Genomic DNA, 72,089 nt, shown 5'->3' with positions numbered 1-72,089 from the left:
TTACGGACGATGTATAGTATGAGGATGAAGTTAAACAATTCATGGAGATGAAGGGGAAACCTGTCGTGGAACTGAGTGATGACAAGTGGATGTGTGATTTGGCCTCCATGGTGGACATAACCAAGTATCTGTCTAACTTGAACGTCAAGCTCCAAGGGCCGAACCAGCTTCTCAGCGATCTGCTGTCAAACGTGAAATTGTTCGAAGCGAAATTAAAGCTGTGGCAAGTCCAACTAGAAAGGGGTTGGGGTCCTACTCTGCAAGGAGAAGAGCCTGAGATTATGTCGGAATATACCGGTGAGTGTGGAAAGCTCACGAAGGCATTTTGGGAGTGGTTTAAGGATGTGAAAGTAAACAACTGGATTTGAACATATTTGCAACCCCGTTTAAGGTGGAACCAGCGGATGTGACGGACAACACAAAGTCATTGAGCTGCAAAGCAATGACGAGCTCAACACCAGGTACAACAACCTCCCTCTCCTTGAGTTCTACAAAATGTACGTTAGCGCTGAGCATTTTCCTGTTCTGAGGAGACATGCACTTAAATTTGCATCTGAGTTCGGGACGACCTACTGCTGTGAGCAGTTCTTTTCCAAACGGACTCGTGCAAAGACTCGATTCGGCTCAAGACTGACTGACACGAACCTGGAAAACCAGCTGCGAGTAGCGTCATCTTCAACGCCAGCTGACATCAAACGCCTCGTCAAAGATAAGCAGTTTCAGCCATCGCATTAGAGGTGAGTTTGAACAAGTAATTATAATAACAACAACAACAACATTATTTACAATACTAATATTTATTTAAATAGGACTAGCACTTTTCTAAATACTCAAGGACACAAGAAACACCAAAAGTCATATTTAAACTATAAAAACAATGTCAGTGATTAAAGTCACATTAAAACATGAACAAAGTAGAAAATAGCACATTTTTATAAATATGTCCCCCGAATTAATTTATAAATATCCAAATGGCCCTTGATGGCAACAGTTCCCCACCCCTGCCATAGAGGCACCAAAACTGTTGATCACTCACTGCTAATTCCTCAATTATTCCGGAAAGACTCTGAATTCGCAGTGAGCTATCAACAGTATCAAAGGCCTTTGACAGGTCAATGAAGAGGGCAGAACAGTGTTGCCTTCTCTCCATACAGTTAACCACATCATTTATAACTAGAGTTGCAGCGGGGATAAGAGGCTGGGAGAAGGAAACGCAGTCGACTGACTGACCAGGGTCAATTAAATAACTGTTTCTCGCAAATAAAGAAATCTGCCGAAATAAAATGTTGGTTAAAAGCGTCACTTCTTCCATTCTTCTCAGTAATGATTGTAAGGGTTGTCGTCGGGAGAAAGAGAGGAGGACCAAAGCACAGCGTGGTAAGTGTTCATGATGATTTTTAATTAAAACTCAGATAAATGACAACGTGAATTTACAAAACCGAAACAGTACCGTGTGGCCCAAACACTCACACGGAAACAAACACCCACAAACCAAAAGTGAAACCCAGGCTACCTAAGTATGATTCTCAATCAGGGACAACAATTGACAGCTGCCTCTGATTGAGAACCATACTAAGCCGAACTCAAAAATAAACATAGAAAAACAAACATAGACTGCCCACCCCAACTCACGCCCTGACCATACTAAAACAAAGACAAAAACAAAGGAACTAATGTCAGAACGTGACAATGATGCCAGAGTAAGACAGAACTTGCTAAGGTTTGGAAGAAGAAGAATGTGTATGCTTCAGTGCGTTAACATGCATGAACTGTTTTACAAAGTTTGGCTTTCTTAATCGAGATAGTACATCTGTTTCTCAGTTGTCTGAAAGACTTCCAATCCACTACCGAGTCAGTTTTCCTTGCTTTGGCCGAGGCCTCGTTTCTCACCTGATTGAGCTCAGATGCTGTAGCTCAGAAGAAAACCAAAGATTAGATCCAGTGGCAATCGGTGCAGATCAAATCATTTTTTTATGACTATGGCCTTTTTTCTATTACAGCATATTGAATGTCTGTCATTCATATTCCATTCACCCAGCTTAATGTAACATTGAAATGTATTGGCTACTACATGATACAAGATACCCATCGCGAGGTTGCTACAACCTAGCCTATGAATGAAAGTGTACAACACTGTTCGACACTTCCGGGTTGGAGCGAGCAGTCGCATCCGCACTTCGGTCTGCACTTCGGTCTGCAGGTAGTATAACTTTTCATTACATTTCATTATAGTACAACGGTTTGATTTGTCTAATCTTAGCAATTTCTTCTTAGCTAGCTACATAGCCGTCTTTGTATCAAAGATAATTGCGTAATTATCGTATTTCGTCGTCCTAACGTATCTGCCCAGTAGCTAGCCAGCTAACTAACGCCCACCGTCTACATAGCTAGCTACATAGCCGTCTCTGTATCAAAGATAATTGTGTAGATAATTGTGTAGTCTAGAGCGATTTTCTAGGTTACCTAGCCAGCTATTGTCGTTCTTTTAACGCAACGTAACGTAATCAACACTGCTAGCTAGCTAGCCAGCTAGCCCCTGAATCAACAACGCAGCCAGCTATTTGTCGTCCTTAACGTAGGAGACACAGCTAGCTAGCCAACAGCTAGCCTACGTCTACCGATTAGAACTCAACAACCCGGTCGCATTCCGCCTCGCTCCACAGGTAGTATCACATTTTCATTTCATTACAGTACAACGGTTTGATTTGTTTGATCATAGCTAGCTACATAGCCGTCTCTGTATCAAAGATAATTGTGTAGTCTAAAGCGATTTTCTAGGTTACCTAGCCAGCTATTGTCGTTCTTTTAACGCAACGTAACGTAATCAACACTACTAGCTAGCCAGCTAGCCCCCGAATCAACAACGCAGCCACTGCCAGCTAGCCTACTTCAGCAGTACTGTATCATTTTTAATCATTTTAGTCAATAAGATTCTTGCTACGTAAGCTCAACTTTCTGAACATTCGAGACGTGTAGTCCACTTGTCATTCCAATCTCCTTTGCATTAGCGTAGCCTCTTCTGTAGCCTGTCAACTATGTGTCTGTCTATCCCTGTTCTCTCCTCTCTGCACAGACCATACAAACGCTCCACACCGCGTGGCCGCGGCCACCCTAATCTGGTGGTCCCAGCGCGCAGGACCCACGTGGAGTTCCAGGTCTCCGGTAGCTTCTGGAACTGCCGATCTGCAGCCAACAAGGCAGAGTTCATCTCAGCCTATGCTTCCCTCCAGTCCCTCGACTTCTTGGCACTGACGGAAACATGGATCACCACAGATAACACTGCTACTCCTACTGCTCTCTCTTCGTCCGCCCACGTGTTCTCGCACACCCCGAGAGCTTCTGGTCAGCGGGGTGGTGGCACCGGGATCCTCATCTCTCCCAAGTGGTCATTCCCTCTTTCTCCCCTTACCCATCTGTCTATCGCCTCCTTTGAATTCCATGCTGTCACAGTTACCAGCCCTTTCAAGCTTAACATCCTTATCATTTATCGCCCTCCAGGTTCCCTCGGAGAGTTCATCAATGAGCTTGATGCCTTGATAAGCTCCTTTCCTGAGGACGGCTCACCTCTCACAGTTCTGGGCGACTTTAACCTCCCCACGTCTACCTTTGACTCATTCCTCTCTGCCTCCTTCTTTCCACTCCTCTCCTCTTTTGACCTCTCCCTCTCACCTTCCCCCTACTCACAAGGCAGGCAATACGCTCGACCTCATCTTTACTAGATGCTGTTCTTCCACTAACCTCATTGCAACTCCCCTCCAAGTCTCCGACCACTACCTTGTATCCTTTTCCCTCTCGCTCTCATCCAACACTTCCCACACTGGCCCTACTCGGATGGTATCGCGCCGTCCCAACCTTCGCTCTCTCTCCCCCGCTACTCTCTCCTCTTCCATCCTATCATCTCTTCCCTCTGCTCAAACCTTCTCCAACCTATCTCCTGATTCTGCCTCCTCAACCCTCCTCTCCTCCCTTTCTGCATCCTTTGACTCTCTATGTCCCCTATCCTCCAGGCCGGCTCGGTCCTCCCCTCCCGCTCCGTGGCTCGACGACTCATTGCGAGCTCACAGAACAGGGCTCCGGGCAGCCGAGCGGAAATGGAGGAAAACTCGCCTCCCTGCGGACCTGACATCCTTTCACTCACTCCTCTCTACATTTTCCTCTTCTCTCTCTGCTGCTAAAGCCACTTTCTACCACTCTAAATTCCAAGCATCTGCCTCTAACCCTAGGAAGCTCTTTGCAACCTTCTCCTCCCTCCTGAATCCTCCTCCCCCCCCCCTCCTCCCTCTCTGCAGATGACTTCGTCAACCATTTTGAAAAGAAGGTCGACGACATCCGATCCTCGTTTGCGAAGGCAAACGACACCGCTGGTTCTGCTCACACTGCCCTACCCTGTGCTCTGACCTCTTTCTCCCCTCTCTCTCCAGATGAAATCTCGCGTCTTGTGACGGCCGGCCGCCCAACAACCTGCCCGCTTGACCCTATCCCCTCCTCTCTTCTCCAGACCATTTCCGGAGACCTTCTCCCTTACCTCACCTCGCTCATCAACTCATCCCTGACCGCTGGCTACGTCCCTTCCGTCTTCAAGAGAGCGAGAGTTGCACCCCTTCTGAAAAAACCTACACTCGATCCCTCCGATGTCAACAACTACAGACCAGTATCCCTTCTTTCTTTTCTCTCCAAAACTCTTGAACGTGCCGTCCTTGGCCAGCTCTCCCGCTATCTCTCTCAGAATGACCTTCTTGATCCAAATCAGTCAGGTTTCAAGACTAGTCATTCAACTGAGACTGCTCTTCTCTGTATCACGGAGGCGCTCCGCACTGCTAAAGCTAACTCTCTCTCCTCTGCTCTCATCCTTCTAGACCTATCGGCTGCCTTCGATACTGTGAACCATCAGATCCTCCTCTCCACCCTTTCCAAGTTGGGCATCTCCGGCGCGGCCCACGCTTGGATTGCGTCCTACCTGACAGGTCGCTCCTACCAGGTGGCGTGGCGAGAATCCGTCTCCTCACCACGTGCTCTCACCACTGGTGTCCCCCAGGGCTCTGTTCTAGGCCCTCTCCTATTCTCGCTATACACCAAGTCACTTGGCTCTGTCATAACCTCACATGGTCTCTCCTATCATTGCTATGCAGACGACACACAATTAATCTTCTTCCTTTCCCCCTTCTGATGACCAGGTGGCGAATCGCATCTCTGCATGTCTGGCAGACATATCAGTGTGGATGACGGATCACCACCTCAAGCTGAACCTCGGCAAGACGGAGCTGCTCTTCCTCCCGGGGAAGGACTGCCCGTTCCATGATCTCGCCATCACGGTTGACAACTCCACTGTGTCCTCCTCCCAGAGCGCTAAGAACCTTGGCGTGATCCTGGACAACACCCTGTCGTTCTCAACTAACATCAAGGCGGTGGCCCGTTCCTGTAGGTTCATGCTCTACAACATCCGCAGAAGCGGCGCAGGTCCTAATCCAGGCACTTGTCATCTCCCGTCTGGATTACTGCAACTCGCTGTTGGCTGGGTTCCCTGCCTGTGCCATTAAACCCCTACAACTCATCCAGAATGCCGCAGCCCGTCTGGTGTTCAACCTTCCCAAGTTCTCTCACGTCACCCCGCTCCTCCGCTCTCTCCACTGGCTTCCAGTTGAAGCTCGCATCCGCTACAAGACCATGGTGCTTGCCTATGGAGCTGTGAGGGGAACGGCACCTCAGTACCTCCAGGCTCTGATCAGGCCCTACACCCAAACAAGGGCACTGCGTTCATCCACCTCTGGCCTGCTCGCCTCCCTACCACTGAGGAAGTACAGTTCCCGCTCAGCCCAGTCAAAACTGTTCGCTGCTCTGGCCCCCCAATGGTGGAACAAACTCCCTCACGACGCCAGGACAGCGGAGTCAATCACCACCTTCCGGAGACACCTGAAACCCCACCTCTTTAAGGAATACCTAGGATAGGATAAAGTAATCCCCCCCCCTTAAAAGATTTAGATGCACTATTGTAAAGTGGCTGCTCCACTGGATGTCATAAGGTGAATGCACCAATTTGTAAGTCGCTCTGGATAAGAGTGTCTGCTAAATGACTTAAATGTAAATGTAAATGTAATGTGTATAGTTCAAAGGAAATTTGAGTATTCAAGGTGACAGTGACACATTCAATGGCATCTTGCACACTCTCGCCTGCATCCAGCTGATCTAGGTTGTAATCATTAGTCCAACAGATGCAAACAAGAGTTTCTATTGGAGAAATGCAGTTGTGTTTATCCCCATTTCATTCAGTTTGCTTCCATTTAAGAAATGTTTTTAAACAGAATTGGCAGAATGTATACACCCCTGATGACACACAAATACAGAACTTCAGTAGCAGCCACATTTACATTGCATGATCACTTTGCTCGTTGTATATATAATTCCTTCTCGCATCTCCTCTCACCTTTTCCCTTCACTTGTGGACTTCAGTGCACAATACAACAGCTGCCTGTGACCAGGCGAAAAAACCTTTCCAAGACAAACTTTCATACCATAACCGCTAACCACTACATCGTTTTCCCCATATTAATGTCATAGTCAACATAGCTACTAGAACTAACGCATTAGTAAATCTGCTACAATCGTGCAGTACAGTGTACAGCAAGCAATTTAGCAGTTACACCAGTGGGACCAGGTGGCAATAAATTAATAAAACCAAAAGCTTACCTTGACTTCGAAGAGTTCCAGTGTAGGATAGCCATAGCCAGCTAGCTTACATTGCATCCCTCTCTTGGAACCGCGTGTTTGAGTAGGCTAAACTAGCTAGCTGCATTTGCTACATTAGCTGTAGTGAAATTAATATATATATATATATATATATATATATATATATATATATATATATCAGTTGAAGTCAGAAGTTTACATACACCTTAGCCAAATACATTTAAACTCATTTTTTCACAATTCCTGACATTTAATCCTAGTATAAAAAAATCCCCACTTTATTTTCAGAATGTGGAATGTCAGAATAATAGCAGAGAGAAGGATTTATTTAAGCTTTTATTTATTTCATCATATTCCCAGTGGGTCAGAAGTTTACAAACACTCAATTGGTATTTGGTAGCATTGCCTTTAAATTGTTTAACTTGGGTCAAACATTTCGGGTAGCCTTCCACAAGCTTCCCACAATAAGTTGGGTGAATTTTGGCCCATTCCTCCTGACAGAGCGGATGTAACTGAGTCAGGTTCATAGGCCTCCTTGCTCGCACGTGCTATTTCAGTTCTGCCCACAAAGGTTTTATAGATTTGAGGTCAGGGCTTTGGAGTGATGGGCACTCCAATACCTTGACTTTGATGTCCTTAAGCCATTTTGCCACAACTTTGGAAGTATGCTTGGGGTCAATGTCCATTTGGAAGACCCATTTGCGACCTAACTCCCTGACTGATGTCTTGAGATGTTGCTTCAATATGTACAGTGGGGCAAAAAAAGTATTTAGTCAGCCATCAATTGTGCAAGTTCTCCCACTTAAAAATATGAGAGAGGCCTGTAATTTTCATCATACGTACACCTCAACTATGAAAAAAAATCAAGAAAATCACATTGTAGGATTTTTTAGGAATTTATTTGCAAATTATGGTGGGAAATAAGTATTTGGTCAATAACAAAAGTTTATCTCAATACTTTCTGTAAATGGCGAGAATCACTCTGAGAGCCATCAGGTGACCACTTACACAATGTAGCCGCTTACGGGTATTCTTCAACATAAATGCGTAAAACTACGTCACAATGCTGTAGACACCTTGGGGAATACGTAGAAAAAGTAATCTGGTTGATAGCCCATTCACTGCTCAATAGGGACGCATTGGAACGCAAGAGCTTTCAAAACATGAGGCACTTCCAGATTGGATTTTTCTCAGCCTGTAATATCAGTTCTGTTATACTCACAGACAATATTTTTACAGTTTTGGAAACTTTAGAGTGTTTTCTATCCTAAGCTGTCAATTATATGCATATTCTAGCATCTTGTCCTGACAAAATATCCCGTTTACTTTGGGAACGTTATTTTTACAAAAATGAAAATACTGCCCCCTAGTCACAAGTTAAAGAAGAAGTTACATGTCTGTGATAGCCAGAAACCTTGCTTGTTTGTAGGTGACCAAATACTTATTTTCCACCATAATTTGCAAATAAATTCATTAAAAATCCTACATTGTGATTTTCTGGATTTTTATCTCATTTTGTCTGTCATAGTTGAAGTGTACCTATGATGAAAATTACAAGCCTCTCTCATCTTTTTAAGCAGGAAAACCTGCAAAATCGGCAGTGTATCAAATACTTGTTCTCCCCACTGTATGTATATATATATATACTACGAAATATAGCTAGCTTTATCTCTCTCTTTTGCTTCTCCTTAATTAAACGAGGAGTAGCATTTTGCAACCAGAAGCAAACATTTGTTGGGAACAGAAATATTTAAAGTGGATGCTATGAAATTCAATTTTACATACATACGGTATGGCCATTCCTCCCATTTTCTGTAATCTGTCACATTTAAAATACATTAGATATAATTATATAGCCTGATATACAGCACCCCCTTTTGCACTCAGAACAGACTCACAAGGTGTCGAAAGCGTTCCACATGGATGCTGGCCCATGTTGACTCCAATGTGTCCCACAGTGTAAAGTTGGCTGGAAGTCCTTTGGGTGGTGGACCATTTTTGATACACATGGGAAACTGTTTAGCTTTTTGGGATAGGGGCAGCATTTTCACTTTTGGATGAATAGCGTGCCCAGAGTGAACTGCCTCCTACTCTGTCCCAGATGCTAATATATGCATATTATTATTGGTATTGGATAGAAAACACTCTGAAGTTTCTAAAACTGTTTGAATGATGTCTGTGAGTATAACAGAACTCATATGGCAGGTGAAAACCTGAGACAAATCCAACCAGGAAGTGGGAAATCTGAGGTTTGTAGTTTTTCAAAGCTTGGCCTACCAAATACACAGTGTCTATGGGGTCAGGTTGCACTTCCCAAGGCTTCCACTAGATGTCAACCATCTTTAGAAACTGATTTCAGGCTTCTGCAATGAAGGAGGGGGGAATGGGGGCTGAATGAGTCATGGGTCTGGCAGAGTGTCTCAGGCTCGTGACGTGCGGTCCCGACAGAGTTAGCTCTCGTTCCAGTGCTTTTCTACAGACAATGGAATTCTCCGGTTGGAACCTTATTGATGATTTATGTTAAAAACATCCTAAAGATTGATTCCATACAACATTTGACTTGTTTCTACAACCTTTAACGGAACTTTTCGAGTTTTTGTCTGGACGTAGTGCAGCACGCTAACAACAAGTGGCTATTTGGACATAAATGATGGACTTTATGGAACGTCATGGACCAAATCAGTCATTTATTGTCGAACTGGGATTCCTGGGAGTGCATTCTGATGAAAATCATCAAAGGTAAGTGAATATTTATAATGTTATTTCTAACTTCTGTTGACTCCAACATGGCGGATATTTATTTGGCTGGATTGGGCTCTGAGCGCCGTACTCAGATTATGCTTTTTCCGTAAAGTTTGACACAGCGGTTGCATTAAGGAGAAGTCTATTTTTAATTCTGTGAATAACACTTGTATCTTTTATCAATGTTTATTATGAGTATTTCTGCAAAATCACTGGATGTTTTGGAGCCAAAACATTACTGCACGTAACGCGCCAATGTAAACTGAGATTTTTGGATATAAATATGCACATTATCGAACAAAACATACATGTATTGTGTAACACGATGTCCTTTGAGTGTCATCTGATGAAGATCATCAAAGGTTAGTGATTATTTGTATCTATATTTCTGTGTATTTTTTTGACTTGGCTTTGACATAACATAATCATATGTTGTGCTTTCGCTGTAAAGCCTTTTTGAAATCGGACACGATGGGTAGATTAACAAGAAGTTTATCTTTCATTTACTGTATTGCATTTGTTAATGTGTGAAAGTTACATATTTCCCCAAAATATTTTTGAATTTCGCTCGCTGCCTTTTCAGCGGAATGTTGTCGAGGGGTTCCGCTAGCGGAACGCCTGGCTTAGAAAGGTTAAAAAACAGTGCAACAGTTGTTGACACTCTCAGACCAGTGCACCTGGCACCTACTACCATACGCTGTTCAAAGGCACTTAAAAATGTTGTCTTGCCCATTCATTTGATTTGATTTTTATAGTTTGAATGGCACACATACACAATCCATGTCTTAATTGTCTCAAGGCAAAAAAATTATTCCTTACATTTACATTTAAGTCATTTAGCAGACGCTCTTATCCAGAGCGACTTACAAATTGGTGCATTCACCTTATGACATCCTTGTCTCATCCCCTTCACCTACACTGATTGAAGTGAATTTAAAAAGTGATATCATTAAGGGATCATAGCTTTCATCTGGATTCACCTGGTCAGTCTATGTCATGAAAGAGCAGGTGTTCCTAATGTTTTGTACACTCAGTGTACATTAAATCAAATCAAATCCAATCAAATGTTATTTGTCACCAACACATGGTTAGCAGATGTTAGTGCGAGTGTAGCGAAATGCTTGTGCTTCTAGTTCCGACAATGCAGTAATAACCAACAAGTAATCTAGCTAACAATTCCAAAACTACTACCTTATAGACACACGTGTAAGGGGATAAAGAATATGTACATAAAGATATTTGAATGAGTGATGGTACAGAGCGGCATAGGCAAGATACAGTAGATGGTATTGAGTGCAGTATATACATATGAGATGAGTATGTAAACAAAGTGGCATAGTTAAAGTGGCTAGTGATACATGTATTACATAAGGATGCAGTAGATGATATAGAGTACAGTATATACGTATACATATGAGATGAATAATGTAGGGTATGTAAACATTATATTAGGTAGCATTGTTTAAAGTGGCTAGTGATATATTTTACATAATTTCCCATCAATTCCCATTATTAAAGTGGCTGGAGTTGTTGGCAGCAGCCACTCAATGTTAGTGGTGGCTGTTTAACAGTCTGATGTCCTTGAGATAGAAGCTGTTTTTCAGTCTCTCGGTCCCAGCTTTGATGCACCTGTACTGACCTCGCCTTCTGGATGATAGCGGGGTGAACAGGCAGTGGCTCGGGTGGTTGTTGTCCTTGATGACTTCAGATAAGGCCTATCTGTTAAAGGTGGTCAGGGGCAATGGTTGCATAAATCAGTGGCATAGCCAATAATTTGTTGGTGGGTGGGCCTGCAGAAACTTGGGAGGGGGAAAGCGACTAACTTCCAGATATTTTACAGTTTTTGCCGGGGGGCAAAGAGAAAAATGTGCCGTTTATAGCTAATCTCATGCTATTTTTACACTTTTTGCCATGATGCTGAGAGAAAATGTTACGGTTTTAAAGCACATTTCCTGCAATTCTACATATTTTACCATGGGCAGAGAGATAAATGTGCAGTTTTAATGCTCATCGCATCCTTGTGCTTGTCTTCATTCCCCTCCAGGTGTCGCTCATCTACCCCATTATCCCCTGGGTATTTATACCTGTGTTCCCTGTTTGTCTGTTGCCAGTTCGTCTTGTTTGTCAAGTCAACCAACGTTTTGTCTCAGATTCTGCTTTCCCCCAGTCTCTCGTTTTCTCACCCTCCTAGTTTTGACCCTTGCCTTGGACCCTTTTGACCCTTTGCCCCACTACTCTGGATTATCGACCTCTGCCTGTCTTGACCTGCCCCTGTTGCTGTGATAAACATTGTTACTTCAACACAGTCTGAATTTTGGTCTTACCTGAAACGTGATAACTGAGAGAAAATTATGCATTTTTAATGTTAATTAAAGGTCAAATATAGGTGTGTTGACTGTGATAAAGGCACTGTACAATGAACTCTCTTATTTTCTAAATTAACAAATGAAATAGGCAGAGGCATGGTGCAAATAGCCGCAGAAGCACAGTGACATATTCCTCAACGCAGTCATATTCATGGTTTATTGGGTGTGTGGCTTTCAGTTAATAATTTTTTTGGCAAACCATCCAGTGAGAGTGAATGTCATTCCATGTCATCTGTTCTGTTATATTTAGTAAAAATCTGACTAACGTAGTGCACTGCTTGCAATGATTTATATCTGAGGGTTTTTGCATGTGTATGTAAAAAGACAAATAATGTCCCATTTGGAACACCAAAATTTAATTAAAGAGCATTTTATTTTTGGTGGGTGGGCCTGGGCCCAACCAGCCCCACCCATTCCTACACCCCTGGATTAAATAGGTCTATTTAACCAGCTTGGTATACATTAATTAACAGCATGTCTAGTTTGATAGTAGGCTACTCACATTATGTAATATTAATTTGATCATTTATTATGCACAGGCCTATTAGTTTGTAGTCTACCTGGTGTACAGACAGGAATCTTTTGGCACCCTGCGGGCTGTTGAATACGCTTGTTTTGAAACATCTGGGCAAAATGCAAACACCACCTTTGCAGAGTAGCCTACCATTCACGGCAAATCAGCGTACTTCCGCGTAAAGCAATTAGGCTACTATCACTCACTCCATTGGTCTACCCTACAGAGTTCATCGAAGCAACGTTGCGGTGTCTTCAAAGGAGAAACTGCGTAATGCGCAATAGCTGCTGGTTCTCCAGTGCGCCTTGTCAGTCCATCATGCTGTGACACTTATCGTTTCGAAAGCAGCAGCGCACCACACAGAGAGAGAACGAGCAGGAGAGAATGGAGAGAAGTGAAGAGAACGACGATGAAGCCTCCTCGTCCTCGTCCCAGCAAAACACAATGTGGAAACAATTTCAAGCGAGAGCCAAACCCATCCTTAGCCCCAAACTCAGCGCCAGAAACCCAGATGAGAAAAAGGAGAAGGGATCATTGTGGATGTTTCGGAAGAAGAAAAAACACCCTGTTTTGGATCGGGTGATCTCCTCCTCACAGCCCGACCTATTCTCTGAACCGGTGGGTTTGGACTTGCAGGAGTCGCCCCTCTGCGGCAAAGTGGACCCGAGGACCAGCCACAGCTCCAGACAGGCGGGCGAAGAGCCGATGCAGCCCGACACACAGAAAGTCGTTGGCGGCTCGGGAATCCCGAAGCCCACGCTAGTACAGCTGGTGCAATCCCACCACAAGAGCTCCTCGCTGGGGTCCTCGTGCCTGGAGAGGCTGGTTGCGGACCCTTCAGCGAGTGGTAGTGACAGCGATGTAGGAGAGAAGGAGGCACAACTGGATAAAGCTGACCTGCAGGTAAGGATCAATGAAACAAAGATACCGCTATAGCCTATCTCTATTAGCCCTACATGAGTAATATCTTTGCAGCATGTACATGGAGCCTATAGATATAATGTGGGCTATAGTAGCAATATTGGAGCTACAGGCTATTCCGACGTGTACTGTACCACCCCGTTACAATATATTGTAGCTCTTTTGTAGCCTTTATTTAGGGTTCTAGGCTAACCATCATTTCCATTGAAGCTGCTAAAATAAACTACTATGCTGGTGTAAAACAGCACCCGCATCATCAAAGGAAGTTACCTTTAGCTAACAACCAAAGACAACACTACCTTGGGATGCTCGACCAAACAAATGTGAACAGTTTAATTTGTTTAACAGGTCATTTGGGTAAGTAAACAAACATTGCATAACAATACCTGCAGGACAGGTTGATCTGATGGTCATATGGTTCACCTTTTAGTTGTGTGTGTGTGTGTGTGTGTGTGTGTGTGTGTGTGTGTGTGTGTGCATGATGTGTGTTCTCCAGCTAAGACAGCAGCTGCAGCCTGACCAGACCTGTTGACTACAGGGTACAGTTGTGTGTCTTTACACAATGACAAGACAGATGATATTTCATCAAATAAGAAAAACACAATCCCAGGGTTTTGGGAAGGGTAATAGAAGTGTATATATAGTTAGTTAAAGATCTCCTTTCCTCTGAGAGACAACAAATTGGTGCCCAAATGGGTCTGAGATAAGACAATGTAATACCATAGTGTTTCTGAAAAGGATCATGTGTGTGTGTTTGCTGTGTGGGGAGGGGAGGGGAGGGGAGTAAGAGAAATGCATGATCTAAGAGTATGGAGCCAGATAGCTGCCAAAAGGTTGAACGTGCTCATCGTTAGGATCGCAAGAACAGCCATGTGTGAAACATGAAAGGTAAACGTGAAATTTCATCTGTGAACATACAAACACCATGTTACGATTATGGTCCAAAGAAATGTAGGCTTGTGTTGCTACTAATCTTGTGTTGCAATTCTGACGTACAATAATACCTTTCAGAGTTTTGTCCGTTTCATCTTACCAACAAAAACAACCTACACCAAACAGCCTGTGCGGAGTGCTACCCGAACAAGCATAGCACAGTATAAAAAAACGGAAGTCAGGGAAACCGGAAAGAGGTATCCTGCGCATTTTCAAGTTAGAAGTCTCCATTCTCTAATACTCAGTTGAGTTGACTTCACATTCAGGCAGCTAATGGAATGGATACAGCTGTACCACTAGCTGTATTATGCCTACAACAGTGAAGTTTCAGTCCAATAGGTATATCTCTACAGCATGGGCATATCTCTGGGTGACGTGGACATCCCCATGCATGCACCTTATCAAAATATGACTAATTCAATATTGCACCATCCCATTCTCTTGGCTCTGTCTGCAATCATAACCAGTAGTATCTACCAGGAATAATGAATCATAAGCAGTAGTATCTACCAGGAATAATGACTCATAACCAGTAGTATCTACCAGGAATAATGAAACATAACCAGTAGTATCTACCAGGAATAATGAAACATAACCAGTAGTATCTACCAGGAATAATGAAACATAACCAGTAGTATATACCAGGAATAATGAATCATAAGCAGTAGTATCTACCAGGAATAATGAAACATAACCAGTAGTATCTACCAGGAATAATGAACCATAAGCAGTAGTATCTACCAGGAATAATGAATCATAACCAGTAGTATCTACCAGGAATAATGAATCATAACCAGTAGTATCTACCAGGAATTATGAATCATAAGCAGTAGTATCTACCAGCAATAATGAATCATAACCAGTAGTATCTACCAGGAATAATGAATCATAACCAGTAGTATCTACCAGGAATAATGAATCATAACCAGTAGTATCTACCAGGAATAATGGAACATAACCAGTAGTATCTACCAGGAATAATGAAACATAACCAGTAGTATCTACCAGGAATAATGAATTATAAGCAGTAGTATCTACCAGGAATAATGAATCATAACCAGTAGTATCTACCAGGAATAATGAAACATAACCAGTAGTATCTACCAGGAATAATGAATCATAACCAGTAGTATCTACCAGGAATAATGACACATAACCAGTAGTATCTACCAGGAATAATGACTCATAACCAGTAGTATCTACCAGGAATAATGAAACATAACCAGTAGTATCTACCAGGAATAATTAATCATAACCAGTAGTATCTACCAGGAATAATGACTCATAACCAGTTGTATCTACCAGGAATAATGAATCATAACCAGTAGTATCTACCAGGAATAATGAAACATAGAATAATACTACATGTTTGGGGAATCTGAATTATGTATGAACGCTCTTGGCCACTCAAAATGTTTTAATATAGAATATTTAGATATGTATTTCATCACTCAAAATCTTGCCAAAGCATATTTTGTAGGCAGGGTTAATATGATTTAAAGAATTCAGAACATATTAACTTTGAAACGAACGAGGTAGATGTTAAACGTAGGCTAAGTCTGACATTAGGTAGTCTCCATATAGGCTATTCCCTCCATCGCAACACTTTTTATTATAGGCCTCTAATTAAAGAGAGAACCTAGCTCACAGGCCTCTAAGTATAGCCTCTAAATACATTTTAAACAAAATAGTTGACAAAGCACATGCAGTGGCTGATAGGGAAAAACAGATCTGGCAATAAGAATAGGCTGTAGATAGTCTTGACCATTTGGGATCCCTTGGCTATTTCCCTCAGGACAGGTTATAGCCAAGACTTAAATCAATATTTTGTTTTGTCTCATTTATTGATATGGATATAGCCTCTGCGTGATGGCGTTGTGCAACGCGAATGGCTATAACAAGCCTCCATACAGAGTGGAATTAGCAAATACAGCAGTCAGAATGCCTAATATAAGACCTACAGTCCGTGCTCCCAAATCCTGGAAGGAGTGTGATTCATTAGGTTACATGATCACCACAGTAGCCCCACGCGGCTATAAAATATATGGCCATTAAATAACACAACAGCATGGCATACTTAGATAGTGGAATAGGCCTAGCATAAATCACATTTACTTTCTTTGTTTTTCTGCTCAGGTGGTTATTCTAGACAAGGCTCTTCCGTGTCTTTATAGTATCATTCCCACACACGTCATTTGCTGAAGCCCCAAGCCTATACTACATAATCTACTGGTATCGAATGCAGTTATCGTTACGCCGAATGTCGTTATCGAATGCAGTTCTTAAACAAGCTCTAGACTTTATTTTGGAAATGAAACCGGAAGCTTCAAAGCAACTCTAAAGTCTGGGCTAGAGTTGCTTGATTGACTAGCTAACTTCGACTAGCTATGTCCTTCAGCAGATGCCAAAGTTTGTACGTATAAAAAAAACATCTGTAACTGAGTCAAGGGAGACATAAAGTAAGAATTCATAGAATTCATAATCCTAACATAGGGTTTGTTCGTTTACAGATCTAATTTAACTGTTACGTTTCATGTTTCACACATGGCTTTTCTTATCAATCAATTGACATATTGATTTTCTTACGGTCCTAACGATATGTACGTTCAACCTTTTGAAAAACTCTGAAAACCTCCGAAAGAATGTCTGCCAAGGTGATACAGTGAGAGTCAGACTATTTGACACTACCCACTGGGCACACCACGTCATTTCAACGTGGATCATTTGGTTAATCATTCATATTTGGTTAAGATGTTGATCAACGAGATTACAACCTATATTCACCCACTCAAAAAGAGACCCAAAAAGAGACCCACAAGTTAGTTGAATTTCCAATGTGTTATTTTTATTTTTTTTAATTTTTTTATTTCACCTTTATTTAACCAGGTAGGCTAGTTGAGAACAAGTTCTCATTTGCAACTGCGACCTGGCCAAGATAAAGCATAGCAGTGTGAACAGACAACACAGAGTTACACATGGAATAAACAATTAACAAGTCAATAACACAGTAGAAAAAAAAATGGGCAGTCTATATACAATGTGTGCAAAAGGCATGAGGAGGTAGGCGAATAATACAATTTTGCAGATTAACACTGGGGTGATAAATGATCAGATGGTCATGTACAGGTAGAGATATTGGTGTGCAAAAGAGCAGAAAAGTAAATAAATAAATAAATAAAACAGTATAAAAACAGTATGGGAATGAGGTAGGTGAAAATGGGTGGGCTATTTACCAATAGACTATGTACAGCTGCAGCGATCGGTTAGCTGCTCGGATAGCTGATGTTTGAAGTTGGTGAGGGAGATAAAAGTCTCCAACTTCAGCGATTTTTGCAGTTCGTTCCAGTCACAGGCAGCAGAGTACTGGAACGAAAGGCGGCCAAATGAGGTGTTGGCTTTAGGGATGATCAGTGAGATACACCTGCTGGAGCGTGTGCTACGGATGGGTGTTGCCATCGTGACCAGTGAACTGAGATAAGGCGGAGCTTTACCTAGCATGGACTTGTAGATGACCTGGAGCCAGTGGGTCTGGCGACGAATATGTAGCGAGGGCCAGCCGACTAGAGCATACAAGTCGCAGTGGTGGGTGGTATAAGGTGCTTTGGTGACAAAACGGATGGCACTATGATAGACTGCATCCAGTTTGCTGAGTAGAGTGTTGGAAGCCATTTTGTAGATGACATCGCCGAAATCGAGGATCGGTAGGATAGTCAGTTTTACTAGGGTAAGCTTGGCGGCGTGAGTGAAGGAGGCTTTGTTGCGGAATAGAAAGCCGACTCTTGATTTGATTTTCGATTGGAGATGTTTGATGTGAGTCTGGAAGGAGAGTTTGCAGTCTAGCCAGACACCTAGGTACTTATAGATGTCCACATATTCAAGGTCGGAACCATCCAGGGTGGTGATGCTAGTCGGGCATGCGGGTGCAGGCAGCGATCGGTTGAAAAGCATGCATTTGGTTTTACTCGCGTTTAAGAGCAGTTGGAGGCCACGGAAGGAGTGCTGTATGGCATTGAAGCTCGTTTGGAGGTTAGATAGCACAGTGTCAATGACGGGCCGAAAGTATATAGAATGGTGTCGTCTGCGTAGAGGTGGATCAGGGAATCGCCCGCAGCAAGAGCAACATCATTGATATATACAGAGAAAAGAGTCGGCCCGAGAATTGAACCCTGTGGCACCCCATAGAGACTGCCAGAGGACCGGACAGCATGCCCTCCGATTTGACACACTAAACTCTGTCTGCAAAGTAATTGGTGAACCAGGCAAGGCAGTCATCCGAGAAACCGAGGCTATTGAGTCTGCCGATAAGAATATGGTGATTGACAGAGTCGAAAGCCTTGGCGAGGTCGATGAAGACGGCTGCACAGTACTGTCTTTTATCGATGGCGGTAATGATATCGTTTAGTACCTTGAGCGTGGCTGAGGTGCACCCGTGACCGGCTCGGAAACCAGATTGCACAGCGGAGAAGGTACGGTGGGATTCGAGATGGTCAGTGACCTGTTTGTTGACTTGGCTTTCGAAGACCTTAGATAGGCAGGGCAGGATGGATATAGGTCTATAGCAGTTTGGGTCCAGGGTGTCTCCCCCTTTGAAGAGGGGATGACTGCGGCAGCTTTCCAATCCTTGGGGATCTCAGACGATATGAAAGAGAGGTTGAACAGGCTGGTAATAGGGGTTGCGACAATGGCGGCAGATAGTTTCAGAAATAGAGGGTCCAGATTGTCAAGCCCAGCTGATTTGTACGGGTCTAGGTTTTGCAGCTCTTTTAGAACATCTGCTATCTGGATTTGGGTAAAGGAGAACCTGGAGAGGCTTGGGCGAGGAGCTGCGGGGGGGGCGGAGCTGTTGGCCGAGGTTGGAGTAGCCAGGCGGAAGGCATGGCCAGCCGTTGAGAAGTGCTTATTGAAGCTTTCGATAATCGTGGATTTATCGGTGGAGACCGTGTTACCTAGCCTCAGTGCAGTGGGCAGCTGGGAGGAGGTGCTCTTGTTCTCCATGGACTACAGGATGCAAACTTCTGCCTGAAGAAGCTGGCCTTAGCTTTCCTGACTGACTGCGTGTATTGGTTCCTGACTTCCCTGAACAGTTGCATATCACGGGGGCTATTCGATGCTATTGCAGTCCGCCACAGGATGTTTTTGTGCTGGTCGAGGGCAGTCAGGTCTGGAGTGAACCAAGGGCTGTATCTGTTCTTGGTTCTGCATTTTTTGAACGGAGCATGCTTATCTAAAATGGTGAGGAAGTTACTTTTAAAGAATGACCAGGCATCCTCAACTGACGGGATGAGGTCAATGTCCTTCCAGGATACCCGGGCCAGGTCGATTAGAAAGGCCTGCTCACAGAAGTGTTTTAGGGAGCGCTTGACAGTGATGAGGGTGGTCGTTTGACTGCGGCTCCGTGGCGGATACAGGCAATGAGGCAGTGATCGCTGAGATCCTGGTTGAAGACAGCGGAGGTGTATTTGGAGGGCCAGTTGGTCAGGATGACGTCTATGAGGGTGCCCTTGTTTACAGAGTTAGGGTTGTACCTGGTGGGTTCCTTGATGATTTGAGTGAGATTGAGGGCATCTAGCTTACATTGTAGGACTGCCGGGGTGTTAAGCATATCCCAGTTTAGGTCACCTAACAGAACAAACTCTGAAGCTAGATGGGGGCGATCAATTCACAAATGGTGTCCAGGGCACAGCTGGGAGCTGAGGGTGGCCGGTAGCAGGCGGCAACAGTGAGATACTTATTTCTGGAGAGGGTAATTTTCAAAATTAGTAGTTCGAACTGTTTGGGTATGGACCTGGAAAGTATGACATTACTTTGCAGGCTATCTCTGCAGTAGACTGCAACTCCGCCCCTTTGGTAGTTCTATCTTGACGGAAGATGTTATAGTTGGGTATGGAAATCTCTGAATTTTTGGTGGCCTTCCTGAGCCAGGATTCAGACACGGCAAGGACATCAGGGTTAGCAGAGTGTGCTAAAGCAGTGAGTAAAACAAACTTAGGGAGGAGGCTTCTGATGTTGACATGCATAAAACCAAGGCTTTTTCGATCACAGAAGTCAACAAATGAGGGTACCTGGGGACATGCAGGGCCTGGGTTTACCTCCACATCACCCGCGGAACAGAGAAGGAGTAGTATGAGGGTGCGGCTAAAGGCTATCAAAACTGGTCGCCTAGAGCGTTGGGGGCAGAGGATAAGAGGAGCAGGTTTCTGGGCATGGTAGAATATATTCAGGGCATAATGCGCAGACAGGGGCATGGTGGGGTGCGGGTACAGCGGAGGTAAGCCCAGGCACTGGGTGATGATGAGACAGGTTGTATCTCTGGACATGCTGGTTGTAATGGGTGAGGTCACCGCATGTGTGGGAGGTGGGACAAAGGAGGTAACAGGGGTATGCAGAGTGGGTCTAGGGGCTCCATTGTGAACTAAAACAATTATAACTAACCTGAACAACAGTATACAAGGCATATTGACATCTGAGAGAGACATACAGCGAGGCATACAGTAATCACAGGTGTTGAATTTGGAAAGCTAGCTAAAAACAGTAGGCGGGGCTAATCCGCTAGCACAACAAACAGCAGGTAAAATGGCGTTGACTAGGCAACGGGGCCGACAGGTAAGACAAACAAGCAGAAAGGAGTACCGTGATTAATGGACAGTCCAGCGTGCGTCAGCTATGTAGCCAAGAGATCAGTGTCCAGGGGCAGCGGTGGATGGGCAGGGGGCTGGGCTGGCGAGTGTTATCCAGGTTTTTTTTAAAAACTAACAATGACTAACTAGCTTGTAGCTAGTTAGCTGGTTAGCGTCTGGAGGTTCTTGAGTGTGTCATAAAAATAAAAATAAGAGTAAAAGTAATAGCGATTCCGTATCACATTGGGTGAGGCAGGTTTCCGGAAGGTATAAACAAATTAAAAATCAAAAAGAGATAGAAAGTAAATGGGGTCAGAGAGTGATTGGGACGCGGTGGTTCAGACGGTTAGCAGGCCTGTGCTAACAAGCTAACAGTTCGTAGGCCCGAGCTAGACAAGGTAGCAGTTAGCGGACCGGAGCTTGACAAGCCGTTAGCAGGCCGAATTAGCAGGCAGGGAGATAGCGAGGGCTAGAGAGTTAACCTTTGGGGGACGTCGCGATGGGGTGAGTCTGTTTATTCCTCTTCATGCGGTGAGCTGGAGATACAGCGATTCAGAAAGCTCGCGGGCCTTGGCCAGCAGATGGATCTTTGGCGATGTCGCAGCGGAAAAGCCTGTTGAAACCCCCTCGGACGATTATGTCGGCGGACCAGTCGTGATGGATCGGCGGGGCTCCGTGTCGGCAGTAGAGGGTCAGTAGAGGGTCCAGGCCAATTGGCAAATTAGGTATCTTTGGACCTCTTCGGCTAGTCGGGAGATGGGCTTAGCTCGAGGCTAGCTCCAGGCTAACTGGTGCTTGCTCTGGGACAGAGACGTTAGCCAGGAGTAGCCACTCGGATTTATGCTCACAACCATGTAAAAGCACTACCAAAATTCAATGGGAAAACAATGTCAGATTTCTGGTTTATTTATACGACATATTAACGTGTCGTCACCGCTTCATCTAGTAGCAGAACCAAATGACTTAGATTGCAGTTGAGATTACATGTTACATTACAGTTGATATGATTTTGTGGGACAGTGTAGCCTATATGAATACCCCCCCCCCCCGCTAATTAAAGAGCACTTAGAACACTGTTTTGAAACGAGAGACCACATTTGCAGCTGTTTTAGGAAAATCGGGATTGAGTGAAGTATCAGCAAATATGTTGAATAAACAACCGAGCTGACAAGGTATCCCTTTAATGAACATGGAGAGCTTCACAAGCTTGACAAAATGACCTTATATCTTTCAGTCTAATACTGCTATTTACTGACTTGTATCGCTTTGTTAGAAGCATGCTCTATGTAAATAGGCCTAGTTCGAACTCTCCTCCAAGTTTAGCTGGAATTTAGCCTATAAGGATTTGACAAATGTGATGGGTTGACGATTTGACATTGGCCTACGTCTCGTCGTGCGCTGTGCAGAATGTCAGATCTCAACAACGACGGTTTAACATCACAGGCCACCACAGGCGTTCCCAAACGTTTTCGGCCAGCGACCCATTTTTGATATCAAACATTTTTTGCCACCCCACCAGGTAATCGTGTAATTAACTGCCAATGTTATCTTTTTTAATTTGGGCTATGACATTCTATTGCAAATCAGTCTGACAGTGTTTTTGACAGTATTTCATTCTGAAGTCAGTATGGTTTGTAGTGACTGAAATACATCAGAAAGGCATAGGGAAGTTCAGAAGATCATGAGGCAATCATTTTGTATGATACTTCTGTGTAGGAAAGAACCATCACCATTTCCCCCAGTCTGATTTAGTGCCTGGTCTTGTCCACCCATTGTCAACCCTGGCTTGTGGGCATAGTAGAGTGAAACAGTACATACAGTTGAAGTCGGAAGTTTACATACACCTTAGCCAAATACATTTCAACTCAGACATTTAATGCTAGTAAAAAGTCCCTGTCTTAGGTCAGTTAGGATCACCACTTTATTTTAAGAATGTGAAATGTCAGAATAATAGTAGAGAGAATGATTTATTTCAGCTTTTATTTCTTTCATCACATTTCCAATTGGTAGCATTGCCTTTAAATTGTTTAACTTGGGTCAAATGTTTTGGGTAGCCTTCCACAAGCTTCCCACAATAAGTTGGGTGAATTTTGGCCCATTCCTCCTGACAGAGCTGGTGTAACTGAGTCAGGTTTGTAGGCCTCCTTGCTCGCACACGCTTTTTCAGTTCTGCCCCCAAAAATTCTTTAGGATTGAGGTCAGGGCTTTGTGATGGCCACTCCAATACCTTGACTTTGTTGTCCTTAAGCCATTTTGCAACAACTTTGGAAGTATGCTTGGGGTCGTCGTGCCTTTGGAAGACCCATTTGCAACCAAGCTTTAACTTCCTGACTGATGTCTTGAGATGTTGTTTCAATATATCCACATAATTTCCCCTCCTCATAATGTCATCTATTTTGTGAAGTGCACCAGTCCCTCCTGCAGCAAAGCACCCCCACAACATGATGCTGCCACCCTCGTGCTTCATGGTTGGGATGGTGTTCTTCGTCTTGCAAGCCGCCCCCTTTTTCCTCCACACATAACGATGGTCATTATGGCCAAACAGTTCCATCTTTGTTTCATAAGACCAGAGGACACTTCTCCAAAAAGTACGATCTTTGTCCCCATGTGCAGTTGCCACCCGTCGTCTGGCTTTTTGATGGCAGTTTTTGAGCAGTGGCTTCTTCCTTGCTGAGCGGCCTTTCAGATTATGTCGATATAGGACTCTTTTTTACTGTGGATATAGATACTTTTGTACCTGTTTTCTCCAGCATCTTCACAAGGTCCTTTGCTGTTGTTCTAGGATTGATTTGCACTTTTCGCACCAAAGTACGTTCATCTCTAGGAGACAGAATACGTCTCGTTCCTGAGCGGTATGATGGCTGCAAGGTCCCATGGTGTTTATACTTGCGTACTATTGTTTGTACAGATGAACGTGGTACCTTCAGGTATTTGGAAATTGCTCCCAAGGATGAACCAGACTTGTGGAGGACTAATGATCACCTCCAATTGATTCAAATTATGTCAATTAGCCTATCAGAAGCTTCTAAAGCCATGACATTTTCTGGAATTTTCCAAGTTGTTTATGGGCACAGTCAACTTAGTGTATGTAAACTTCTAACCCACTGGAATTGTGATACAGTGAATTATAAGTGAAATAATCTGTCGGTAAACAATTGTTGGAAAAATGACTTGTGTCCTGCACAAAGTAGATGTCCTTACCGACTTGCCAAAACTTTGTTAACAAGAAATTTGTGGAGTGGTTGAACAACGAGTTTTAATGACTCCAACCTAAGTGTATGTAAACGTCCGACTTCAATTGTACGTACGCGTTCTTGAGTTTTTCCTTTCAGTGATGGGTTCATTCTATTTAGGAGCCTAAACCATTCAAAACGTAGGGCCACATTTGTTAGTAAGATAACAGAATCCACTCTGTTTATTACAACTGCATCTAGCGGCTATCGTTCTATGAACCAACCATTTTCTCTTGTGAGCCCACTTTCACACGGGGTCGTGATATGATATGATAGCTTATATATATTTTCACAAGTGCAACGTGACTGTAGAAGAGACAGGTTGGAATGTCAATTCTCATCAAATTAATGGGAAGTTTGACTGAAGTACTGGACACACTTTTTAAATGTGTGTTTTCATTTGGTGATAAAATGCGGCAGGTGATTGTTTGTTTGCGGGATTTGGAATTTGCTCTCTGGGCCTCCCGCATAGGCAGAGTTTTCCCTCCAAACATATGAAATGGTTGAAAATGGAAACACTTTGCCTTCCCGGCGCGAGGGCTGCTGAAGTGCACCTACTGCCAACAACTCGAAAATATATATATATATATTATTTTTTTTCATGTATCGTTGTTTTTTTTACAGAAATGTTTGGTGATTGACTAGGAATGCCTTGGAGACCGACCATTCGATCGCAAATGTGGTTGAAATAGTGACGACTGCTGTAGTTGGAAACGTGAATCCAAAACATAATTTGTCACCTTGTCGACAAGTTTATAAGCTATTTATTGTAATTTCTAAAGTGACATTGAATTGTGTTTGGTTGTCAACTCAGACACATATCAACTTTTAAAGGAGAATTATATTCTGCTTGGATGGTTCCATCTGTGCCACCGACTTAGTCTGGTTTTAATTACAGTATTCAGTTTGTCTTCAAATTAGTAATTGTTATGTTGGATTCACGTCTCCATCTCAACCAAAAATCGCATTTAAGAGACTAAATCAAATCAAACATAAAATGCACTTTAAATAATGTCCTATTCTTTAACGTAGATTTTAGGTTGAGTCAGAGGCGTAACAAATAAATGATTCATTTTGTAGACAAACTGGAATTAAAGCCAGACTAAATCAGTGGCACAGATGGAACTATCCAATCAGATGATACATCTCCTTCAAATGTTGATATTTGGTTGCGTTGACAACCAAACACAATTCGTAAGCCCTAGGCCTACCTGTTGTCTTATTTGGTTGATTCCACGGTTGAATTGAAACGATAGTTGTTGATTTGCAAACGCTATATCGGCCTTAATAGCATCATTGATGATATATGCGCGGAATAACTTTGATAGCAACAGTGAATCTATTTAGTTTTTAAGTGGACATCTCCCAACAATCATTCTCACGATAGCACATTGGTAGTCAGTGACAAATATCATCGCTAAGCAGGGCGTGGTAAATAAAACCCTGGAACTGAAAGGGTAGCTGTAGATAGATCAATTCTCCAGTAGGAGGTGCTGCACATCCTATATTTTTTTTCCCAGATAGTGGATATAACATTGAAGATCTGACATTGTTCTATGTGCAAATTCAACATAATTATTTCAAGGTTTGTCTTTGGTAACTATGATGACATAATCCTGTGGTTAGAAATTCACCCTCTAAACAACAGTTTATGTTGATAACTTTTTTTCAAATCCAATGTATGTTCCTCATAGATTTCACATCGCACAACGTTGACAAATGACCTTGAAACAACGTTGATTCAACCAGTTTGTGCCCAGTGGCTTTTTCCAATTTCCTTTGCCTTGTGCAGAACCACCAGCTTGATTTCCCAAGTGTGATTGTGTTTTAGTATCCATTACAGAAATGCACGACTGTTTGCCAGAATGTACTGCGATCGAAGGGAGAGACAGAGAGCAGCAGGAGAAGGAGAGAGTTTATGGATAGAGGAACAGAATGAGAAAGGGAGAGAGAGAGTTAGGATAGAGAGAGAGAGAGAGAGAGAGAGAGAGAGAGAGAGAGAGAGAAAGTTTATGATGAGAGGTTCAAAGGGAGTCTAATTTGACCAAATGTGTTTTTGCAGACTGAGCCATATCCATTACATCCGAACACTACAGGCTGTCGGAATTCCTGATCTAGATATATAATCCTAAATTTTTATTATATTCTAGACAAGTTTTGCATTGTACCGGAGAGAGGGAGGGAAGGAGAGAGAGATCATGTAGAGAGAGACAGAACGAGTAATAGAGAGAGACGGGGAGTATTTATGGAGAAAAGGAGTGAGTAAGAGAGGTGTGTGTGTTTCGGAGTGAGGATGACAGAGAGCGTTAAAAATTCCTGTACCACAGGGACATTTTCCGGCAGATTACCTGTCTGAGCCTGCACAGGGGCCAACCTTTCATAATACTTGGAAAAGGGAAAATAGGGAAATAGGGGTGGATTCCTCAGCAGGTGTCATCATGTTACAACAGGGAGCCTTTGGCTGCCAATAGGGCTCTGGTCAAAAGTAGTGCCCTATGTAGGGAATAGGGTGCCATTTGGGACAGAGACTATGTGTTTATGTTCCAAACTATTTCCTTGCAGTAGGAGGAACATGACCCAAGACACTGATCTGAGGTTAAGATTGCTTTTTACGTGCGTGTGTGCGTGCGTGTGTCCCCTAGTGATACGTGGGTTGACTCATAACCCGCGGTCCCTGCGGTTATAGCCGCAGGGGCGGGTGGGTTTAGGGTGGATAAAACAGGGGTGGATAAATTATTTCTTTCAGCGTCTTGAGAGAATGGGAACGCGCAGTTACTGTCTGTAGAGGTGCTATCTTTATCAGAATCATAAACCTAATAGTTGAGGTTCTTAGAAATTGCAGGCGGGTGCAGGTGAACAAGCAGCTAACCTGTGCTCCACACATATGTTTGTACATAAACTCAAAAAAAGAAACATCCTCTCACTGTCAACCACGTTTATTTTAAGCAAACTTAGTGTCAACATTTATATGAACATAAGATTCAACAACTGAGACATAAACTGAACAAGTTCCACAGACATGTGACTAACAGAAGTGGAATAATGTGTCCCTGAACAAAGGGGGGGGGTCAAAATCAAAAGTAACAGTCAGTATCTGGTGTGGCCACCAGCTGCATTAAGTACTGCAGTGCATCTCCTCATGGACTGCACCAGATTTGCCAGTTCTTGCTGTGAGATGTTACCCCACTCTTCCACCAAGGCACCTGCAAGTTCCCGGATATTCCTGGGGGGAATGTCCCTAGCCCTCACCCTATGATGCAACAGGTCCCAGATCTCAACAGGTCCCGGATCTCAATGGGATTGAGATCCGGGCTCTTCGCTGGCAATGGCAGAACACTGACCTTCCTGTCTTGCAGGAAATCACGCACCGAATGAGCAGTATGGCTGGTGGCATTGTCATGCTGGAGGGTCATGTCAGGATGAGCCTGCAGGAAGGGTACCACATGAGGGAGGAGGATTTCTTCCCTGTAAAGATCAGCGTTAAGATTGCCTGCAATGACAACAAGCTCAGGTCCGATGATGCTGTGACTCACCGCCCCCAGACCATGACCTACAAAAATATCCCGCTCCAGAGTACAGGCCTAACGTAACGCTCATTCATTCAACGATAAACACGAATGCGACCATCACCTCTGGTGAGACAAAACCGTGACTCGTCAGAGAAGAGCACTTTTTTCCAGTCCTGTCTGGACCAGCGACGGTGGGTTTGTGCTCATAGGCGACGTTGTTGCCGGTGATGTCTGGTGAGGACCTGCCTTACAACAGGCCTACAAGCCCTCAGTCCAGCCTCTCTCAACCTATTGCGGACAGTCTGAGTACTGATGGAGGGATTGTACTTTCCTGGTGTAACTCGGGCAGTTGTTGTTGCCATCCTGTACCTGTTACGCAGGTGTGATGTTCAGATGTACCAATACTGTGCAGGTGTTGTTACACGTGGTCTGCCACTGCAAGGATGATGTCCTGTCCATCCTGTCTCCCTGTAGCGCTGTCTTAGGCTTCTCACAGTACGGACATTGTAATTTATTGCCCTGGACCCATCTGCAGTCCTCATGCCTCCTCCTTGCAGCATGCCTAAGGCACATTCAAGGAGATGATCAGGGATCCTGGGTATCATTCTTTTGGTGTTTTTCAGAGTCAGTAAAAAGGACTCTTTAGTGTCCTAAGTTTTCGTAACTGTGACCTTAATTGCCTACCGTCTGACAGCTGTTAGTGTCTTAACGACCGTTCCACAGTTGCATGTTCATTAATTGTTTATGGTTCATTGTACAAGCATGGGAAACAGTGTTTAAACCCTTTACAATGAAGATCTGTGAAGTTACTTGGATTATTCAAATTATCTTTGAAGGACAGGGTCCTGAAAAAGGGACGTTTAATTTTATGTGTGTGTGTCTGTGTTTGCATGTGTCTGCATAGTGTGTGTGTGTGTGTGTGTTTGCACGCATGTGTGTAAGAGGCCTGTCATGCCAAATAATGTCCCCCAGCCAAATAGTGTCCACCTCTGCGTCACAATAGGATTCGATAAACTATAAGCGTCCGTAGCTATCTCAACGGTGTGATGACCTAATTATTAGAATTTTGGAGATCATTACAGCCTTAATTACGTTCTTTTCATCATCGCTATGTAAACAAGGCTGATTTCCGCCGCAATTTTGCTATTTAAACAAGTTTTGTTTAGCTAATGGAATTAAAACATTACTTCAAACTACTTTTTGGTACCTTGTTAACACTACAACATGGAATCCATGTCTTAAACATGGCTGTGTTTTGTAAATGTAGAAGAAAAAGTGTAATCTGCTTGACATGTTAAAGTTACTAATATTACAGATCACAGTCAGCTAATTTCCACTCCATCCATATGCAAATCTGTTTGATTCATACACTGGCTTGTCTGGCTGTCATGTTTATATTTTCACCTGCCCTTCCCTTCTCTACACTGAAATAACAACATTTCAGTAGTCCTCTGTTATGATTTAAAATAAAATAAAAAAGAAGCTCGTTAGCACACCCTTGTGGTTGAGTATATATGTATCTATTGTAGGTCATAGGATACAACAATGAATAATGTGGAACAAATAAATACCATCAAAGGATACCTTACAAGTTACAATAATGAACACCTTGTGAAACAAATGTGAAAACCAACATGGCAATATTTCAGAGTGGAATACATAAACGTTGATCGTTTTTGGAACAGTTGTGTCATTCATTTATTTTCACAGATTTTTTTGTGCACTCATAGACTAAAATACTGAATTCTGGTGTGTGGAATATAGAGGAGATGGTTGATGTGTGGGTGGGAGGTTCTGCCTGTCACTTGTTCTCAATAGCCAGCCTGTCTCAGAACGGGGACTTGAAGAGGGAGACTCCAAAGTCCAGGAACTGCTTGTTCTGTGTTTGCAGTGCTAGTGCTTTTACTTAATCTGTGTATTTCACATACTATGTGCCCAGTATGATAGAGCAAAAAACTTTCTTAGCAGATATTGACAACATGACAACAACAGTAGCTGTAGATGATGTAACATCTGGGTGTTGGGCAGAACCCCTAGGTCCTGGAGAACAGGAGCAGAGTTAAAGGGAACAGGGTAGGAGACAGAGACGTAAACAAGCAAACACAGGTTACACTTTACTGTGAGAAAATTTGATGGATTAGTGCAGTGTTATAAATGGTAGATATGTACTTTTCAACACTTTTGGAAGGTATAGCCTACCTCAAGCTGGTCCTCCTCTGACTCAGAGCACAGAGAATCAGACTGATCCGAACTCACTTGTTCTGGTGGATGGGATACTTCCTGGGGGGCTCGGACAGTCGATGGTCCTAAAGTCATTTGGAGAGGTAAATTGAAGAGGTACATTTTTATAAGCATAACGACAATTTCTTGCTTTCTCAAATATCAACCAAAGGTTAATGTACTTTGTCTATTGGGCTTCACTGAAGTGTAGGGCGTCAGGGTTTTCAGTGGTCGACCGTCCAACTGCTCCAACTGTAGAAGATTGTTGGCTTCCACCGAGGTAACCCTAGATAGATGTCAGTGTAAAGGAAACTGAAACTAGCTTCAGGTTATTTTATTGTCTGCGATTTTTTAATATTCACTTTAACAGATGGTGAAATAACAGCGAGGTTTCCCAGGTCTCGCCTTCCTTTCGTCCTTCTTCCAAACCAAGTAATTTGCCCAGTGATCGGTCGCCGTCAGACACCAGCTGTTGCCATCCCTGGATTCCGTGAAGGGTCTGATGAAGTCCACCCCTAACATTTAAAGTGTTAGAGAGAAGATTTCTTTATACCTACCCGTATCTGTGTCATACAGTATACAGATGTTCATATTTGTAAGGATTCTCACACACACACACACACACACACACACACACACACACACACACACACACACACACACACACACACACACACACACACACACACACACACATTCTATAATATTGAACTCTGCTGTGGTCAAATAAAGCAACCATTACAAAACAACTTATCAGTGCAAAATTTGAATTGGGACACTTACCGATCACTTACCAGCATCACTACTCTGGACAGTTCTGACTTAGAATATGTGGACAACTACAAATACCTAGGTGTCTGGTTAGACTGTCAACTTCTCCTTCCAGACTCACATTAAACATCTCCAATCCAAAATTAAATCTAGAATTTGCTTCCTATTTCGCAACAAAGCCTCCTTCACTCATGCTGCCAAACACCCTCGTAAAATTGACCATCCTGCCGATCCTCGACTTCAGTGATGTCATTTACAAAATAGCCTCCAACACTCTACTCAACAAATTGGATGCAGTCTATCACAGTGCCATCCGTTTTGTCACCAAAGCCCCATATACTATCCACCACTGCGACCTGTACGCTCTCGTTGGTTGGCCCTCGCTTCATACTCAACGCCAAACCCACTGGCTCCAGGTCATCTACAAGTCTCTGCTAGATAAAGCCCCGCCTTATCTCAGCTCACTGGTCACCATAGCAGCACATACCTGTAGGTATATCTCACTGGTCACCCCCAAAGCCAATTCTTCCTTTGGCCACCTTTCCTTCCAGTTCTCTGCTGCCAATGACTGGAACGAACCTCATCCCCATACTGTATTTATTTATTTATCTTGCTCCTTTGCACCCCAGTATCTCTACTTGCACATTTATCTTCTGCACATTCTACCATTCTAGTGTTTAATTGCTATATTGTAAATACTTTGCCACCATGGCCTATTTATTGCCTTACCTCTCTTATCCTACCTCATTTGCACTCACTGTATATAGACTTTTCTACTGTATTATTGACTGTATGTTTGTTTTACTCCATGTGTAACTCTGTGTTGTTGTATGTGTCGAACTGCTTTGCTTTATCTTGGCCAGGTCGCAGTTGCAAATAAGAACTTGTTCTCAACTAGCATACCTGGTTAAATAAAGGTGAAATATTATTATTTTTTAAATCATGTGCCTTGATGAAACAACTTTGATGGGCTTCAACTCTGGTGCCACAGTCTTTGGCCTCTCAAACTTCTGGCTTGCTAGATAGGGTACTGAGCTGCAAAAAGTGACAAATTGGAAACTCGCGCGCTCTCTGATATGACACTCATTGAAATCATAAACATTTCAGATATAATAGAATGTGACTGATAAACAAAAGGTTATTTCACTTGCCCAGCTGTCCACCTCCTTTACAATTCCCCGTCAGAAGAAGCGTAGGTTGATTTTTGGCAATCGTGCTTCACTCCAAAATAGCCAGCATGCATCTCGGTCAGCACGGCCTCCTTCTCCTCCTTAGTAAAAATCACCCTCCTGCCTGGCTGGCCATCCTTCCCCCTTAGGTACACATGATTGTCTGGAATGACCATAATTGCTTACACCTATCAATTTGATTGATCAGGTTTAACTGATACTGGAGCTAGACACCTCAATAGGACAGACATATGACTATATCAGTGGAGGCTGCTGAGGGGAGGACGGCTCATAATAATGGCTGGAATGGAGTCAACTGAATGGTAGTTATCAACCACATGGAAACCACCTGTTTGATACTATTCCATTTACTCCATTCCAGACATTATTATGAGCCATCCTCTCTCAGCAGCCTCCACTGAACTATATGTATAGCTAGCAACTAGCTAACGTTAGATGGAAAATGGTTGTTGAAAAATGGTTGTATGTAGCTAAATCCGTACAATTATCTAATATAAATTAACTGTTCAACGTTATTGTGAATTTCTCTGAATGTTGCACTTCTTTTCAAGATCAGTGGTGTTTTCATAGTACTTCGCCTGGTTGGAAAGATAAAAGAAAATCTCCTCGAGGTATGCCACTGAAGTGCAAGCCACACACAAACAGAAAGCCGCGTTAACAGTTACAGTAGCTTGCTAGCTAGCGTTAGCAAAATAAAACTGTCTGGCAGCTACTGTAGCTGGCTAGCTGACTAGGCAGGCTGAGGTATATAAGTACGGTAGCAAGCAACGTCAATCTAAAAACAGCTTCAATTATTTATTCCTATTTAACAATATTTACTTATATAAAGACAAGTACGAGGTAAAGAAAGTGTTCTCTTTCCAGTCTCTTTCCGTCAAAAGCATCGACCTTGGAGAGACATTGTGAGGTCATAATTTTGCAGACTGAGCGAACATTTATGCGGTGAACTAGAACTGTCCGCATCCTCTTTCCTTCGCGACAGCTACGAGGTAAAATAGAGCCAAGCAACCAGCATAGCAATGAGCGCTTTGGTTCATTACATAATCCAGTCAGAATGTTGCAAATTCTAGCACCAGCCCTGGCAACAGCCCTAGGAACAGCCCTAGCGACAGAAGATAGAACTCATTGTGACGCAGAGGGGGACACTATTTGGCATGACAGGCCCTCGAACCAAACTACTCCCTATTGACGTGCGGAGTAAGCAAGTGAGGCAGGTACACGGACCAAAACAACCCACATGGCTGTTCTGTGTTCTGCTTTTAATTATTAAAACCTGCTAACTTGTAGAAGAAATCATGGCACGCAATTTGTGACCAAAATCAAACATTGTGTATCTGTATTGTTGTTCTACTACACACACATTAAATCAATTATATCTCCTCTGCCAAAGTGCAATGCATTTGAAAATGTTTACTCTAAAATAGATTCAATTGCACATTTTCCTCATCAATCTACACACAATAGCCCATAATGACAAAGAGAAAACAAGTTTTATGTCATTTTAGCAAATTTATAAAAAAACATTTAAAAAAAACAGAAATGCCTCATTTACATAAGTATTCAGACCCTTTGCTATGAGAGTCAGGATTGTGTCGAGGCACATATTTGGGGAAGGGTAACACAAAATGTCTGTAGCATTGAACGTCCCCAAAAACAGTGGCCTCCATCATTTTTATATGGAAGCAGTTTGGAACCACCAAGACCAAGAATCCGATGGTCACTCTGACAGAGCTCCAGAGTTCCTCTATGGAGATGGGAGAACCTTACAGAAGGACAACCATCTCTGCAGCACTCCATCAATCAGGCCTTTATGTTAGAGTGGCCAGACAGAAGCCACTCCTCAGTAGAAGGCACATGGGAGCCCGCTTGGAGCTTGCCAAAAGGCACCAAAAGACTCTCACATCATGAAAAACAAGTTTCTCTGGTCTGATAAAATCAATATTTAACTCTTTGGCCTGAATACCTGGCGTCACGTCTGGAGGAAACCTGGCACCATCCCCACTGTGAAGCATGGTGGAGGCAGCATCAGGGTGTGGGGGTGTTTTTCAGTGGCAGGGACTGGGAGACTAGTCAGGTTTGAGGGAAAGATGAATGGAGCAAAGTATAGAGAGATCCTGGATGAAAAACTGCTCCAGAGCACTCAGGACCTCAGACGGGTGAAGGTTCATTGGGACAATGACCCTAAGCAAACAGCCAAGATGATGCAGGAGTGGCTTCGGGACAAGTCTCTGAATGTCCTTGAATGGCCCAACCAGAGCCCGGACATGAACCCGATCGAACATCTCTGGAGAGACCTGAAAATAGCTGTGCAGTGACCCTCCCCATTCAGCATGACAGACCTTGACAGGATCTGCAGAGAAGAATGGGAGAAACTCCCCAAATACATGTGTGCCAAACTTGTAGTGTCATACCTAAGAAGACTCGAGGCTATAATCGCTGCCAAAGGTGCTTCAACAAATTGATTGTAGGCTAATTTTTAATTGTAGGCTAATTTTGCTGGGAGGCAATGAGGAGATTCGGGAACTTTCCCCCACGGGATTTCCATTGCATTTCCATAGTTTTAGTTGAGCTCGATTGGCCATTTTACCTCATTTATTTAAAAAAATTAAAAAATACATTGCATGAGCCACATCAGTTAACATCATTTTAATTAACATTCTACATTACCATGGAAATTATTGCATCGCAATTCTAGTCAGCCATGAGTTTACAAGTCAAATTGCCAGGGTTACAGGTTCCAGGCCTGTTCTATTCATTCTATTTCTATGTGTGCTTCTGTTGCATTGTGGGGCCCTTGCCTAGGCAACCGAAGACGTGTTTGTTTCAGCAAGGAGCAACAAAGTTTCAACACAGTGTTAATAGGGCCAGAACAATACCAGTATCGTGATACTCGTTAGTATCGTGGCAAGGAAACAAAACACAAAACGGATTTAACTTCTTTAGGAAAGCAGCCCTAATGTTGGAAACAATAATAATTATGTTGTCATCCAGAGTCACATTTATTTATTTTCCTATAGCATACAATATTTTTTCATCAGCAGGTTTTAAAAGGACAAAAGAGTTTGTCCTGGTTTGTGTTTTCATTTTTGCCATAGAAAAAATAATGCGATACTGGTATCATCACAGCCCTAGTTATTAAGAGTCCATGTTACTAAAGAAACAGACTCAACCGTACAAATGCTCGGCCATCCTGTCTTCTGTCAGCTGTTTGTTAAAAAAAATATGTATATACAGTACCAATCAAAAGTTTGGGCACATCTACTCTGGGTTTTTCTTTATTTTTTACTATTTTCTACATTGTAGAGTAATAGTGAAGACATCAAAACTATGAAATAGCACATATGGAATCATGTAGTAACCAACAAATTGTTAAACAATTCTTCAAAGTAGCCACCCTTCATGGGAGCTTTGCACACTTGGTATTGAAGCTGAGCTGTAGTCAATGAACAACATTCTCACATAGATGTTCCTTTTGTCCAGGTGTGAAAGGGCAGTGTGGAGTGCAATAGAGATTGCATCATCTGTGGATCTGGTGGGACGGAATGCAAATTATTGTGGATCTAGGGTTTCGGGGATAATGGTGTTGATGTGAGCCATGACCAGCCTTTCAAAGCACTTCATGGCTACAGACGTGAGTGCTTACGGGTCGTAGTCGTTTAGGCAGGTTACCTTAGTGTTCTTGGGCACAGGGACTATGGTGCTTGAAACATGTTGGTATTACAAACTCAGACAGGGAGAGGATAAAAATGTCAGTGAAGACACTTGCCAACTGGTCAGGGCGTGCTCTGAGTACACATCCTGGTAATCCATCTGGCCCTGCGGCCTTGTGAATGTTAACATGTTTAAAGGTCTAACTCACATCAGCGATGGAGAACGTGATCACACAGTCATCCGGAACAGCTGGTGCTCTCATGCATGGTTCAGTGTTGCTTGCCCCGAAGCGAGCATAGAAGGCATTTAGCTTGTCTGGTAAGTTTGCATCACTCGGCAGCTCGCAGCTGGGTTTCCCTTTGTAATCCATGATAGTTTGCAAGTCCTGCCATGTCCGATGAGTATAGTAGGATTCAATCTTAGTCCTCATTTGATTAAAAAAATATATATATTTATATAGCCCTTCGTACATCAGCTGATATCTCAAAGTGCTGTACAGAAACCCAGCCTAAAACCCCAAACAGCAAGCAATGCAGGTGTAGAAGCACGGTGGCTAGGAAAAACTCCCTAGAAAGGCCAAAACCTAGGAAGAAACCTAGAGAGGAACCAGGCTATGTGGGGTGGCCAGTCCTCTTCTGGCTGTGCCGGGTGGAGATTATAACAGAACATGGCCAAGATGTTCAAATGTTCATAAATGACCAGCATGGTCAAATAATAATAAGGCAGAACAGTTGAAACTGGAGCAGCAGCATGGCCAGGTGGACTGGGGACAGCAAGGAGTCATCATGTCAGGTAGTCCTGGGGCATGGTCCTAGGGCTCAGGTCCTCCGAGAGAGAGAAAGAAAGAGAGAATTAGAGAGAGCACATGTGGGGTGGCCAGTCCTCTTCTGGCTGTGCCGGGTGGAGATTATAACAGAACATGGCCAAGATGTTCAAATGTTCATAAATGACCAGCATGGTCAAATAATAATAAGGCAGAACAGTTGAAACTGGAGCAGCAGCATGGCCAGGTGGACTGGGGACAGCAAGGAGTCATCATGTCAGGTAGTCCTGGGGCATGGTCCTAGGGCTCAGGTCCTCTGAGAGAGAGAAAGAAAGAGAGAATTAGAGAGAGCACATGTGGGGTGGCCAGTCCTCTTCTGGCTGTGCCGGGTGGAGATTATAACAGAACATGGCCAAGATGTTCAAATGTTCATAAATGACCAGCATGGTCGAATAATAATAAGGCAGAACAGTTGAAACTGGAGCAGCAGCATGGCCACGTGGACTGGGGACAGCAAGGAGTCATCATGTCAGGTATTCCTGGGGCATGGTCCTAGGGCTCAGGTCCTCCGAGAGAGAGAAAGAAAGAGAGAAGGAGAGAATTAGAGAACGCACACTTAGATTCACACAGGACACCGAATAGGACAGGAGAAGTACTCCAGATATAACAAACTGATCCTAGCCCCCCGACACATAAACTACTGCAGCATAAATACTGGATGCTGAGACAGGAGGGGTCAGGAGACACTGTGGCCCCATCCGAGGACACCACCGGACAGGGCCAAACAGGAAGGATATAACCCCACCCACTTTGCCAAAGCACAGCCCCCACACCACTAGAGGGATATCTTCAACCACCAACTTACCATCCTGAGACAAGGCTGAGTATAGCCCACAAAGATCTCCGCCATGGCACAACCCAAGGGGGTTGATTTGATGCTTTGCCTGTTTGATGGCTCATCGTACGTCATAACGGGATTTCTTGTAAGCGTCCGGATTAGTGTCCCGCATTTTCGGATGAATCCTGGAACATGTTCCAGCCTGTGCTAGCGAAACCGTCTTTTAGCTTAGCATCCGCTTCAACAGACCACTTCTTTATTGAGCACGTCACTGGTACTTCCTGTTTGAGCGTTTGCTAGTAAGCAAAGCAGGTTTGAGTAGTTAGCGAGGTAACTTTGATCAACTCTGAGTTAAATTTGGAATACGAAAGTGGCTCACATTTAGCCAGCTAAATTTCTATAGCAACGAATTCTTCAGAACTAAACTGTTCCAGGCTGGCAAACTCACGACTAATTCCACTTAACTCCAGTTTCCCTGAATTATATGACTGAGGTACTAGGTGAGGACCAATGCAATCACATTCCCTGCCCTTCATTTGAGGAAGACAACTATTTTATTAATGAAACATTTTTTTGTGTGTAAAAGAAATACCAATGTTAAAATACACTGAGTGCACAAAACATTAGGAACACCTTCCTAATATTGAGTTGCACACCTTTTTGCCCTCAGAACAGGTGTCGAAAGTGTTCCACAGGGATGCTGTCCCATGTTGACTCCTAAACTTCCCACACTTGTGTCAAGTTGGCTTGATGTCCTTTGGGTGGTGGACCATTCTTGATACACACGGGAACTGTTGAGCATGAAAAACCCAGCAGCGTTGCAGTTCTTGACACACTCAAACTGGTGCACCTGGCACCTACTACCATACCCCGTTCAAAGGCACTTAAATCTTTTGTCTTGCTCCTTCACCCTCTGAATGGCACACATATACAATCCATGTGTATAAAAATCCTTCACTTCATCTACATTGATTGAAGTGGATTTAACAAGTAACATCAATAAGGGATCATAGCTTTCACCTGGATTCACCTGGTCAGTCTATTTAAAGCAGGTGTTCCTATTGTGTATATAACATTACACGTTTAGGAATGACGGAATGCATTTTAAACATCCCACAATACAAACACTTTTGTATGACTTAATGAACATATATCGATATGTGGGTAAAACGCTGCTTGTGCATTGACAAGCAAAGCACACCGAAGACTGCATTACCGATAAGCATTCAAACAAAGACAAGACTTCTAAAAGCCTATTTCACATCGTAGCGTGATGAATTTGCAAGATTTATTTTCTTTCATTTTTTCATTTCTGCGCAAATTAAAATGTGCCACTCTGACTTGCCCATGGATTGACGATCCAGCATTGTCTCAATGAAGAGGTCGACATTCGACTAGCCTCTGGCATCACTTTGAAAGGGAACAATCTGAGTCTCTGCTTCATTCTCTTACCATGGAATTGCCATTATGTCTTAATGTCACCTAAACACAGTATGAAATCACTGAAGAAAACACTGCTGTCTAATCATTTCAAACGGAGCCTGTTTGTTGAAGCGTAAATCCATCTTAGAGCTGTAGTTTAATTTATTGTAAATAATGTGAAGTAAATAATACTGTTTTGTATTCTGTAGAACCCTATTACCATCTTATTGATCTGTGTGAGACTTTAATAAATGTGTGTGTGTGCGCGAGCTTGCGCGTGTGTGTGTGTTTTAAGCCCACAGTCTAATCAATGCTTATCTTGGAATTCAGACATGCACAGTAAACAAGAGTGCACTTAAGAATGTCCACCAAAAGTGCAGTAGATGGAGAGGCAGCCTTTTCAAAGATGAAAACTGTTAGTATGTTGACCGAAGTGTGTGTGCTGGACAACACATTGGGTGTAAAAGCTGACACAGTTACAGTCAGCACTTCCTGCTGTTGCTGTATGAGCTCAATCCGTTTCCGTGTGTGTGTGTGTGTGTCAGTACTATTTGCATAATGAGTGTGGGCTACATGGTTTTCTGTTCCTGTGTAGGCAGAGGGTTGGTAGACAAATAGCATGGTTGTCTGTTTGTAGTTAGAAGGAGGGTTGGTAGGCAAATAGCATGGTTGTCTGTTTGTAGTTTGAAGGAGGGTTGGTAGGCAAATAGCGTAGTTTTCTGTTTGTAGGTAGTTGGTCGATAAAAATGTGCATAGTTTAGTGGAATTCAATTGGTGCGTGTGTACAGTATATTTGTTATGTATCTTATGTATCACACACGTACAGCATACAGTTACAGAGCCTTTGAGCGGAAAATCTGTCAGACATCGCGGGAGCTGCGGCTACAGCATCTCAAACAGCAAATTTTGTCAAAACCCACAAAACCTACCACAGTAGTTATTATATTTAATGACACCTACATAAGAGTGTCAAAACCTACCACGGTAGTTATTTTATTTAATGACACCTACATAAGAGTGTCAAAACCGACAAAACCTACCACGGTAGTTATTTTATTCATTGACACCTACATAAGAGTGTCAAAACCTACCACACAAGGCAAAACATTCCGTAACACCATAGCCTACCTGTCAAGAGTGCGTTTATGTTATAGAACATTTTTATATAACATGGACCATGTTAAATTATCATTGTAATTGTGCACACATTGATCTCAGACATGCACCTACCCCAATGCTCTGTTGCTGATGACTGGGATGAATGCAGGAGCAGATTTCAGGAGCAGGACAAGACACCCTCTTTGTGACTGATGACTGACATAAGGGCATGTACGTGATAGGCCTGTCTGGCTTATATGATTCTGATGGTCATAATGCTTCATGACAGTGTCATAAAGTGTATTTGATCACGCTCTCCGCAGCCGATGTGAGTAAGACCTTTCAACAGGTCAACATTCACAAGGCCGCAGGGCCAGACGGATGATGTCTTCTGTTGTTGTTTGATTGGTTCCTGGCTTGACTTCTGTCATTGGTTGGTTCCAACTGCAGCGTACACAGACACATGACTGAACAACCGAGAGCTGTCGGACCGCCTCAGCGGTTACATAACTGGCTTTGCACCTGTCAATCAAGAGGTATGCGCTCCAGGGATTATAGCCAGAAGCTAAGACTTCACTTCTCCTCTCCCTCCCACTCTTTCTCCTCCTTCTTCTCCTGCCTCTTTGTCATCCCTTCATTCAGCTTAGTATCTTTTCCCCTTAGTCCTCTGAGCTCTCCCGTCTTTACTGTCATTAAATGCCTTTCTATCACTCTCTCCCTCTTGTTCTGTTTCTGCCTCTAACACCCTCCATCTACCTTGGCTCACTCTCAGAGGACACAGGTTATGCTGGTGCAGAGAGTGAGTCTGGCCCTGTCTGTCTGAGGGGGCAGTATGTGTGTGTGTCTCAGATGAGGTCAGGGACTGAGCGGATGTGAGGATGAATTTAGGAGAGGCGGTGGCTGTTTTCTGGATGAGTGGAGCTTGTCGTCCCGAAGTGGTGCCTTTGGCAGTCCCCTCTTTTTCTCTCTCTTTCCCTCTTTCCTCCTGTGCCAGTTTCTCCCACTCTCCCCTCTGTTCTCCTTTTATCTCTCATTCCCTCCCAGTCTCCACAACCATCTCTCTCTCCTCGTCTCTCTCTCTCACTTCATGAATGAGGGTTTGGAATTGGCGTTTCAAGGGTTACGGGACGAGTCACATCGTCTGACCTCAATATGCGGATGACTGCTATCGGTGAGCTTGAGCTGCTGCCTCCCTGCCTCCTACCCCCTGTTTCCCCATGCCACCTAACCCTTGCTTCCCCATGCTATGGTTTTCAAGGGTTTCGTTGTTTGAATGTGTTACTGTTGGTGGCTCTACTAAATTGTGGCTTACAGTATTGCTCTATCTTGCACACAGTCCTTCTGCTGGCTGGATAGGTTCTCTAGTGGATACCTGTCTTGTCATCATGAGACCAGTGTGAAATGTTTTGTGTGTTTGTGGGTGTGTGTGTGTGTGTGTGTGTACCTCTGACAGGTTCCCCGACAAGTTTGAAAACATGTGGGAAATCCAGATGCAGTTTGTGTGTTTGTGTTTGTGTGTGTGTGTGTGTGTGTGTGTGTGTGTGTGTGTGTGTGTGTGTGTGTGTGTGTGTGTGTGTGTGTGTGTGTGTGTGTGTGTGTGTGTGTGTGTGTGTGTGTGACTCAGTGGGTGACTCACACTCTCAGGAGATGACTTGATCTGACAGCTGTCTAGGTCAGGGTCACAGTAACATCAAAGTGAATGAATCATGTTGGTACACATGTCTCCCTCGGTTCCCTAACTGGTTTCATCACACATGTCTGTGCTGGGATGAAGGAGATGTGTAATTCTTCTCATGTTTGAGGATTATCGCTATGCAAGCTTGGTTTCTGTGTCACTCGACACTCTAACATATGTTTAATTGAAAGGTATACTGCACTTCAAAGTGATTATATTATTCTGTGACTGTGCTCTGTAACATATGCTGAATATGGTCATTTACATTATCAGTATATGCTTTTAATCAATGTACAGTAATATGTGGCCCGTACAGAAACCAAACCCTCAATTCTGAAGGTGGAAATTGCCAGCAACATGCTCCAACCAACCCGTCTGAACCAAATGTGTTTTACTGTAGTTTGTTTGAAGTGCAACACAACAACGCTAATCAAGAGGAACTCGCTAGAATTCATTCTTCCTTCAAGGCTGTGTTCTGTTGTTCCAAAAACAGGTTGCTATATGACCTAGTTATTGCTCAGAACTGCTATGTTGCTGTTTCCCATTTTAAATATTTGGGAGTCAATATATTTGCTTCCTTAGATAAAACCATTGCCGGAAAATTTAACGCGTTAACGCTCAAATTGTAAGATTGTAAGATGGCGCCGGAGGGGAGGGCCGCCGTCTTATCGGCTCTTAACCAACCATGCTATTTTGTTCGTTTTTTTGCGTTATCCGTAACTTGTTTTGTACATAATGTTGCTTCTACTATCTCCTATAACTGAATAGAACTGCGAGCGCTCACCTCAGATTAGACAAAGAGTTTTTCTTCAATGAGTCGGACGGTAGGGAGATACTGCAGAAATCCAACCAGGCCCATCATTGGGCACCATAGTCCCTGTGTCCAAGAACACTAAGGTAACCTGCCTAAATGACCCGTAGCACTCACGTCTGTAGCCATGAAATGCTTAAATGTTGGTCATGGCTCACCACAACATAGAAACTCTAGACCCACTCCAATTTGCATACCGCACCAACAAATCCACAGATGATGCAATCTCTGTTGCTCTCCACACTGCCCTTTCACACCTGTACAAAAGGAACACCTATGTGAGAATGCTATTCATTGACTACAGCTCAGCGTTCAACACCATAGTGCCCTCAAAGCTCATCACTAAGCTAAGGACTCTGGGACTAAACACTTCCCTCTGTAACTGGATTCTGGACTTCTTGACGGGCCGCCCCCATGTGGTAAGGGTAGGTAACAACACATCCGCCACTCTGATCCTCAAAACGGGTGCCCCTCAGGGGTGCGTGCTCAGTCCCCTCCTGTACTCCCTGTTCACCCATGAAAGCATGGTCAGGCACGACTCCAACACCATTAAGTTTGCCCATGACACAACAGTGGTAGGCCTGATAACCGACAACGATGAAGACAGCCTATAGGGAGGATGTCAGAGACCTGACCGTGTGGTGGAAGGACAACAACCTCTCCCTCAACGTGATGAAGACAAAGGAGATGATTGTGGACAACAGGAAAAGGAGGACAGCGCGCGCCCTCATTCTCATCGACAGGGCTGTAGTCAAGGAGGTTGAGAGCTTCAAGTTCCTTGGTGTCCACATCACCAACAAACTAACATGGTCCAAGGACACCAAGACACAAGAGGGCACGACAAAACCTATTCCCCCTCAGGAGACTGAAAATATTTGGCATGGGTCCTCAGATCCTCAAAAGGTTTTACAGTTGCACCATCGTGAGCATCCTGACTGGTTGCATCACTGCCTGGTATGGCAACTGCTCGGCCTCCGATCGCAAGGCACTACAGACGGTAGTGCGTACGGCCCAGTACATCACCAAGGACAAGCTTCCTGCCTTCCAGGACCTCTATATCAAGGAACGCCCTAAAAATGGTCAGACTCCAGCCACCCTAGTCATAGACTGTTCTCTCTGCTACCGCACGGCAAGCGGTACCGGAGAGCCAAGTCTAGGACAAATAGGCTTCTCAACAGATTCTACCCCAAGACATAAGACTCCTGAACATCTAATCAAATGGCCTTCTAGGCTATTTGCATACAAGGTAATATGTACATGAGTACCTACATGTACATACTACCTCAATTACCTCGACACCGGTGCCCCCGCACATTGACTCTGTACCAGTACCCCCTGTATATAGCCTCCACATTGACTCTGTACCAGTACCCCCTGTATATAGCCCTGACTATTGACTCTGTACCAGTACCCCCTGTATATAGCCTCCACATTGACTCTGTACCAGTACCCCCCTGTATATAGCCCTGCTATTGACTCTGTACCAGTACCCCCTGTATATAGCCTCCACATTGACTCTGTACCAGTACCCCCTGTATATAGCCCTGCTATTGAATCTGTACCAGTACCCCCTGTATATAGCCTCCACATTGACTCTGTACCAGTACCCCCCCTGTATATAGCCCTGCTATTGACTCTGTACCAGTACCCCCTGTATATAGCCTCCACATTGACTCTGTACCAGTACCCCCCCTGTATATAGCCCTGCTATTGACTCTGTACCAGTACCCCCTGTATATAGCCTCCACATTGACTCTGTACCAGTACCCCCTGTATATAGCCTCCACATTGACTCTGTACCAGTACCCCCTGTATATAGCCCTGCTATTGACTCTGTACCAGTACCCCCTGTATATAGCCCTGCTATTGACTCTGTACTAGTACCCCCTGTATATAGCCCTGCTATTGACTCTGTACCAGTACCCCCTGTATACAGCCCTGCTATTGACTCTGTACCAGTACCCCCTGTATACAGCCCTGCTATTGACTCTGTACCGGTACCCCCTGTATACAGCCCTGCTATTGACTCTGTACCAGTACCCCCTGTATACAGCCCTGCTATTGACTCTGTACCAGTATCTCCTGTATAAAGCCCTGCTATTGTTATTTACCCTTTACTTATTTGTTGTTATCTCTTACTTTTTTTTTTAGGTTGTTTCTTAAAACTGCATTGTTGGTTAATTAAGGGCTTGTAAGTAAGCATTTCACTGTAATTTCACCTGTTGTATTCCGCGCATGTTACAAATACATTTTTATTTGATTTTAAATCAATTCAATCTAACCTCAGTAGATACGATAATATCCCAGTTGCTTTAACAGACAGAATATCAATTGTCAAAATGACTATATTGCCGCGGCTGAATTTATGTAGTTCAATGCTTCCCTGGTCTCCCCCTACTGGTTATTGGGATAGGTTTTATAGTGTGGTTTCAAAATGTATATGGCAAGGTATATGATCACGGATAAATGTACAAAGAGGGAAAGATGTTGGACTATCCGTACCAAACTTTTAAAATTGTATTTCCAGGCACTAGCATTATTTTGTCCCCTAGCTGAGTATAGAGAGAAATATGGTGTCTCCTATTGCCCTGGAAGAGGTGGTCTTCACTGATATGTCCCTTAAACAATGTCAACTACACTTTGGTAGTATTACTGCTCACACTATTTCTATTTGGTACAAACATTTTTGACTATATAACTGGGAATGAAAATGGCATGCCCATGCTGCAGAATTTCACAATAATACCTTGCGATCTGGAGGGCGGCCTTTTGCATCCCACCAATGGGCCAAATGTAGAATCCGTTCCCTTGCCGATAATGATGGACAGTAATGGTTTGAGAACATTCCAAGATTCGAAAAATACATACACGTTATCAGGAAACTCCTTTTTCCCCCTATAATTGACAATTTAGGTCAGCTACTCTGGCCTGTGGGGTCCCTTGGGAAACACAACTACCGAACCATCCAATGATGAAATTTAAAAAATAAATTATGTGGGCTCCTGAAGGGATTGATCTCTATAATACTATATATTAACAACCTTTGGTAAATTCATATCCTGAGCGAGCCATTAAAACATATGGTTCACAGATCTAATTGAATCTGAACAACCTTTTAACTGGAACAGAATTTGGCAAAAACATTACCTTGGTATCCTGTAATCTGAACCATCAATTCGTTTGAAGTTTGTTCACAGACTGTATTTAACACCAAGGAAGTGTTTTACGATGCACCAAGGATGCGTTTTACTGTGCACTGTGTCGCCTAAATCAGATAGGCACATTCCTTCAAATTATGTGGGAGTACCCTACTGTTAAATTCAGGGACAAAGTAAAACATTTTAGGGGGGAAGTGCATGATTTTAAATATTCAATGCTTTGCATCTATTATGCTGCTTAATGATGATAGTGCCCTTGAAACTCTCAATCAGTCAGAGAAGATTACTGCTGTGAAAACCTTTTTTAGAGAGAGAGAGAGAGAGAGAGAGAGAGAGAATTCTAATTCTTTGATTGCTTTTGTGCACTTAAACCCCCTTCGGAATTTTTTTTCTCTCCATTTGGTCACAAAGTTGAGCTCACGGTACATTTAGCCAGTTGAAACATGTCTGTTGTCATGTCACAGAGCTCACAGAGATGGCCTATACTGGCTGCTTGTCTCACTAAATAACCAACACACAGACACAGTCTCTCTTCTGAAATACCCTGTACTGCATGTATATCAGTGCCTGCTGATAGGATTGTACCTGATCAGTGTGTATTATAAGCCCAGCAGCGCTCATCTCCTGTTTTAGTACCAAAGGCCTGTGGAGATCAGCTGCAGGCAGCTTGTTGTTCACACTCGCACAGCCTGGTTGGTTAGACATACGGCTTAGTACAGAATCAAACCTTATCCATTCACTGTACATAATGCACTACTCAGGGCCACAGCCTGGTTGGTTAGACATATGGCTTAGTACAGAATCAAACCTTATCCATTCACTGTACATAATGCACTACTCAGGGCCACAGCCTGGTTGGTTAGGCATATGGCTTAGTACAGAATCAAACCTTATCCATTCACTGTACATAATGCACTACTCAGGGCCACAGCCTGGTTGGTTAGACATATGGCTTAGTACAGAATCAAACCTTATCCATTCACTGTACATAATGCACTACTCAGGGCCACAGCCTGGTTGGTTAGACATATGGCTTAGTACAGAATCAAACCTTATCCATTCACTGTACATAATGCACTACTCAGGGCCACAGCCTGGTTGGTTAGACATACGGCTTAGTACAGAATCAAACCTTATCCATTCACTGTACATAATGCACTACTCAGGGCCACAGCCTGGTTGGTTAGACATATGGCTTAGTACAGAATCAAACCTTATCCATTCACTGTACATAATGCACTACTCAGGGCCATAGCCTGGTTGGTTAGACATATGGCTTAGTACAGAATCAAACCTTATCCATTCACTGTACATAATGCACTGCTCAGGGCCACAGCCTGGTTGGTTAGACATATGGCTTAGTACAGAATCAAACCTTATCCATTCACTGTACATAATGCACTACTCAGGGCCACAGCCTGGTTGGTTAGGCATATGGCTTAGTACAGAATCAAACCTTATCCATTCACTGTACATAATGCACTACTCAGGGCCACAGCCTGGTTGGTTAGACATACGGCTTAGCCCAGAATCAAACCTTATCCATTCACTGTACATAATGCACTACTCAGGGCCACAGCCTGGTTGGTTAGACATATGGCTTAGTACAGAATCAAACCTTATCCATTCACTGTACATAATGCACTACTCAGGGCCACAGCCTGGTTGGTTAGGCATATGGCTTAGTACAGAATCAAACCTTATCCATTCACTGTACATAATGCACTACTCAGGGCCACAGCCTGGTTGGTTAGACATACGGCTTAGCCCAGAATCAAACCTTATCCATTCACTGTACATAATGCACTACTCAGGGCCACAGCCTGGTTGGTTAGACATATGGCTTAGTACAGAATCAAACCTTATCCATTCACTGTACATAATGCACTACTCAGGGCCACAGCCTGGTTGGTTAGACATACGGCTTAGCCCAGAATCAAACCTTATCCATTCACTGTACATAATGCACTACTCAGGGCCACAGCCTGGTTGGTTAGACATACGGCTTAGTCCAGAATCAAACCTTATCCATTCACTGTACATAATGCACTACTCAGGGCCAAAGCCTGGTTGGTTAGACATACGGCTTAGTACAGAATCAAACCTTATCCATTCACTGTACATAATGCACTTCTCGGGGCCACATCCTAATAGGCAGGCATACAGACGCATAATACAATTGGTTTTGACGTTTGACATTTTTCCATTGGCTCAATTGTACCAGGCCAGTCAAGTGTCTTGTCGTTGTTTGGCCAATACCTCTCTCCTGTTTCATAGTCTATCGACTACCCCCCCCTCCTCCTCCCAGCCATAGCGAGACTAATCACATCACTCTGATTGATTGTTAGTACAGATCACTATTATTGATCACCTATTGATTGTGTGCACAGAGAGGTTGTGTCTGAGTGATGGTCTATTGTTGATATCATGAGATGGCAGATATCTGATGGAAAGACTCAAAACACCATGATTGTGTAATGAAACCATGAAAAGTAATGCACCCTAACCGGAGATCTGGTGTTTGGATGTAAACACCAATGTCAGTGTTATGAGACAAAGAACGTTTTAGAACAGAATAGAAGTACTCTGGAACGCCCAAAGTGGTTATTCAATCTGAATATTGTTTTTTAGGAGAACGTTGGGGGGGTCAATGCATGTAAAAGGCAGCATAAAAATAATTCTTTTGGGGGGGACTGTCTCTCATACAGTCAAATGGTTAGTAATAAATGCAAATGAGTTATAGCCTAAATGTTGATTAATGATTAACACCCTGTGGAGAATATTTTTGTGGAGTTCCACCTTTTTCAATGCTTTATTTAGACAGAATAGAAACAGGAGGAGACAGAGAAGGAGTGAAAGTGGGACAGGCGGAAAGCGGAAATGGAACCCCTGGGGCAGTAAGATGGTGCATTTCCACACCCTCAGCCACACAGCCACACTGTGAAACATTATTCTGGGGTGAATTTCAATTGACAACAGCAACAAACAAAAACACAAATACTTCATAGAAAATGAATGCAAGTCGTTTCAATGTAAGAATCAATCCGACTTAAATATGTTGCTCAAAATGTAAGTAACTTTTATGAGGGCAACTAACCAAAGAGAGAACATTTTGTGATTGAACTGATTTGGTTTGAATCAAACATCTTGTCACGTGGCTCTTTTCTTTTTTTTTTCGAGGATTATGGGTAATTCAAATGTTTTAGACTTTAGGATTATTTCACAGAATGTTGTATGCACGTTTGAAGGACGAAAAGTAAACTTCTATATGAGTGTTAAGCAGCTTGTTGTGCCAGGGGGCGTAATGGATCATGATGAATGGATATCAAAACCATGAATCAAAAATGAAGTTCAATGGTGAGACTAACCATTCCCACATTTCTACCTTTTGACGGAAGAGGCAAATATAGTGCTTGTTGTAAAACCTTCAGTTACTGTTGGTGGGTTGAGCACTGTGCTCAACAAGCCTACCAAAACGTTCAAACGATCAGATACTGAACAAAAATACATTTTTAACATACTGCAGAAGAGCTGTTCTAACGCTGAAACACCATGATAGTGTTTAGAAGATTTAGAGAGGGGAAACAACACCAAAAGAGAAGGTATTTACTTCTGCACTGAACCGAACTCGAAACGTAGGGCTCCCAGGCCCTGGGAAGGTGTTACTCAACCCTTGATTAAGTGGTGTTACAACACATCCTGTCATCTTTCGAAAACATCTCGGGAAGGAGGTGTTTCAGTACTCCAGCAAAGTTCAGCTTTCGCCTCCTTCGCGTCGGTGCCAGCTCAGTTGCCACTCGTTGAGGTGTTACAGAGCACTTCATTTTAAGTTGCTGGGTTGCTGACCGCCATTGATTTAAGTGTGTCTGTGTGTTTGAGTGCGCCTGGAGGGAGAAAGAGAGAGAGAGAGAGCGGGAGAGAATTACCATGGTAACCACAGTGTAATTATGAGGTACAGCTATGCATAATCCACGGAACCAAACTCGGGAGACAAAGCCGGCACTGGCAGTGTGTGTACACTGTAATCACTATGTGATCAGGGATGCTGTAGGGTTGGTGTTTATCCCTGGGCTTGGTCTATGTCCTGATCACCAGATTAGTTTTTGTTGGTGTAAGTGGGGACAATATATCAGCTGACCCTCTCTTCACCAGAAGTATAATTCCTATAGAACCTGTAGCAGGAAATGGTTGACTACAGTAGATGCACACACTGACCGGCCTCGGTTAATGCATCGTGATGACAGTGGACCTGGGCATGGAAATGGAGCAACACCGGAATGGATATGTATCGTAGATAAGAAGCTTCACACTCTCATGCAACATCCTGTTAGTGGTGTCCCTGTAGATGTGCTGTTTCATTGGTGTTCTCTTGGTACATGAGACCCACACTGATAGCCGTCTGCTCACTGGAAACGTGTGTGCCCTGCCTACACACACGTCCACAGCAGAGGAACGGGGCGAAGCTTTACGGTCGCTTTTATGGTGAATATTATGCTCTCGACTGTGTTTGCTGGTGAAAGCATCGCTCCTGTAGGAGCTGTAAGGCTGAAAGCATCTCTGGTGCAGGAGGTTCCAGGAAGTTGGAATCCTCGTTCCGATGCTGTGTTTTGACCAACATGTTTTTCAGGATGTCAGGTTTATTAAGCTTTGTGTTTCTCTCTCTCTCTCTCTCTCTCCACCCTCTCTCTCTCTCTCTCTCCACCCCCCCTCTCTCTCTCTCTCTGTGTCTCTCTCTCTCTCTCCACCCTCTCTCTCTCTCGCTCTCTCTCTCTCTCTCTCTCAGTTTGTTTGTCTGTGTGTGTCTGTGCATGCATGTTTGTGTGTCTGTGTGTGTTAGGTTGTGTGTTTAACGCTGTATTTTTAAACATCTGTCTCCCCAGGTTATGGGTGCCACTGGCGCCTCGGGGGTTAACTCGGACAGAGCTCTGCCCAGCTCAGAGATGTACCAGCTGGACATAGTGCTGAAGAGAGGACACAACCTGGCCATACGGGACAGAGGAGGTACCGAGCCATATACAGTATATCTGTCCATCTATCTTTAGGGGGTTGGGAGGTACAGGGTTGGACTGGAATAATGTGTTTGTAAAAAAAAACTAAATCGTGAAAAGTCTGTCTCACTTTTTTTTCTCTCTCTCTTTCTCTCTCTCTCTACTCTCTCTACTCTCTCTACTCTCTTTCTCTCTCTCTCTCTCTCTCTCTCTACTCTCTCTACTCTCTCTCTCTCTCTCTCTCTCCACTCTCTCTACTCTCTCTCTCTCTCTCCACCCTCTCTCTCTCTCTCTCCACCCTCTCTCTCTCTCTCTCCACCCTCTCTCTCTCTCCACCCTCTCTCTCTCTCTCTCCACCCTCCCTCTCTCTCTCTCCACCCTCCCTCTCTCTCTCTCCACCCTCCCTCTCTCTCCACCCTCTCTCTCTCTCTCTCTCTCCACCCTCCCTCTCTCTCTCTCTACCCTCTCTCTCTCTCTCCACCCTCTCTCTCTCTCTCCACCCTCTCTCTCTCTCTCTCTCTCTCCCCCTCCCTCTCTCTCTCTCTCTCCACCCTCTCTCTCTCTCTCTCTCCACCCTCCCTCTCTCTCTCTCCACCCTCTCTCTCTCTCTCTCTCCACCCTCCCTCTCTCTCTCTCCACCCTCCCTCTCTCTCTCTCCACCCTCTCTCTCTCTCTCTCTCTCTCTCTCTCTCTCTCTCTCTCTCTCCACCCTCCCTCTCTCTCTCTCCACCCTCCCTCTCTCTCTCTCCACCCTCCCTCCCTCTCTCTCCACCCTCTTAGGTACCAGTGATCCATATGTGAAGTTTAAGCTGTGCGGGAAGGAGGTGTTTCGCAGTAAGACCATCCACAAGAACCTTAACCCTGTCTGGGACGAGGGGACTAAACTACTGGTGGACAGTCTGCAGGAACCTCTCTATGTCAAGGTAACGAACATGCACGCACGCACACACACACACACACACACACACACACACACACACACACACACACACACACTCTAACACAGATGGTGTGTGTTTTCCCTGCAGGTGTTTGACTATGACTTCGGCCTTCAGGATGACTTCATGGGTTCAGCTTACCTCTACCTGGAGTCCCTGGAGCAACAGCGGTACTGTAGGCCTATGGCATCTGTATATCACCTGTTTGTGAACTGTTTTGGCATATACTGTGCAAACAGTATGCAGATCACCTGTCTGACAGAAGCTTTTCTCCAAAGCGACTTATAGTACAGCGAGTGCATGCATTTTCAGTCTGTGTATATGACGATCCCTGCACAAATTGAACTCACAACCTTAAGCCACACGAAACCACATGACTGCATTACGTCATCAGCTATTGTGGCTCCCGGGTTTTGCAACCTGTTTTCCTCTGAGGTCCTCTGTTCTGTTCCTCCAGTCGAACTGGACCCTACCTGAGACCTGGTGTCACACAGACATCCACACACTCAGACTGTCACGCCCTGACCTTAGAGAGCTTTTTATGTCTCTATTTTGGTTTGGTCAGGATGTGATTTGGGTGGGCATTCTATGTTCATTTTTCTATGTTTTGCATTTCTTTGTTTTGGCCGGGTATGGTTCTCAATCAGGGACAGCTGTCTATCGTTGTCTCTGATTGGGAACCATACTTAGGTAGCCTTTTCCCCCCTGTGTTTTGTGGGTAGTTATTTTCTGTTTAGTGTTTTCTGCACCTGACGGAACTGTTCGTTGGCGTTTCTCGCTTTGTTATTTTTGTTCTAGTGTTCAGTTTTAATAAAAATCATGAACACTTACCACGCTGCGCTTTGGTCCGATCCTTCTTCATGCAACGATGAGCGTTACAGAACTACCCACCACAAACGGACCAAGCAGCGTGGTATGGAGGAGCAGAGGGTTCAGGATTCGTGGACTTGGGAGGTAACCCTGGACAGGAGAGGACCCTGGGGGCAGGCTGGGGAATATCGCCGTCCGAAAGAGGAACTGGGGGCAGCTAAAGCTGAGAGGACTAAATACAGTAGTGCTCACCAGAATAATGTTTTAAATCGTGAAGCAAGTGAAGCAAGTCAGCGAAGCAGGCATGAGAGGCAAAAGCCCCCCAAAAGCACACAGGGAAATTGGCGGAGTCAGGCTAAAGACCCGAGGGAAGGAACGTGATACTGGTCAGGCACCGTGTTATGCGGTAAAGTGCACAGTGTCTCCAGTGCGTGCTCATAGCCCGGGGCGCTATATGCCAGCCCTCCGCAAGTGCCACGCTAGAGTGCCATGGCAGATTGTGGCAGCTCAGCGCGCTTGGTCTCCGGTGCGCTATGACTGCTCAGTGCATCCTATGCCTGCACTCCGCCCGTGCCGGGCTAAAGTGGGCATTCAGCCAAGTGGAGAGGTGCAAGTGTCAAGCACTAGATCTCCAGTGCTCCCCCACAGGCCGGTTCGACCTGTGCCTGCACTCTGGAGGTGCCGGACTAAAGTGGGCATTCACCGGAGTGGGCACCCTCATTGCGGGCCCTGGATTGGAGGGCGTCGCTGGAGGCTCCGGACTGGAAGGCGTCGCTGGAGGCTCCGGACTGGAGGGCGTCGCTGGAGGCCCTGGAGTGGAGGGCGTCGCTGGAGGCTCCAGACTGGAGGCTCCGGAGCCTCCAGCGACGCCCTCCAGTCCGGAGCATCCAGCGATGCCCTCCAGTCCGGAGCCTCCAGCGAGGGTGTCTAGTCCAGGCCCGCAGCGAGGTCCTCGCACTAGAGGCTCCACCAAAGTGGGCCAAACCAGAGGTGGAGGGGGTCTACGTCCCGCACCAGAGCTGCCACCGCGGATAGATGCCCACCCAGACCCTCCCCTATAGGTTCAGGTTTTGCGGCCGAAGTCCCACTGGTTTGGTCAGGGTATGACCAAAAAATCATGAACACTTACCACTCTGCGCTTTGGTCCGATCCTTCTTCATGCAACGACGAGCGTTACACAGACACACACACACTCAGACACACACGAATTGAATGTGATCTATTCCTGTGCAGGGCAATACCAGTTAATCTAACACTACAGGACCCTCACTACCCTGATGTAGACCTGGGAACACTGGAGCTGACCGTCACCTTAAGGCCTAAAGACGGCTCCATAGAGGAACCGCACAGAGATGCCACTGTAAGTGTTACACCACCACTTACCCACTGACAACAGTTATCACTATAGGAGAGGGTTTTGCTCCAGCCTGGCACTAACACGTTTCATTTTTGACGAGATGCACGGTAAGGGAACCAGATCACTGCAGTCCCGGAAAAACTACAAGGCGATGCAGGTTTCTGTTCCAGCCCAGCACTGAACACGTTTAGCTCTGAGGAAATGTAAGGCAGCCAGTAGCTATAGTGTATTGAGGTTCTAGTGGTGCTGAGTCTGTGAATTGTTTGCGTCCAACAGACAAATGAGGTGGTAAAGGAGCATCGTTGGAAGCCTTATGTGAACAAAGTCAGTCTATCGGTAGTTAGCCTCCTGTACCATATTCCATACCTGCCAACTCCAATTAGTCTCTTTTAGCCTGATGTAGCCTGGCTTAATATTCCTGCATGCCCTCTCTCCATCTCCCTGACACTCTTTCACACAGATGTAATATCCATCATGGGAATTTATTGGGTTCTTACCCCTTGATTAGTTTGAATTAAAGCCTTAATTACAGCAGCATCTTAGACCGTATTTTTATTTTTTTGCGTCTGTATCTGGAGCAGTGTGGAACTGCTAGCGTGAATTTGGAACACTCTGTCCTGTTCTGTTATTTTGTGTTCCACATCGGAGGGGGACGAGGCATCTGCGGTGCCAGGATGTAAAATGAATCCTGCCAATGTATTATGCATGATCTGCTGGGTTAATTAGACATGGACCCGACGGCTACACTAACAACAAAGAAGAAGAAGAAAAAGTTGCTTCAACGAACAAGGCAACCAGTTGCAAAAGGATTGTGATTTTTCTCAACAAAATGTTTGCGTGTGAAATTCCTGTTGAGCAAATTCACAATCCTATAGCAACTGGTTGCCTCACAATTATATGTGGAAACAACTTCTCTTTCTTTCTTTTTTACAGTGTACACAGGTTGGCCTTTCAAGTATGACCCTCTTCCACTCTGGGAGACATTGTGGGGCTGGGAAAGAGAAAAAGGGGGTGGAGATAGATAGAGGGGGTGGGGCTACTGATCAGAACCAGTGTGAAGTGTCTCTTATCAATACTTTGATACTCTACACACCCATTGCAGTCTTCACATGTTGCTACCTTGAAATACAATCTAAAAGGGGTATTAAATCCGTTTTTTCCCCCACTAATCTACACCATCTACTGAAAGAAAAATCATAGAAGATTTTTCCAAATGAATGAAAAATTTGGCTGTGAATCATTTTGAATAAGATTCTACCAAACTTGCACAACTTTTAGGGCAACACATATCTATTGATTTTGACAAAATTGCTCCAGCTCAGTAAAATAGTTTGGGAATCATTGATGGACAGCAATATTCAAACCTTGTCTCTGATTTTCAAGCAGATTTAAGTCAGGACTGAGACACCACCTCTTGGAAAGCCATTCTGGTGGGTCTTTGGCTATACAATTTGTGTATTTGTCCCGCTGAAAAATAAAACTCTTTCCCAGGGTTAGGTTTTCAGAAGACTACGACAGGTTTTCCACAAACTTTTTACCTAGGCTTTGGCTCCTTTCATATTTATTTTGATCCTGACAAACTCCCCATTCCCTGCCAGTGACAAGCATTCCCATAACATGATGCTGCCACAACAATACTTGGAAATACAGAGGATCAACAACATCACATTCACTCCTCATCATTGCCACAAGGCCATTAAGTAATACTGCAATACAAAATGGCAAATATTTGACCAGTTTCTCACAGCAGAAAAATAATCCTGCAGCAACAGGAACTGTGAATAATTATGTGGATTACATAATTGAGTTGATACATTTTTAGTTAGGGTAAAATCAAGTCTGACATTTTAAAGTGGAAATTAGAAGCCCTTCGAATACAGTGCAATTTGCAATCAGGACATCTTTGTTTATCACAGGTTTTTAGACATTTGGAAGACATTTTTTCAAAAAAATTCACTTTGAAAATGTGGAATAGGTTGCATAGATTTGTTGGTTAAAAAATCTAATTCAATCCCATTTTAGATGTAACATTAAGGCAGCAAAATGTGAAAACAGTGCAAGAGGTCTGTAGACTTAATGGTTTTGCCCTGTAGTTGATGGTTTGGCCCTGTAGTTGATGGTTTGGCCCTGTAGTTGATGGTTTGGCCCTGTAGTTGATGGTTTGGCCCTGTAGTTGATGGCTTGGCCCTGTAGTTGATGGTTTGGCCCTGTAGTTGATGGTTTGGCCCTGTAGTTGATGGCTTGGCCCTGTAGTTGATGGCTTGGCCCTGTAGTTGATCGTTTGGCCCTGTAGTTGATGGTTTGGCCCTGTAGTTGATGGCTTGGCCCTGTAGTTGATGGTTTGGCCCTGTAGTTGATGGTTTGGCCCTGTAGTTGATGGTTAGGCCCTTTAGTTGATGGCTTGGCCCTGTAGTTGATGGTTTGGCCCTGTAGTTGATGGCTTGGCCCTGTAGTTGATGGCTTGGCCCTGTAGTTGATGGGTTGGCCCTGTAGTTGATGGTTTGGCCCTGTAGTTGATGGTTTGGCCCTGTAGTTGATAGTTTGGCCCTGTAGTTGATGGCTTGGCCCTGTAGTTGATGGCTTGGCCCTGTAGTTGATGGTTTGGCCCTGTAGTTGATGGTTTGGCCCTGTAGTTGATGGCTTGGCCCTGTAGTTGATGGCTTGGCCCTGTAGTTGATGGCTTGGCCCTGTAGTTGATGGTTTGCGTATAAAGTATATCCACTTATTCCAACTACTCTACATACAGTGCCCTCAAAGTGTTTAGACCCCTTGACTTTTTCCACATTTTGTTACATTAAATTAAATCTTTGGCATTCAGGCCAAATAGTTCAATCTTGGTTTCATCAGACCAGATAATCTTGTTTCTCATGGTCTGATTCCTATAGGTGCCTTTTGGTAAACTCTAAGCTGGTTGTTATGTGCCTTTTACTTAGGAGTGGCTTCTGTCTGGCCACTCTACCATAAAGGCCTGATTGGTGGAGTGCTGCAGAGATGAGAGTCTATGTTGAACGGAGTGCTCTTTGAAATAATGTGTCTTATTTCTAGACCATGCTGCTCAAACGGACCTGGAGGCGATCCAGTAAGGTAAAACTATGACGAATAGCATCAGCTCCTATCCCTAGCCATACCCAGTGTGTGTGTGTGTGTGTGTGTGTGTGTGTGTGTGTGTAGCAGCCGCATCCATCCCAGTGCTGTGTTGTGTTGGTGTTGCTGTGCTCTATCCCCTCATCCCCCTCCACTGAACGGCATCATGAGGGGCCCGCAGTGACTGGCAGGTCTGCGTACTCACATCCATACCCACATAATGCTGTCAGATCTGGCCCTTAGCCTTATGGAATTTGTTGGCCCTCTACTCATTCAGCAATGCGGTGGAGTGAAACACGTGCAGTTTTACAGCTAAAAGTCCCTGTAATTCTACACATTTTTGCCATAGGTTGAAGAGAAAAGTTTGCGGTTTTGAATATTATATCTGAGTGAGAGTGACTAACAAAATCAATGGGTGCCCCCTGGTCGGTAATCCGACCATGATTACTACAAGTTTGATAGCTGGCTAGACTAATTTATAAATCAAAAAATGGTAGCTGACAGGAGCTAATTGAATGACTGTCAGTGACTGACATAGTAAGATTTTTTTTTAAACTGCAGACTCTCGACCAAATTTCAAAATTGCACCTTGTGTATTTTACGATTATAACTCTTGTCGGTAATTTGAGACGCTGACTGAGCTCCAAAAAAAGACAAATATTTGCCCATCCCTGGTCTACAGTAGCTGGTCAAACAGGTCTGAACGGCATGGTCTAATTGGTTATGCTGGTTTACCAGCATGGTCACCAGCATACTGCCCCTGAACAAGGCAGTTAACCCACTGTTCCTAGGCCGTCATTGAAAATAAGAATTTGTTCTTAACTAACTTGCCTTGTTAAATAAAGGTCAAATTAAAATCAATAAAAAATACCAGCATAAGATGGATACTAGCACACCAGCTAGTGTCCAAAAAGTGTCCAAAACACAACAAAGGCTGGTCACCAAACAAAACCAGCTCTAGTCACCAGCATATGCTGGTCTATGCAGTTTATTTTTTTCTCCTGCAGGGTCAGTCTTACTGCCACACCAGAAAGAACACTGTCCCATTTTAAACACAGAGATATGCTCTGGATCTTAAAGATAATCAAAACCCTAATTCTAAACACCATAGTTCAGCAAGGAAACAGCATGTCGAAATATGTTTCGCCATATATTAAAGAACGAATAATGCAAGTCTTGGCGATATGGGCTCTGCTCCTTCAGGGCAGCTCACTGCCCAGGGCAAAGCATCGATATATACAATGAACTGCAAGCAGTGAGCTCCACCAATCCCTCAGCAGGGAAGCAGAACAGGTGGAGGCTTGGGGTTGGGAGCAAAATAAGAACAGGCATACTAGAGAATCAGAGGCGCTCACCTTAAATAGACCGCCAAAGAAGTGAGGCGTGATTGTTACTCGCGTCTAATTGGTGCAATCCAAAGCTGATGCGTCAGCGGAGGCGGGCACTCGGGTTCCCCTTTCAGAACTGACTTTGCTTTATCAATGGTGTCACGTTGTGAGTTATAGTACAATCGATAATGTGTCTCTGAGCAGACAGTCTGTCTAACAGCTGGTGCAGGTGATGTAGCGCTGTTTGTTGTGGTTGTCATCCTCTCCCATATTTTAGCACCGGGGTCGACATGATGTTGGTGCTCCTGCTTTTAGCACCAGAAGTGATTCAAAATGTAAAATCTATGTAACGGACCTTCTTTCTTTCTTCCTTTCCCTCTCTCCATCTCTCGTTCTCTGTCCCTCTGGGTTTTGTCTCTGCAGCAGCAGTCCGTGCGTCTGGCAGAGCTGCACCGTAAGCACCAGCTGTGGAGAGGCATCGTCAGCATCTCTCTGATCGAAGGTCGTGACCTTTGCCCCATGGACCCCAACGGCCTCAGTGACCCCTATGCAAAGTTCAGACTGGGAAACCAGAAGTACAGGAGCAAGGTACAGACGCGGCATACACACATGCACGCGCACGCACAGGTCATCAGTGTCTCTCTTTCTCCCCGTAGACCATGCCTAAGACGCTGTGTCCCCAGTGGAGAGAGCAGTTTGATCTGCACCTGTATGAAGAGACAGGAGGAGTGCTGGAAATTGCAGTCTGGGACAAAGATACAGGACGCAGGGATGACTTCATAGGACGGTGAGTCTGTTTGTGTGTGTGTCGGTGTATGTGTTTTCTAGCTACATGTCGTCCCCACTGAGTGTGTGTGTGTGTATTTAACTGTGTGTGTGTGTGTGTGTGTATTTAACATGTGTGTGTGTGTGTGTGTGTATTTAACTTTGTGTGTGTGTGTGTGTGTGTGTGTGTGTGTATTTAACTTTCTCTGTGTGTGTGTGTGTATTTAACTCTGTGTGTGTGTGTATTTAACTCTGTGTGTGTGTATGTGTGTGTGTGTATTTAACTCTGTGTGTGTGCATTTAACTCTGTGTGTGCGTGTATTTAACTCTGTGTGTGTGTGTTTGTGTATGTATGTGTGTGTGTATTTAACTCTGAGTGTGTGTGTGTGTGTGTGTGTATTTAACTGTGTGTGTGTGTGTGTGTGTGTGTATTTAACTGTGTGTGTGTGTGTGTGTGTATAACTATGTGTGTGTGTGTGTATATAACTATGTGTGTGTGTGTGTGTGTGTGTGTGTGGGTGTATTTAACTCTGTGTGTGTGTGTATATAACTCTGTGTGTGTGTGTATTTAACTCTGTGTGTGTGTGTATTTAACTCTGTGTGTGTGTGTGCGTGTGTGTGTGTATATAACTGTGTGTGTGTGTATATAACTCTGTGTGTGTATTTAACTTTGTGTGTGTGTGTGTGTGTGTATATATAACTGTGTGTGTGTGTGTATTTAACTCTCTCTGTGTGTGTGTGTGTGTGTGTGTGTGTGTGTGTGTGTGTGTGTGTGTGTGTATTTAACTCTGTTTGTGTGTGTGTGTGTGTGTGTGTGTATGTGTGTGTGTGTGACTCTTTCAGCTGTACATTAGACTTGTCCACCCTTGCTAAGGAACACACCCATCGGTTAGAGCTGGCGTTGGAGGAGTCCCGGGGCTCTGTGGTGCTGCTGCTCACTCTGACAGCCTCCTCACACGTCTCCATCGCTGACCTGTCACTCACCCCGCTCGACGACCCCATCGAACGCAGGGAGATCATGGGCCGATATGTGAGTAACATTGTAGTAAAAGGGAGTACAACTTAGTCTATTCACCATTATGTTTGCCAACCTGAAAACTCAGGGAAGACATCTGTTCAAAAAAGAGGAGTTGGTTAAGTTTACAGGTCACTAAGGGATATGGTGGTGTAGTGGTTGTAAGTCTGTTTCTCTGACCACTGGATCCGTGTAGTACCTCTTTTTGACCAGAGGGTGGAGCAGTAGGACAAATCTCACACACAATGCTCATACACTCAAACCACTCTCTCCAAAACGCTGGTAGGAATTAATATTCTGTCTTTCGCTTTCTCTCCCTCTCTCCCAGGGCATGTTCCGGCCCCTGTCTAACCTGAAAGATGTGGGGATAGTTCAGGTCAAGGTGATGAGAGCTGAGGGCCTCATGGCTGCCGATGTCACAGGTAAGGTGTGTGTGTATATGTGTGTGTGGAAGTGGATGTGTGTGTGTGCATGTGGTTTTACTGCCTGCGTCTCTGTGTAGGTAAGAGTGATCCTTTCTGTGTTTTGGAGCTGAATAACGACCGGTTACAAACACACACCATCTACAAGAACCTCAACCCGGAATGGAACAAAGTCTTCACCTTGTAAGTGTCGACTTCTTTCTATCCCTCTATTTCTCCCTTTTTCCTTCTATCTATTTACAGTATATCCATCTATCTCTCCCTGTTTCCTTCTATCTATTGACAGTATATCCATCTATCTCTCCCTGTTTCCTTCTATCTATTGACAGTATATCCCTCTATCTCTCCCTGTTTCCTTCTATCTATTTACAGTATATCCCTCTATCTCTCCCTTTTCCTTCTATCTATTTACAGTATATCCCTCTATCTATTTACAGTATATCCATCTATCTCTCCCTGTTTCCTTCTATCTATTGACAGTATATCCCTCTATCTCTCCCTGTTTCCTTCTATCTATTTACAGTATATCCATCTATCTATTTACAGTATATCCATCTATCTCTCCCTGTTTCCTTCTATCTATTTACAGTATATCCCTCTATCTATTTACAGTATATCCTTCTATCTATTTACAGTATATCCATCTATCTATTTACAGTATATCCCTCTATCTATTTACAGTATATCCATCTATCTCTCCCTGTTTCCTTCTATCTATTGACAGTATATCCCTCTATCTCTCCCTGTTTCCTTCTATCTATTTACAGTATATCCCTCTATCTATTTACAGTATATCCATCTATCTATTTACAGTATATCCATCTATCTCTCCCTTTTCCATCTATCTATTTACAGTATATCCCTCTATCTATTTACAGTATATCCCTCTATCTATTTACAGTATATCCCTCTCTCTCTCCCTTTTTCCTTCTATCTATTTACAGTATATCCCTCTATCTATTTACAGTATATCCCTCTATCTATTTACAGTATATCCCTCTCTCTCTCCCTTTTTCCTTCTATCTATTTACAGTATATCCCTCTATCTATTTACAGTATATCCCTCTATCTCTTCCTCTTTCTTTCCATCTTTAAATACCTGCCTCTCCTCTCTTTCATCGATATATCCACCCTCTTTTTATCCCTTTCTCTATTCCTTTCAACTTTGCCCCTCAGTCTCCAACCCAATACAAACCTTTATCAGTAACAGCCTCCTTTCTGTTTCCCTCCCTCCCTCCCTGCCTTCCTACACCTCTCCTTCCCACTACTCTGCTCCCTCCTTCCTTTCCCCCTCCTTCCCCCGTCCTCCTCTCCCTCTAATCCCCTCCTATTACTCCCCCCCCTCCTCACCTCCTCCCTCTCAGTAATGTGAAGGACATCCACTCTGTGTTGGAGGTGACAGTGTTTGATGAAGACCGAGACAGGAGCGCTGACTTCTTGGGCAAAGTGGCCATCCCACTGTTACATGTGAGTGAGTGAGTGAGTGAGTGAGTGAGTGAGTGAGTGAGTGAGTGAGTGAGTGAGTGAGTGAGTGAGTGAGTGAGTGAGTGAGTGAGTGAGTGAGTGAGTGTGTGTGCCGCGCAACTCCAGCACACATCCTTCTTAGGAATGCAAAGAAAGACACATAGCCTGCTCTTGCTCTCTTTCACACTCCTTCCCTTCCTCTCTCGCCCAGATCCAGAATGGAGAACAGAAGGGTTATGTATTGAAGAATAAGGAGATGACCGGACCAACTAAAGGACTCATCTACCTAGAGTCTGACGTCATCTATAGCACTGTGAGTTCACTCTATTCACCTTCTCTTTCCTGAACCATCCTTTGCTTCCTGTCACCTGACATGTTCCTTCCTTTTGGGGGTTGTGATTCCCGTCGTCCTCAGGTGAAGGCAGGCTTGAGGACGATAGTTCCACCAGAGCAGAAGTACATTGAGGAAGAACCCAAAGTGTCTAAACATGTAAGTGTGGGAGTGTGTGTTTTACGGCCGGTGATGATGATGATGATGATGATGACGAAGACCCTGTGTTTTTCGTTCTAGTTGCTCCAGCAGAACTTTAACCGAGTGAAGAGGTGCATCTTGTTCGTGATAAACATTGGAACCTTCATTAACAGCTGCTTTGAGTGGGAGTCACCTCAGAGGAGCATCAGTGCCTTCCTGGTAGGAAACACACACACACACACACACACACACACACACACTTTGATATTAAGGTCTACGGGCCTCGTCCAATTAAAGTAATCATCTCTCCCTTTCTCTCTCAGTTCTTTGTGGTAGTAGTGTGGAACTTTGAGCTCTATATGGTGCCTGGAGCTCTGCTGCTGCTGTTGACGTGGAATTACTTCATCACTGCAGGCAGGGAGTCGGGAGACACGGTGAGTGCTGTGGTTCTGTGTAGTGTGTTTCTATAATGTTATCGTTTCTCTCAACAGTGCCTTCAGAAAGTACTCAGACCCCTTGACTTTTTCCACATTTTGTTACGTTACAGCCTTATTCTTAAATGGATGATATTTGTTCTTTTTTAAAATCCTCGTCATTCTACACACAATATTCCATAATGACAAAACAGGTTTTAGAAATGTTTGCAAATGAATAAAAAAATTAAAAAAACAGAAATACCTTATTTACATACGTTTTCAGACCCTTTGATGTGAGACTTGAAATTGAGCTCAGGTGCATCCTGTTTCCATTGATCATCCTTGAGATGTTTCTACAACTTGATTGGAGTCCATCTGTGGTAAATTCAATTGATTGGACATTATTTGGAACGGCACACACCTGTCTATATAAAGTCCCACAGCTGACAGTGCATGTCAGAGCAAAAACCAGGGAAGGAATTTCTGCAGCATTGAAGGTTCCCAAGAACACAGTGGCCTCCATCATTCTTAAATGGAGGAAGTTTAGAACCAGGGAGGTGACCAAGAACCCGATGGTCACTCTAACAGAGCTCCAGAGTTCCTCTGTGGAGATGGGAGAACCTTCCAGAAGGACAACCATCTCTGCCGCAATCCACCAATTAGGCCTTTATGGTAGTGGCCAGATGGAAGCCACTCCTCAGTAAAAGGCAAATGACAGCCCGCTTGGAGTTTGCCAAAAGGCACTTAAAGACTCACGGACCATGAGAAACAAAATTCTCTGATGAAACCAAGATTGAACTCTTTTGCCTGAATTCTAAGCGTCACGTCTGGAGGAAACCTGGCACCATCCCTACTGTGAAGCATGGTGGGGGCAGCATCAGGCTGTGGGCATGTTTTTCAGTGGCAGGGACTGGGAGACTAGTCAGGATTGAGAAAAAGATGAACCGAGCAAAGTACAGAGAGATCCTTGATGAAAACCTGCTCCTGAGCACTCAGGACCTCAGACTGGGACAAAGGTTCACCTTCCAACAGGACAACAAACCTAAGCACACAGCCAAGACAACGTAGGTGTGGCTTTGGGACAAGTCTCTAAATGTCATTGAGTGGCGCAGCCAGAGCCCGGACTTAAACCCGAACGAACATCTCTGGAGAGACTTGAAAAAAGGCTGGGCAACAATGCTCCCAATCCAACATGACAGACCTTGAAAGAATCTGCAGAGAAGAATTTGAGAAACTCCCCAAATACAGGTGTGCCAAGCTTGTAGCGTCATACCCAAGAAGATTCAATGATGTAATCGCTGACAAAGGTGTTTCAACAAAGTACTTAGTAAAGGGTCTGAATACTGTGATATGTTATTTATTTTTTATAAATTGCAAAAAAATCTAATCTGTTTTTGCTTTGTCATTATGGGGTATTGTGTAGATTGATGAGAACATTTAAAAAAAATCTAATTTAGAATAAGGTTGTAACGTAAGAAAATGTGGAAAAAGTCAAGGGGTCTGAATACTTTCCGAAGGCACTGTATGTATAATGTCTCTCTCCTCCCTGTCCTGGCAATGTGGCCTACAACAGGCAGGGGAAGCCACGTTCGAGTGGGAGGAAGAGGAAGAGGAGAAAGATGACAAGGTAACATTTGACCTTCTCTTTAACCTTGTGTGCAACTGGTGGAAAAACATGATTGTAAAAAATGAATTACATGATTTTGTATTTTGTTGTTAGGAGCAACCTTTTCTTTCCCTGTAACATTTGTATCCGTGTGCGTATCCTGGCAGGATTCGGAGCGTAAGGGCTTCATGGATAAGCTGTATGCCCTCCAGGACGTGTGTGTCAGTGTACAGAGTGCCTTGGATGACGTGGCCTCCTATGGAGAGAGGATAAAGAAGTGAGTGAGTCTGTGTGTGTGCGTGTGTGTTTGTGTATCGCCTTTCGACAGCTACAGTTTGTGTGTGTGTGTCTTCACTAACATCTCTGTCTCTCTCTCTACAGTACATTTAACTGGACAGTGCCTTTCCTGAGTTGGCTGGCCATATCTGTTCTGTGTGTGGCTACAGTCCTCCTCTACCTCATCCCTCTGCGATACCTCGTGCTCGCCTGGGGTGAGTCTGTGTGTATGTGTGTCCCATGCTCCTTGTGTGTCTCCTGTCTAGAGACCCCAAACTGAAGATGCGCAGGCTAGCCTCAAGGAGGGGTGTAGCTAGTCAGCTCCTGGGGTTCTGACCATTGCATCCCTATCATCGTCTCTAACCTGTTTCTGACTGGTTTCTTCCCCTCCACTCTTCTCAGGTGTGAATAAGTTTACTAAGAAGCTCAGGAATCCGTACCTGATCGAAAACAATGAGGTGCTAGACTTCCTCTCTAGAGTCCCCTCAGACGTACAAGTGGTAGGTGCTCTGTGTGTGTGTGTGTGTGTGGACATGTTTAACTATACTTGTGGGGACCAGAAGTCCCCAAAAGAATAGTAAACGAACAACAATTTGACTAACTAGGGACATTTTGTTTGTCCCCACAAGGTCAAATGCTATTTCTAGGGGGTTTAGGGTTAAGGTTAGAATTAGTGTTAGGGCTAGAATTAGAATTAGGGTTAGTTTTAAGGTTAGGAGCTAGGGTTAGAGTTAAGGTTATGTTTTAGGGTTAGGGAAAATACAATTTTGAATTGTGTATCCCCACAAGGTTAGTGTGTGTGTGTGTGTGTGTGTGTGTGTGTGTGTGTGTGTGTGTGTGTGTGTGTGTGTGTGTGTGTGCGCGCGTATAACTCCGACTGTGTATTTGACAGATGCAGTATCGGGAGCTGAAGTTCGATCCAGGACAGAGCCCCAGCAAACGAAAGAAGACCAACCCTGGCTAGACACACACGCACACGCACACGCACACACACACACACACACTGGACTCTGTCTCTGAAGGATTTTCAACTCCCCCATACTTTGTAAATAGGGTATGCAACTGTAAACATTGTAAAACAAATAGTATAGATTTTTTTTATATCATTACGATTAAGACTAGTGCTAGTTTTATTTTGTATGTTTTAGTTATTGTGGAAGTCACAGCACAAAGAGAACAGTGTATGTTTTAGTTATTGTGGAAGTCACAGCACAAAGAGAACAGTGTATGTTTTAGTTATTGTGGAAGTCACAGCACAAAGAGAACAGTGTATGTTTTAGTTACTCCTTTTCTTTGTTTATCATTTTACACAACGGGTCCAAAACACTTCTGAATTTTTTAAACGGAAAGACTCCCTTCTGGAGACGTGTGCTTTCCTCCGACTAGATACCTGGATACCTGGACACCTGGACACCTGGATACCTGGACACCTGGATACCTGGACACCTGGATACCTGTACAAGATCAGCACAGGGACACACTAGCCTCCAGGACTATGTTGTCAGTTATAAAAACATAGTTTTTAATAAAGATTTCTACAGAGATATATACAAATATATGTATGTGTATAACGAAGAGTATGTATTTATATCAAAGAGCATATACGTATGTACTGTGTATGTTTGTCAAATCAAATCAAAAAAAATATTGATCACATACACATATTTAGCAGATGTTTTTGCGAGTATCAAAATGCTTGTATAACAGAAATAAATACTTCAAAGTTGCTATTGGCGCCATCTTGGCCCTAGTCCGAAATTCTGCAGGTTTGTTTTTAACGTACAGAGAACAGTGAGTCTTCTTGTAAAACTCTTCTGTTTCTTTGGTCCAGACACATTTTTTATATGAGCATCTGCCATTGAAGAACATGGCTGACGTTTTACATTCTCCCAACCAATTGTGCTATTTTGTTATTTTTTTGTGCTTTTTTTGTAACTTATTTTTTAAACTTATTTTGTACATAATGTTGCTGCTACTGTCTCTTATGACCGAAAATAACTTCTGGACATCAGAAAAGCGATTACTCACCTCAGTCTGGAAGAAACTTTTTCCTTTAACAGGTCCGACTAGAAGGATATCCTGCTTTCACTGGAACAGGCCTAGATCCACGCCTTTTGCTTGAAAAAAAGACGCCGGAAAAGGGGCCGCAGATCGGGGATCCTTCTGAGAATCCGGAGGTGAACGAGTAAACTCCCACTGCCTTCCATTCTTCTCGCTAACGTGCAATCAATGGACAATAAAATTGGCGACCTACGATAAAGATTATCCTACCAACGGGACATTAAAAACTGTAACATCTTATGTTTCACAGAGATGTGGCTGAACGAAGATACAGACAATATAGAGCTAGCAGGATTTTCCATGCACCGGCAGAACATAGACGCTACCTCTGGTAAAACGAGCGGGGGGGGGGTGTGTCTTTTTGTCAATAACAGCTGGTGCGCGATGTCTAATATTAAAGAAGTCTTGAGGTATTGCTCGCCTGAGGTAGAGTACCTTATAATAAGCTGTAGACCACACTATCTACCAAGAGAGTTCTCATCTGTATTATTCGTTGCCGTCTATTTACCACCACAAAATGAACCTGGAACTAAGACCGCTCTCAACCAACTCTTTAAGGCAATAAGCAAAGAAGAAAATGCTCGCCCAGAAGCAGCGCTCCTAGTTGCCAGGGACTTTAATGCAGGCAAACTTAAATCAGTTTTACCCTATTTTTATCAGCATGTCACATGTGCAATCCTAGACCGCCTTTACTCCACACATAGAGATGCATACAAAGCTCTCCCCCGCCCTCCCATTTGGCAAATCTGACCATAATTATATCCTCCTGATTCCTGCTTACAAACAAAAACTAAAGCAGGAAGTACCAGTGACTCGCTCAATACGGAGTGGTCAGATGACGCAGATGCTACACTACAGGACTGTTTTGCTAGCACAGACTGGAATATGTTCCAGGATTCATCCAATGCCATTGAGGAATACACCACCTCAGTCATCGGCTTCATCAATAAGTGCATCGATGACCGTACGTACATATCCCAACCAGTAGCCATGGATTACAGGCAACATCCGCATCGGGGCGGCAGCGTAGCCTAGTGGTTAGAGCGTTGGACTAGTAACCGAAAGGTTGCAAGATCCAATCCCCAAGCTGACAAGATACAAATCTGTCGTTCTGCCCCAGAACAAGGCAGTTAACCCACTGTTCCTAGGCCGTCATTGAAAGTGAGAACTTTGTCTTAACTGACCTGCCTAGCTAAATAAAGGTTTTAAAAAAATATGTATATTTTAAAAAATCGAGCTAAAGGCTAGAGCTGCCGCTTTCAAGGAGCGGGAGACTAATCCGGATACTTATAAGAAATCCTGCTATGCCCTCAAGACGAACCATCAAACAAGGAAAGCATCAATACAGGATTAAGATTGAATCCTACTACACCGGCTCAGACGCTCGTCAGATGTGGCAGGGCTTGAAAACTATTACGGACGACAAAGGGAAACCCAGACGCGAGCTGCTCGGTGACGCAAGCCTACCAGATGAGCTAAATACCTTTTATCCTTGCCTCGAGGCAAGCAACACTGAAACATGCACGAGAGCACCAGGCTGTTCAGTAGCCGAAGTGAACAAAACCTTTAAACAGGTCAACATTCACAAATCCGCTGGGCCAGACGGATTACCAGGACGTGTACTCAAAGCATGCGCGGACCAACTGTCAAGTGTCTTCACTGACATTTTCAACCTCTCCTTGACCGAGTCTGTAATACCTACATGTTTCAAGCAGACCACCATAGTCCCTGTGCCCAAGGAAGCAAAGGTAACCTGCCTAAGTTATTATCGCCCCGTGGCACGTCGGTAGCCATGAAGTGCTTTGAAAGGCTGGTCATAGCTCACATCAACAGCATCCTCCCGGACACCATAGACCCATAGTGCCCACGAAGCTCATCACTAAGCTAAGGACTCTAGGACTAAACACCTCTCTCTGCAACTGGATCCTGGATTTGCTGACAGGCCGCCCCCAGGTGGTAAGAGTAGGCAACAACACGTCTGCCACGCTGATCTTTAACACTGGGGCCCCTCAGGGGTGTGTACTTAGTCCCCTTCTGTTTTCCCTGTTCTCCCACGACTGCGTGGCCAAACACGACTCCAACACTATCATTAAGTTTGCTGACGACACAACAGTGGTAGGTCTGATCACCGACAACGATGAGACAGCATATAGGGAGGAGGTCAGAGAACTGTCAGTGTGGTGCCAGGACAACAACGTCTCCCTCAATGTGAGCAAGACCAAGGAGCTGATCGTGGACTACAGGAAAAGGCGGGCCGAACAGGCCCACATTAACATCCATGGGGCTGTAGTGGAGCGGTTCGAGAGTTTCAAGTTCCTTGGTGTCCACATCACCAGCGAACTATCATGGTCCAACCATACCAAGACAGTTGTGAAGAGGGCACGACAAAACCTTTCCCACCCAGACTCCAGCCACCCAAGTTATAGACTCGTTTTCTCTGCTACTGCACGGCAAGCAGTACTTGAGCACCAAATCTAGGACCAAAAGTCTCAAAAGTCAGCTTCTACCCCCAAGCCATAAGACTGCTGAACAATTCATAAAATTGCCACTGGAAAATTTACATTGACCACCCCCCTCCCTTTTGTACACTCGCTGTTTGTTTGTTACCCATGCATAGCCACTTCGCCCCCACCTACACCTACAGATTACCTCAACTAGCCCCTGCACACTGACTCAGTACCGGTGCCCCCTGTATATACTCGTTTTTGTTATTGTGTTACTTTTATTATTACTTTTTACTTTAGTCTACTTGGTAAATATTTTCTTCTTGAACTGCACTGTTGGTTAAGGGCTTGTAAGTAAGCATTTCACGGTAAAGTCTACACTTGTATTCGGCGCATGTGACAAATACAATTTGATTTGATTTGACTGAACTTGGACTGCTAGCAGAATCATCTAGGGAGTCAATGCATTCTAACTTAGAATGCTGAAGGTTATTTTACAATGTCAGTGTCTCGCATGAATCTGAACCTGTGAGAAAGGGCATTTATGTATGTGATATGTGGAGTGAATAGTCATTGTGTGTGTTGCATGAGTGTGTGTCGCATCCCGAAGTCAGTACCAAGGCTTGTTGACAGTGTATTTGCATTTATCCCAAGAATAGTATTTTTCTTTAACATCAACTCCATCAAAGGTTTCGTCCTGGTTCTCATGTGATTTGACCTGATCAGGAGTTTAACCTGTGATGTGTGTGTTTATAAACATTCATTGGCTGATCATGGGTTGAATGTGAACTGACAGTGTGCTCTTATCGGAGAACACGTCCGCGAAACGTTTATGACCACAGGTTGACCATAGAGTGAGGTCACTGCACACGTTGGTGGTGTCCACAAAAAGTACCCGATGAAATGAAGAGGACAGAGACTCACACCTGGAAAAGTATATGCTTTGTTTTCATAAAGAATCATTAGAGGAATAGCAGGTTTACAACATGAGCTCGGTTGGCTGAAGCCAAAATCATGAGATCATCCTCTGATAATGTTGGTGAATGTAAAATACATTTGTAATGTTTAATTTTCTGTCTCTGTCTGTATAGACCATGTTCATAAATTATTGTTGTACCGCTGTGACTGTTAATGCCTGATGCTGAAGGAATTCTGTATGGTCTGCCTGAAACAGTATATAAAGACCATGTAACTGGAGCAAAAATCATTTGTATAGAGAGTCTTACTGTGGGTGTGCTCAGAGGCGAAAGGATCGTGGGAAGATTTTCCTGCTACTGGGGTGGCGCTACATGCGCAGAGCCATAATCTAAATATATGGCTCTGGGTGTGCTGTTCTCTCTGCTTCATAAACCACGTTTACATCTACAGTTTTTATGTGAGTAAAGTCATATCGTATTAAAATAAAATCACAACAGCTGTGATGGAAACAGGTTGTTTGCAGAGAGATCGTGTGTTCTTTCGACATGGTGGGATCTTTTTGTGTCGGTAAAGTTAATTATTGAAGAAATGGCGATGGAAACGCCTTTATGCGCAAATATTGCAAGATGGCAAACGACAGAGATGCTCGCCTCGCTTCGAGTCCTTAGGAAACTGCAGTATTTCGTTTTTTTATGTATTATTTCTTACATTGTTAGCCCAGAAAATGTTAAGTGTTATTACATACAGCCAGAAGGAACTATTGGATATAAGAGCGACGTCAACTTACCAACATTACGACCAGGAATACAACTTTCCCGAAGCGGATCCTTTGTTCTGTCCACCACCCAGGACATTGGATCTAATCCCAGAGGCCGACCCAAAAAACGTTGCCGCAGAAGAGGTAGACGGAGCGGCCTCCTGGTCAGGCTTCGAAGGTGTGCACACCACCCACCGCTTACGAGTATATTAATATTACTCGCCAATGTCCAGTCTCTAGACAACAAGGTGGACGAAATTAGGGCAAGGGTTGCCTTCCAGAGAGACATCAGAGATTGTAACATTCTCTGTTTCACGGAAGTATGGCTCTCTCAGGATATGTTGTCAGAGTTGGCACAGCCACCAGGTTTCTTCATGCTTCACGACGACATAAATAAACCTCTCTGGGAAGAAGAGGGATGGGGGTTTATGCTTCGTGATTAACGACTCGTGGTGTAATCATAACAACATACAGAACTCAAGTCCTTCTGTTCACCTGACCTAGAATTCCTTACAATCAAATGCAGACCATATTTTCTCCCAAAATAATTCTCGTCAGTGTTTGTCACAGCTGTATATATCCCCCCTCAAGCAGATACCACAACGGCCCTCAAGGAACTTCACTGGACTCTATGTAAACTGGAAACCATATATCCTGAGGCTTCATTTTTTTGTAGCTGGGGATTTTAACAAAGCAAATTTGAGAACAAGGCTACCTAAATTGTATCAGCATATTGATTGCAGCACTTGCGCAGGCAATACACTGAATCACTGCTACTCTAACTTCCGCGATGCATACAAGGCCCTTTCCTGCCCTCCCTTCGGCAAATCTGATCACGACTCCATTTTGCTCCTACCGTCCTATAGGCAGAAACTCAAACGGGATGTACCCATGACTAGAACCATTCAACGCTGGTCTGACCAATCGGAATCTGCGCTTCAAGATTGTTTTGATCACGTGGACTGGGAAATGTTATGGCAGCCTCAGAGAATAACATTGATGTATACGCAAACTCGGTGAGTGAGTTTATAAGGAAGTGCATTGGAGATGTTGTTCCCACTGTGACTATTAAAACCTACCCTAACCAGAAACTGTGGATAGATGGCGGCATTCGCGCAAAACTGAAAGCGCGAACCACCGCATTTAACCATGAAAAGATGACTGGGAATATGGCCGAATATAAACAGTGTAGTTATTCCCTCCGCAAGGCAATCAAACAAGCAAAATGTCGGTATAGGGACAAAGTGGAGTCGCAATTCAATGGTTCAGACATAAGACCTATGTGGCAGGGTCTACAGGCAATTACAGATTACAAAAGAAAACCAGCCAAGTCACGGACACCGACGTCTTGCTTCCAGACAAACTAAACACCTTATTTGCCCACTTTGAGAATAATACAGTGTCACTGACGTGGCCCACTACCAATGACTACGGGCCCCCTTCACCTTTTCCGTGGCCGACGTGAGTAACACATTTAAACGTGTTAACCCTCGCAAGGCTACTGGCCCAGACAGCATCCCTAGCCGCGTCCTCAGAGCATGCGCAGACCAGCTGGTGTCTTTACGGATATATTAATTCGCTCTCTATTCCAGTCTGCCGTCCCTACATGCTTCAAGATGGCCACCATTGTTCCTGTACCCAAGAAGGCAAAGATAACTGAACTAAATGACTATCTCCCCGTAGCATTCACTTCTGTCATCATGAAGTGCTTTGAGAAAAGGATCATATGACCTCCACCTTACCTGCCACCCTAGACCCACTTCAGTTTGCATAGCGCCCCAACAGGTCCACAGACGATGCAATCTCCATTACACTGTACACTGCCCTATCCTATCTGGACAAGAGGAATACC

At 44.0% G+C, this 72,089-nt stretch overlaps 1 protein-coding gene across 1 annotated transcript; it reads left to right on the top strand.

Moving 5' to 3' along the window:
• The first annotated feature begins 12,644 nt into the window (after positions 1 to 12,644).
• LOC115101043 (multiple C2 and transmembrane domain-containing protein 1-like) lies at positions 12,645 to 65,784 on the top strand. The gene is made up of 21 exons (XM_065004718.1): positions 12,645 to 13,209; positions 49,997 to 50,117; positions 50,885 to 51,027; positions 51,133 to 51,212; positions 53,086 to 53,212; positions 56,255 to 56,293; positions 58,045 to 58,209; positions 58,278 to 58,408; positions 59,230 to 59,416; positions 59,730 to 59,828; positions 59,909 to 60,006; positions 61,188 to 61,290; positions 61,499 to 61,600; positions 61,703 to 61,777; positions 61,859 to 61,978; positions 62,083 to 62,193; positions 63,749 to 63,802; positions 63,949 to 64,058; positions 64,163 to 64,272; positions 64,460 to 64,557; positions 64,950 to 65,784. Exons 1-21 carry the CDS (start codon positions 12,691 to 12,693, stop codon positions 65,019 to 65,021), a joined length of 2,664 nt encoding a protein of 887 aa, XP_064860790.1. The 5' UTR covers positions 12,645 to 12,690; the 3' UTR covers positions 65,022 to 65,784.
• The last annotated feature ends 6,305 nt before the right edge of the window (positions 65,785 to 72,089 follow it).

This window comes from Oncorhynchus nerka, linkage group LG19 (assembly GCF_034236695.1).
Source record: "Oncorhynchus nerka isolate Pitt River linkage group LG19, Oner_Uvic_2.0, whole genome shotgun sequence".
NCBI classification, from domain to species: Eukaryota; Metazoa; Chordata; class Actinopteri; order Salmoniformes; family Salmonidae; genus Oncorhynchus; species Oncorhynchus nerka.
Note: the sequence above shows the minus strand (reverse complement) of the source record. Positions and strands in the feature narration are given on the sequence as shown.

Coding starts and splice junctions, on each gene's coding strand:
- LOC115101043 (XM_065004718.1), top strand. CDS start 12,691: ATGGAGAGAAGTGAAGAGAACGACGATGAAGCCTCCTCGTCCTCGTCC. Junction 51,028..51,132: donor AGGAACCTCTCTATGTCAAG/GTAACGAACATG, acceptor TTTTCCCTGCAG/GTGTTTGACTATGACTTCGG. Junction 59,829..59,908: donor CTGCCGATGTCACAGGTAAG/GTGTGTGTGTAT, acceptor TGTGTAGGTAAG/AGTGATCCTTTCTGTGTTTT.